The following is a 72,089-nucleotide window of genomic DNA, read 5'->3' on the forward strand; positions in this document are numbered from 1 at the left end:
GAAGAACCTAGGGGTAAGATGGGAATAAAGACACAGAGTTACTAGAGAATGGACTTGAGGACATGGGGAGGGGGAAGGGTAAGCTGTGACAAAGCGAGAGAGTGGCATGGACATATATACACTACCCAACGTAAAACAGATAGCTAGTGGGAAGCAGCTGCATAGCACAGGGAGATCAGCTCGGTGCTTTGTGACCGCCTGGAGGGGTGGGATAAGGAGGGTGGGATGGAGGGAGTCGCAAGAGGGAAGAGATATGGGAATATATGTATAAGTATAACTGATTCACTTTGTTATAAAGCAGAAACTAACACACCATTGTAAAGCAATTATACTCCAATAAAGATGTTAGAAAAATAAATAAATAAAATAAAATAAAATAAATCTCACCAGTCATGGTTACAGGTTCAGAGGGACAGAAAAAGAATAAATCTGGTGGATGATGGGTAAGCATGTCTTTCACCAGCTGCTCTGAAGTACTTTGATTCTACTATGTGTCTGGCATTGTGCAAGGGGCTTCAAATAATCTGCACATCCCATTTAGTCTTCACAGCAGCTCCATACAAGTGGATATTATGATGCCCATTTTACAAATGGGGCAAAAGAGGCTCAGAGAATTTTGAGCCACAATTACAGAATTAGTCCCTCTCAGAGGAGGGTTTCTGCTCTACTCCTAAGTGTACAATTTTAACAATTGATACAAAGTCTCCCACTTGGAGGAACAGTTGCTCTTTCAGTGATAATTTCCCCCTATTCATATACTGAGCTACCACCCTGGGCCCAGATCTATTTTGGAGGTTGTGGAAAAGCAAAAAAAAAACAAAAAAGTTTTGAAGACCTCACACGTTATTGCACATTCGACCAGTGAAAATGACTTAGACCAGTACAGATACATCATACATCATGGGGGAACAAAACTTGCCACCCCAAAATGTCTCTTTGGCATGCTAATTATTTTGAACTGAAAGCAATTAAAGCTCAGAAGACTCAGGAAGAGACTTTGACCTTCCCCTGAACTGCCTGAAGAATTCTGATAGCTCTATTCCTGCAATAGGCTCTTTATCACCAGACATATCTGCAATGAATATAGGCTAGGTGTGACGGGGGAAACCTGGCCTACAGATCAGAGTCCACTCTGTATCTCGTTGTCTTTACATGGTGCAGCAAACATTTATTCACCAAAAATTTGCTTTTCCATCTCCATGTAAATTGCCTTCCTTCCCTCTGAACTCTCAAACCCTTAACTCAGGACAGTCTCCTTTGTCTTAAGCTGAAGATGGTATTTAAGGTGAGGGTTTTGCCATTTTAGTGAGTTCCTCAGTTTTTCTGGGTCTCCCCCATGTATACATGTTATTAAACTTTGATTTTCTCCTGTTCATCTGTCTCATGTCAATTCTTAGACCAGCCAGAAGAACCTAGAAGAGTAGAAAAAAATCTTCCAACAATATTTTCTATAACATTTCATTTCCACAAACTTGTTTTACAGAGAAAAAGCAATAAAGATGTATACAAAGCAATGCAAAGCATGGGCATCTGCTACTTTTTGCTTAGTGACTAGTACCCCCGTATCTCACTTCTGGCTGCCTTTAGGCACTCATTCAAGAGTTTTAACCAGCAAACGTAACGTGTTCTAACAAAAGCATGGTGTTGTATACACTGAGATCCAATTACGATCCACTGACCTAGAATATCCTCATGCACGAATTATTTTTTGAACCATTCATTCAATTAAGGACTGGGTACTTACTACCCTCAAGGTACTGGCCAGGGGCCACGCATAGGGCATCGAGGCCTTCCTTCTTCACCACACCAGGCGCAATTCTCTTTGCTTTTGTCCCCAGCAACTTTGCAGGAGCCAAGCCTTAGGTAAACCATGAAATCTGTCAGACCTGTTCAGATCTCAGCTACTAAATCACTATGTGATAAGAAAAATGGAAGGAGAAAAGCAACAGCACCTGCTCCCAGATGTTTTAGGATAGACAGGCTAGTACAGTACAATCTACCAAACTTTTTAAAGAAATTAGATGCAATATGCAATACTGATTTAAAAATCTATAATTGCTATTTTAATTTCTATTTTATATAACACTAAGTGCTAGTACAGATGCTCAAGACATGTCAGTTGAGCTAAGCGTTGCCAGCGATAAAATCTCACTTGCCATCTGGTTCTACATGAATGAAGTCACTAGTCACTTTAGCCGCTGACCTTCAACACACCCTGAAAGGAGTTCAGGGCAGAGATCAGGAATGATGCACTCTGTGCTCTGGGAAAACTGGCAGAACGGGCTTTGAGATAGTTATTATTTTCAGGAGAAATTTTTTATGTCCCTGGATACTTTCATCTTCCCATGCTTAAAAAAGCACTAAAATCATTAACTGAGACATCTGTTCCTTGTGACCTTGTACTGAGATGTGTGCCTGGTTGCTCATAGCTGCTTCATGAAAGTCACATATACTGGCCTCCCCCACTTACCTCTTTGGGACAGTTCCTCAGAGCTATCAGAAAGGCTGTCTCCCAGGTTAACAGTCCTCAGTAAATCCCCAAATAAAAGTGAAACTCACAGCTCTCACACTGTGCATTTTCATCTGTCAACAGTGGTTATACCCGTTTTGCCTTACAAGAACCCTATGAGGTAGGTGCTATCATGATGTTCATTTTACAGACAGCAATGAGAACACGGAGAGAGAAACTGCCCAAGGCCATTCCAGAGCCTACAGCAGGAACTACTGCGGTATCACACTCTGTTTGCTACCCAGGTGTGCTCGGTGTTGATGATGGAATATTGGCAGAGATAGAAAAAGAAATGTTATTTTAATAGGATGAACAGAAGCTCAGGACAAACAAGAGTAACATGCTACGGTGTTCCCTGGGTTACAAAACATCAACGTCCCCACAAGAAAAATGCAGGCTAAGAGCATCTGCATGTGGATACCGGCTGTGTGACACAGGCATTGAGCGTGTCAGAGCCTCACTTGCCTCATCTGGGAGAGGGAGAAGATGGCCAGAGCAGCTCCAAGTATGTAAAGGAGAGAGCACTTATGAAGCCTAGCGCAGTTCCTGGCCCAAGTAGGTAACTGGTAAATCAATCTAGCCTAAATCTGCAGGGGTAGATTTTATGATTCTGTCTAGTACCTGAAGACAGAGTAGAAGGAACATGTACACTGGATGAAAGGTTGTACTAAGTAATCCCACTGTTTTTTCCTCCTATACTGCTACTCTGTGCTTGTGCAGAGCCAGTTTAAACCAATGCACCAGGTAAATTCTATAGCTACGAAATCATAGGCTCTGCTGAAATGGACTTTCATTCATAACCCCTGGATTAGATTATCAACAGGTTCATTTTGGGGGTTTTGTTTTGTTTTCCTACAACACACTGCTCAGGAGTTGTGATGCATGCCAGCAACAACAGTAGTTCATAATGGCCAAGAATCTCTATAGCACATGGATAGAATAAAAGAAAAGGAACCAAGAAGCACACACAGTAGGACCTCCAAGGACAGAGGAGCATATGACTTGGGAAAACCTTCTCCAGGTTATGGTTCCATGTACCCTAGGGAAGGGGGAGGGGCTCTGAGACTCCCCAGATTCTGGTCTAGTAATTTCTAAAACTAGGTCAGGGACAGTGCTGGCCCATCCCTACGTTCTCATCACCTGGAATAAAACTAGGAAAATAATGTCATTTTTCACAAAAATAACATTCCCTTTTAATCAGTACCCTTCATTCTGAGTTCATGTACTTCCTGCACCTGGAGAGTTAAAATATCCTTCCTTTTATAAAAATCATAGCGATTATAGATGGTGGTATGTTTTGTTTTTGTCATTTAAGCTTCTAGTTGAGGGAGGAAAATATTTAGCAATTCCATGTCAAGCATTTCCTTTTCATTTTTAAAATTTTACTCCTTAAATCCAAATATATGGGAACTGACGATCTAACCCAATATCTTAACAGAATAATGAGTAGAAAAGCTGTGATAAAGTACTAAGTCCCATTCAAACATAAGTATTATTAGCACTGGCTTCTGAAAGTGTTAATGACATTACTGCCAAATTCTCAACAGCCTTTCACGGACATTATGGCTTGTGAAACAGTTTATCTAAAATGTTTTTGACCCTATTTCTAAGATCATAGCTTCTTCTTGGTGTTATTCCTTCCTAATCACTAATCTTCATTCATCTTTAAAGACTAGAAGCAGCCTTACCTAGAGGCAAGAAAATCCATCACTTCTCTTGGCTACAATTTGAAAGCAATTGCCAAGTAAACCTCTAGATCCGTCCGCCCACTTATATACATAAAATTATAAAGGAGAACATTATTACATTAATATCACAATTTCTACTCTGCATGAGAGCAACTATGTACAGCCTTGATTCCAGCACTGCTAGTTGCTATGTAACCTTGAACGAGCCTCTTCCTTACTTAGATTTCTAGAAAATGAGAAGGTCAGAATAAGATTCCACCTGCCTCTGAAGGCCAAGCATAACAGGCTATCACTTATGAAGGACTCACTGTATAACAGGCATCACTTACATGCTGACAATGCAGCATCTCATTTAGTTTTTCAACTACCCTATCAGGTGGCTACTATTGTAAGTGACTCCACATATAATAAGACACTGAATGTCAGAGAAGTTGAATACGTTTTTAAGACTGTACTTGCCAGTAAGTGACAGAATCTACGTTCAAACCAGAGGCTTTTTTTTTTTTTAACGAGGAAGGTTGCAGAAACATTGCCTACTAAATTAAAATTCGTATTTGATCACACTGGAAATAGTGTAAAGTATAAATCAATAAACACTATTAAAACTTAGCAGTCTGCAGCTCAATATCAAAAAAACAAACAACCCAATCCAGAGTCTTTCATAACAACTAAGTTTGGGAGTCTAAAATTCTGGTACAAATTATTTTACCAGATAAAGAATTAAATAGTAGAGTTCAGTAGATAACTTAGATATTTTCATATTTGTAAAATAGAGTAATAGCTACCATAAAACATTTAGTACTGTACCTAGTGCTAAATAATAGTACAAAAGTAATTACTCTATAAAATGTTATTACAAAACATAACGGTATATGTTTAAAGAGCCCTTAACCTTGTAACTAAAGCATGTAGAAGGGAGGAAAGGAAAAGAAAAACAAAAATTCTCTCTCCTTTAGAGCCCTATTTGAACTCTGGTAATGGTACCTCTTGGACAGTTTCTTGTTTCCATTCACCCCATCCAACCACCCAGCTCCATGGCATGTTACAGCACTGTTAGGAGCCCTGGTTAAAAGTCTGGGAACTTGGATTCCAGAACGGTGTGGTTAAGAGGATGAGCACAGAAGTCAGGATGTCAGCATTCAAGTCAGATTCTACCATTTAGTGAAGTTATCGAAACTCTAAGTCGCAGTTTGTAGAATGTGGATAATAGGATTTCAAAAATAATAATCCACATAAGGAATTTAGCACAGTGCCAAGGATACATTTAGTCCAAAGGCACTGGGTTTGAATTCCAGCAATTTATCGGCTGTGTGACCTTAGGAAATTTATTTAACTTCTCTGGGCCAAATTTCCTTACAATAAGTAGAATATTAATAGTAATGAGCTGGGTACTAATCCTTCTGAGGATTCCATCAAACCATACATGTACAGCAAATGCTTAAAGCAGTGCTTAGCACCGAATAAGAGTGTTAGTTATTATATACATTTTTTGATGTTTACATAGCCCACTATTAAGATCTGGGGCAACCTTGGCCAAGTCACCTCTCTCTCTCTGGAACTCAGTTTCTACAATACCTGGTGGTTTCCCATTGCCTATATCTATGTTTGGAAGCAGCAAAGCCCCTGTTGATTTTGCCCAGTACTATCTGGCAGCTGTGATTTTTGCAATCAGCAAGCAGAAGCTGAAAGAGTATTGTAGAATAAGCCCTGTCTTCGCCCAGCACCTCCTCCTTTGTGTTTGTCTTTGGCTGCAAGGGACACCAGGGAAGGTCATGTGGTACTCCTCCCTCTCACTTTAGCATCCTCTGCATCTCCAAGCAGTCTACCCTCCTCAAGGCCAACTACTGCATCCCTCATCAGATGAGGAAACCCAGATCCACGGAACCCTAAGGATGGCCCTTTCCGGGCCTGTCTCTGACCCAGAATGATCCTATATTTAGCCTACAGTAGCACCCCAAAGTGAGGTTTCTTTTATTTTTTTCAAGTGGGCCACTAGCTGACACTTTTTATTTGCAAATGTTAAGTTTTTAGTCTTCCGATTCTATCAACAGAGCTGGGTACTGGCCTTGAGACCAGAAGAGGATTAAAAGTAGAGGCCATGGACTGTTTTTCAGGGCAGGTAGTGAGTTTCCAAACAGAAGGTGTTGAATCAGGTGGAAACACACACAGTTTCTGGAATGAAGCCTCTAGGCTTTCCTCTGCTCCTTCACAACCTCCAATTTGAAGAAGCCAACTATACTGGTGAGTTTTAAGAAGCCACACCAGGAAAAGACAGTTTACGATCTCAACATCATTAGGATTTATGTATATGTGTGTGTGTATATATATATATATATATATATATGTATGTGTATATAGTATATATATGTCGGTGCTACTCTCACTTCGCCCCAGCTTCCCTCTCCCCGTGTCCTCAAGTCCATTCACTATGTCTATGCCTTTATTCCTGCCCTGCAACTAGGTTCATCAGTACCATTTTTTTTTTTTTTTTTAGATTCCATATATACCACAGCATCCATTGCAGCACTATTTACAATAGCCAAGACACGGAAGCAACCTAAATGTCCATCGACAGATGAATGGATAAAGAAGATGTGGCACATATATACAATGGAATACTACTCAGCCATAAAAAGAAACACATTAGTTTTTAAACAGTTACTGAAAACTTGGTGCAAAGTTTACATGTAATTAAATAGGGGTTTGAATCATTGGTCAAGAAGGTAGTTTTCTTCCTTGACACTGATGAGAGGTAACAATAGGAAGTAGGAAAATAGGTTTCAAAGACTACTGCCAGAGGAAAACCTGCTGAACTTGACAGTGTAGCTCAATTCAGCCCGAAAACCACCTGGGACTGATGTGCATTTCAAGCCAATGGTGCTAACTAAAACTCTTCTTATATACTTACTTAGTGCCTACTATGTGACAAGTACTGTTCTGACTCTTAAGATACAACAGTAAACCTGCAAAGGATAATTTTTACAAAACTGTAAAATCAGGACTTTCACGCAGATACAAATGACATGGATTAAGGATTTTATTTAACTCATTACTAATGAAGAACCAGGAAGATATTAAATCAGGAAGTTCAAAGGTGGAAACAAAGAACAGGCACTTTTAATAATCAATATTTAAATAAGCTTGTAAATAGGTGCAAAACTGGCTTCTTCCACAATAGGGGAGGGAAGGTGGAACAAAAATGGTTTACAGCCTAGTGGGAAAATCAATAAACTAGACAAATACACATAGTACATAGTACATTTGATTGTGTGGGTGGTACAGGGGAGGTGGGGTTCAATTATTGACTGGCTGGCCTGAGAAGATTCTGAAAGGGTAAAGGAATTGAGGGAATATGTTGATATCTGAACCCAGATATCTTCTTCTGTAAAGTTAGGAAATTAGACTCCAATTCTAATAAACTTTAGATTCCTTCTAGCTCAAATATTTTATGCCTCTAATTTTATCCTGGTGTTATGAAGTCTATCTTGGCTATTTTATCACATGATTCAAGACTCCCTTACCTATAGGCTTAAGGAATATGACTACTGCATCTATGTTAGAGGAGAAGTAGTGAATAATGCTCACAAGCATGGTTCAACATCGGAAGAAACGTAAGCAGCGGAATTCAGGCCAGGAAAGATATTACTCACCAAATCCATCTATCACACCGGACTCTGTTGCACCTGCTTATTATTAATTTGGTTTCTCTGCTCTTTCACATGTATTCACATGTATCTCACTCATGTATTCCTTCATTCAATGCAGATGAGAACTCAAGAGTTAATGATATAACTTGTAGAAGTCATCCTACCGTTGGATTGCTCACAGATTGAAGGGGATGACTTTGCGGACACACATGCAGGGTCACAGGGCTCACAAGGACATGTGCCACACTGTATAGGCAGCAGGCATCAGAGAAAGCTCATGGAAGGAGGTAGATAGTAATAGGGCTTTTAAAGGATAAGTGTACTTTGAAAAAGTAGAGAATACGGGAACCTTCATTTCAGGCAGGAAGAAATGCACAAGCAAATGTTTCAAGTCTAAAATGATCATCCTTGACAGTGGGGATCTATTCTTTTGTCTACGCACTCATTATTTTTATTCTGGTATAGAGCCCCGACTTTCCTTTGGGGAGCCACCCCTCAACTCACACTCAGGTGATACTATGCTTTGGGCTTTAGGAATAGCCTCTGGCTTTGGCCTGGCTCATCAAAACTGGACATCCTCCCTGTGGCTCCTTGGCTCAGTTCAAAAAGAAAGTCAATTCTGAACTATTAGCAAAGAAAAGCACCCTTTTCCTCAGAGATCGCTAGACTTCTGTAGGGCATAAACCTGGAAATACCAAGAACTGTAATCCTAGTGAGAAGTGGCCTGAGCATAAAAACAACATGGAAAGAATCAGAACCAGAGAGCTATCTCTGGTGATCAGAATACCTGGATCCAGCCAAGTCTGAAACTATCCACAGTTACTCCCTAAACATCTCGATCACTTTGCTTGAGCCAAGAAATTCCTTTTGCTCTAGCCAACGGTAATTAGGTTTCTGTGACTTAAAACTGAACTATTATTTTAAAATACATGCCAATAAGACAATGAAAAAACTGATAATCTTGGAACAAAGAGTCTACTACGTAGAACAGTGTGAAATAAAATTGAAAAGTAACTTGAGACAGGAAGGCTTTAATAAGAGGTCAAGTGATAGAATTTTATTCTAGAGTAGGTATTTTCAAACTACAGCATGCATCAGAATCACCTAGAGGGCTTGTTAAAACACACATTGCTGAGTTCCATGTGCAGAGTTCAACACCAAGCCCAATGGCAGCCAACCCATTGTCTGGATGGCAATCTACGGCTCAGAAAGATGAGCAAGAACAATAGGATTTCCTCTCTCGATTGATCTGATTAAAACATATAATAAGTAAGACAGTTGGCAGTGGAAGTTGAACTTGGCGGGTCTAGATACAGGGAGAGGCTGGGGTGGCCCTGCTGAGCCAAAAGCAAGAGCTCAAGAGTTAAAATAGATGTCAGCCCTTCCTCGGGCAAGAGTATCAAATACTGTTAATACTCCCTGTCTCAGCTCTACTTTGTCCACTGTGAAGGCTTTATTCTCAGGTAGGCTTCCCACCAAATGGTGACAAAGATGGTCACCAGCAGAGCCAGGCTCACGTCTTCACAACTTAGCAACCGTAGCAGAAAGTTGGCTTTTCTTTCTGAATATTTCAAACCAAAGTCCCAATAGCCTACCTTATTGGTCTGGCTCAGGCCACATACCCATCTCCAAACTCATCACTGTGACCAGGATTGGAACAGGCCCACTGGCCAGGACTTCTATCCATCCATCTATGTATCTACCCATCCATCCATCCTTGGAGCTGAGGATAGAAGGCAGCCGTATCCTGAGCAAGGATACGTGGGGAGAGGAATGTTCTATTTATCAAAGAAAGAGGTTCTGAGAAGGCAAAAACTACAAAGCCCACTTTGACAGCACAAATTACCAGCCATAGCTTTTGTCCTTCTCAAGAAAGCCATCCTCAGGCCATGCTGGCTGGAAGCCCTTTATGCTGTCAAGGTTTTATGTAACTTGAGCAAAATAGCATTAAGAGGATGCATCTGGAAAATCCACCGTAGGAGCATGTTAAGACTATCAACCAACATATATGATAGTCTTAACTAGGGTTGAAGCAGAGGAGGAAAAGGGGGACAAGGAAAAAAGGCGGGGCTGGGGAAAAGTCCTGCTTTGGGTTATGTTGGGTTAGGAAGAGTTTTTCGGCCTTCTTCACCTCACAGGGTTTATGAAGCAAGTGAGAATGTACTTTGTTTGTGAGAACTCTTCCTTCTAGTAATACCTTGAGCTCACAGGGTACCTCATTTCCCAAGACCTCAGAGGGTGTGACAAACCTAGCGTTCCTGTGATATTTGACTTATTCCTTTCAGGGTAGAGAAACTGAGGCAAAAGACCTGGGCAAGCAGGAATCATGGTATCATCTTACCTAGGCTAGGATTTGGAGCAAGGAAGTGGTTAGCCTCCTAAGGCATTAACGCCAATTTTCTCCATCAAACACTTCTCTTTTTTACTCCAAGAGGCTGTGACAATATTTTTCTAGTCAGGAACATAGAATTCACTGAATGACCATATCAAGAAAGGGATGTTCAATCCTCTCTCATTTCTAATCATCCCCGTTTCCTTCTCATTTCCAAGAAATGGCTAATGTTAGAAAAAAATGAAACTAAACTCTGTATTATCATATTAAAGTTTACTTCTCTTCCATATATCTTTTGAAAGTAACTATCATAATCGCCTTAAACATAAATGCAAAAAGATATAAAGAAGTTGATGTGTGTTACCTGCCTTGGATTCTGGAGATAGCACAGGCCAGACGCAGTCTGAGTCCACTGCTATTTTGATGCAAGTCTGTAGGCTGCAATTAAATTACTCAAGGACACAGGAGTGACTAAGACTGGTTTGTTTTTGATGCTGATAGAGCAAATCAACCCAGTGGTTAGAAACAAAAAGTCACTGATACTGATGAAAGAGCTTGATAAAGTCGCAGCTCTCATATGTGCTGTATCCTCCAGTTAATGATGTCTGTACTGACAAAAAGAACTAATAGTGGCCATGAGAACGCCTGAGCAAAAAGCTATTTTGTAGGTATTAACACGACATTGAATTTTTTTCTTCCATGAAAATTCTTTTTACCAGACACAACTTCTACCGATCCCTCAAAGCCCTTCTCAAACGTCTCTCCTTTTCTGATCCTCTCCTTTAACTTCTAGATCTTACCAGACCTTGGTCCGAACTCCTTTCTAACATATGCCACCTTGGGTACAAATGCTTTCTTTACATGGCTATCACCCCCCAATGAGCATTTAGTGACCATATTAACTGCCGTCCAAGTTTCTTTTCCAAGCAGAATCGCCAGCATAGAGGAGGCCATTTTCAAGGGTTGTGGGGTAAGTGAATGCATATTGTGAGATATCACTGCAGAAACAACATTTCCTAGGAGACAGGAGTCCTGAGATCAAAGTGATAAGGCTGTATCTGCATTTTCTAGGAGACAGAGAACTTATGTGAGTCTCAAAACTCTGCATCCACAGATTAAGGACAGCAGTACCTACATTATCAGAATTCAGGTAAAGACTACCTGAGACAATCCACTGTATAAGGCTTCATTAATTGCCAAGCCTCGTAAGAGGCTCTCATGACTATTTGAAGTCATAGCTGAAACCCCTACTTGAGACAACACCAGACTGCAAAGGAATCCAGGGTGGAGCTGGGACGCTGTCTTCTGGGTTTTTACCAAGAGACGTTTTGGTTCGTGTGAAGACCATGGACTTGGAAGTCCCCCTACCACAAATGAATCTAGGCTTTGCCACTCAGTGGTAGTATAACTTCGGGGAAGTTACTCAGCCCCTCTTGCACCTCAGTTTTCCCATCTGAAAACTTGGGATAACAACAGTACGTATCTGTCCTTCATAGTATTGAATAACTGAGATAAGTAAATTCATCTAAAGGTCTTCGACTAGCACCTGGTTTCTAATAAAGAGAAGAGAGTTGTCATTTTCCTCTTCTGTCAGTGATGGCGTCTTACTCTCTCTTAAATCAATCTCCTCCCTCTGTTCTCCTACCGATTAGTGAGGAATATAACTGTCTCTCTTCTGTATTCCTAAACTGCTCTTTCTCTTCAAGTTTGCCCAAATCCGGTTTTTTCACAGCACTGAAGGCAGCATTACTTGGCCACCTAAAAGGCAAATAAATTCAGCCTTATAACCCTCAGTGGGCCCCTGGGTCCTCGGATTCAAGTCTACATTCCTTGACTGGGCAGACGAAACACTTGGGAATCCCTCGCTCCCTTCTCGGCACCACCACTCACTCATCCCCACCTTCCACTACTCTCCGTCCACACGGAATAAAGCGTCTGCAGGTCCGTCAACATGCCCAGCTCTCTCTCATCCTGGGGCATTTACACCTGCCATTCTCACTGCTGAAAAAAATCCTCTGTCTTTTGCTAAATTAATCCCTACTTGTCCTCTTTGGGTCTTAGATTAAGTATGATCTCCTTCTTTGCTGATTCCCCTAAACTAAATAATCTCATACTTACAGTCCCCCATGCAATCATACATACGATGGCAACACTTGTACACGTTCTATGTCAGTACTCATTTATTCAATTGGCACGTATTAATTGTGTACCTACTATGTGTCAGGTCATGTGCTAGGTACTGGGTATACAGGGATACAGAAAAAAGTGGTCTCTTTAGTACTCTAAAGCATCCCACGTGTATTACCTCATTTAGTTATTAAATAATCTTGCAAATTACTTTGCTTCTAACTCAGCACATTGCACCTGAATTTCCTACCACAGATGTGGCCTCCATCCCTGGAACTTAAAGCCCTTCAGAAAAGAACTATACATTGTGCTGTGCTAATTCTTACTCCCAAATATAGTGCCCAGAACATAGGCTCAAAATACATGTTTGCCAAATAACTATTATCCAGTCACTGCCATAACTATACACATCTGAGCCACCTGAGCCTCAATTCATTGCCTGAATTGTGTTGGAAAAGACCACTTCTCCTTAGTTGGGCAGAGAAAGGAATCAGATTTTTCAAAAAATTTTTGAACTTTCCCTGTCTCCCTCTCTCTCTCTCACACACACACACACGCACACACACACACACTCACACACACACTTTAAACAGAAAATAATAAAAGTAGAAAATGTATGGAATGCTTATATATTCTCTGTTAAGCAGATTGTTTTCGTATCACATATATTCTCATAATTTCCTTTGAGGTAGGCATTAAATTATGATTCACATTTTAGAGGCGAGAAGATTAAGGCTCAGAGAATTATTTAAGAAATTTCCTCTAGACAAAGAGCTAATAAGTAAAATGGCAAAGTTAAGAAGCTAGTCCAGGCCTGTCAGATCAAAAGCCTGAGCTTTTAAATATTATATCACGCTTATCTTTCTAGGCAAAAAGCCAAAACAATCCTAGGAGTGAATGTGTTCATAAAACACAAATTCTGTATACTAAAGTTCCCCAAAACCCGCCAGAAAAACTTTTGTCAAATAATCTTGCTTTTGTTTTGGCTCTGACTCGTCTGAATAAATTGACCCAATAATTCTCTTTTTCAATTTTTAAGTCAGGGATCAGCCTCATCCTCGATATTCCTTTGCTTAATTCCATTTCCCTCTAGATGCTGAAGTGAAATTTCTTGCTACCTAATTGCATAAAAGGTAAAGAAGGGGGCTTCCCTGGTGGTGCAGTGGTTGAGAGTCCACCTGCCGATGCAGGGGACACAGGTTTGTGCCCCGGTCCGGGAAGATCCCACATGCCGCGGAGCGGCTGGGCCCGTGAGCCATGGCCGCTGAGCCTGCGCGTCCGGAGCCTGTGCTCCGCAACGGGAGAGGCCACAGCAGTGAGAGGCCCACACACCGCACAACAAAACAAAACAAAACAAAAAGGTAAAGAAGGAAAAGATACTTTACATTTAAATCCCTTTAGATCTAGAAGGATCCACAATAACAGTAGGCTTCCCTTGGGGAAACCTTAGCATGTGTAACCTGCATAAATCCCAGGGCCTCAGTGGCCCTCTAGTCAGAACTGCCTTTAAAGATGCATATTCTTACAGCCAAAGATGTAAGTTATCCAATATTAACCCAAGTCTCATAAGGACTATTAAATGAGTTCTACATTGTAACCTACAGAAAGCTTCTGAAAAGTGTCATACTCTACTCAATCCCTAACTTCCACACTTCAGAAGCTGATGTCCCAAACCACTCGATGTTACTGTCAGCCTGTGTTTACCTTCTTTCTAAAATCAGTCTCCATCTTGTCTGGTACACACCCCCTATTCTGGTTCCTCCAGTACTCCCTTCCCATGAAATAGCCCCAAATCCCCCTTAAAGTTTGGGGAGGGGGGACCCATGGAAATATCAACAGCAGTGCATTAATAACCAAGATCCTATGTACACAGAAAAATAGACAACACGGACACTGAAGTACACTGCCACAGCTTTCCTCAAGTTTAATGATAATTTTTTTTTAAAAGACTTCTCTCAAAATTGAGAATCTGAGACCTAAAGAGGCAAAGACCGCATCACACCATGAAATAGTTCCAAACCTGTGAATAGAACCCCTAACAACTCATTTGCAGTCCACAGGACTTCCCAGAAGACGACATGGCGACAAATAAAGCCAGTGAGAGAAATGGTACATGCTGAACCAAAAGCCTGGGAGGTCTCCATAGCAGGGTTTCCTGGGAGACCGTCTGCTGCCGGGCAGGCCTCTCAGGGCTGCAAACACTGGCCTGCCCCACCTGAACCGTAGCCAAGAAAAATGCCTCAGCTCCTTAAGTCATCATCTTGCCCCCTCCAGCTCTGCACTTCACGCTCCACAAATGGCCCTGCTTTTTCCATTTAATCAATCGCATTATGCATTTATTGCCTCGTTTTTCACCCTGTTGTAGAGATTATTACTTGAATAAGTCTTTGTGAATTGGAAATGAGCAGAAAAGAATCACTTACAGACTTGTCAGGAAAACATGTTTTCCTTGCACTGATCTCAGAACTTTATATACCTTGAATAAACCCAATTCATCCCAATTTATGTCAAAGAAATGAGAAAGGCTGCATGTATATGCATACACACACACGCACACATACACACACATATATATACAAATATATGTATGTATGCAATAGAAATTCCCCTCTTAGGAATTCTCTACGGCATACTTCCTCAGGAAGAGGATACAATGTGAAAGAGCAGGTGACGCTGCTGTGAATCGCCCTCAGCCGTGTTTGGCGGTGAGCGCCTCAGCCCCCAGTCACTGGCCTGTGTCACCCTGACCATGAAGTTACGGCGGCAGCACCTGACATTTTTATCTCCCTCCCTGTTTATCTTGGTTGTTTCACAGACATTATTTCAGATCCTCAGAATGCCTGGTGCGGGAGACAAGGAGTATCAGTCCTGCTTAATGAACTCATTCGATTTGCCCAAGGTCACACAATTAACTCAAGGCCAAAGAGGGTCGAGAATGCATGCTTTACAGTACACAGGCCTGAAAACCTCTATGACATTTAGAACTTTTCCAACTGGAAGGAAGAGAAACGTGACAGGGTTTAATTGCTGTGAATGTTATGCGTTCATATAACTGCAAAGCTAGAGGTGGGGCAGGCTGCCACTGGAGCCCTTCAGTCAGGCTTCTGGAGGAAGAAAAGCGGGGGAGAGAAGACAGCAAAGCAGGAGGGGGGCGGTGCGGATACAGAGGGGAAGGGGGGCGGAGGGAGGAGGGAGGAGGGAGAGAGCAAGCTTTTGCTGAGAACAACTGAGCGATCCTGGGCCTAAGACATTTCAGAAAAATGAGAAGATGCATTTGTTGGGAGTAAGGTGCCCAGTAAGTGGAACAGGAAGGAGGTGGCCACACTGCCTGGCAGGTTTGCCAACGGAAGGGTCAAGGAGAACTTCTGGGGTTAGTGGACAGAAAGGTCCCTCACTGACTCTGGTTGGGAAACGGGCCCTTCTCCAGAGAGCCGGGGCTTGCCTACGCACTCCAGACAGAGTTAGAGTAGGCAGAAAAGAAGAGACAACACTTAGTCTAGACCTCAAGAGAAATGAACTCATGGCTGACTTTCCTACCAGGCAGGAATGATAACAGCCTTTCCCTTGAAAGCTAGATGAGAAAAATCTCATCAGGTCCGTGTGGGGAGCCGTCCTCGCCGGCAATGAGCAGAAGATATGACTGAATGGATCATCTGGACGCCTAGAAGCTCATCTCTCATGTCTGCCATCTGCTCAGTCCTGGGGGGTGTACTGGAAACAGCCCAGAAACCACGAAGCCCGGAGAGGTTACAAACAACCAACCTCTGCAACGCCCTGCAGATGCTTTTCCTCGCTTCTCCCTTACTTGGAAAATAATTAGTCATGGACTAAATTAACACACAGGCAAGTATAGGGAATCAGAAACTAATCAGAGATAATCATGCACTTATTGCCTGGAATTTAATAATCATACATTTTTCCCAGACCTTTTTTTCAGAATTTCTACTTGAAGAAAAAAATGTGTCATAAATTCGCTGGAACCTCTCCCCCGTCTACTACTCCCCATCCCAGTCTCTCTCACCCTGCAGTCAACCAATATCCTGAAGTAGGTGTGTATCTCTCCCACTCATTTTCTTATGTTTATTACATATGTACAACATAACTTTCATACTTTAAATTACATATTCAAAATAATATTTTATGTATTTTAAAAAATTTCATATGGGTCACATTTTTTACCATTTGCTTTTTTTTTTTTTTTTTTTTTTTGCGGTTCGCGGGCCTCTCACTGTTGTGGCCTCTCCCGTTGCGGAGCACAGGCTCCAGACGCGCAGGCCCAGCGGCCATGGCTCACGGGCCCAGCCGCTCTGCGGCATGTGGATCTTCCCGGGGCACGAACCCGTGTCCCCTGCATCGGCAGGCGGACTCTCATCCACTGCGCCACCAGGGAAGCCCTACCATTTGCTTTTGCAATGCAACAGGTTTTAGTTTTATCTACATTGATGCATATTCATTTATTGTAAATGACTAGCAGATATTTATTGTAAATTTATTATACTATTTATTATTACTGTGAATGTATTATTGTATGATATGAAGTTATCACAATTTATGAACCCATTCCCTGATCAGTGGACATTTGTTTCCAGTTTTTACCACAGCAACAGTGATGCAATAGACATTCTCAGATGTGTCTTCTTATGCACACTAGGCGAGTTTTACACACATATATATGGTTGTACATATATATACTCCCGGATATATACGTACAAGAGCTGGGTGGTAGGGTGTGCACATTTACATCTTCACTAGATATTGACAGATTGTTCAAACTGCATGACACTCTGACTTCCCTGAGCTGCACCAAAGTGTTCACTCGTCCACGGAGGAGGTAAGGTCCAACCCATGTTGTCTCCTTACCCAAGGATTTTCTACAGGAAGTCTCATATAAAGAGATCAGTCAGCTTCAAATTGGTGCAGATGTGGTGGGGTAAAATTAGAGAGGTGTTTGTTCGTCTGCTGTCTCTTCCACTATTCCTGGAGTGACCTGAGACAAAGCAGTCTCTCTAAGTTTCTTTCCCCCATATGTGTAATGGAAATAAGACCACTATTACCTATTAGAGTTACTGTTAGGGTTCAAGGAAATGGTACCCATTTAGAGAACCTGGGTACAGTGTCTGACTACCTAAGGGGAACTCAATGAGTGAACGTGTGTCCTTTTTTAAAAATTGTTGACCTCCATGCTATAGATCCCAAAGTTCTTTTGGGGTGACCCAGGCAGTGCAAAACTGAACACATCATGAGAAGCTAGTGACAAAGAGACATTGCCAAGGTTTCTCCCATGTACTGAGGTTTCACAAAAGGGTAAAGGAAAATCTCATGGGTGTAAGTGGTTGGGAGGTATTGAAAGTAACAGCAAAAGGTCCTGCTTATTAATTCATGCTCCAAGACTCTGTAAGGGTTCTTTCTTCCTTCCTCCCTTTGTTTTCTTAAAAATCCAAAGAATACATCATAGGAGCTCTTTAAAAAAAACTCCAAGGAACCCTGTGTGGCAAAGAAACCTAAAGGCCGCACTTACTGCTTTGTATTCAGCCTCAGGGAGGCTACTGATTGTCCTGCACACACCTGGCACAAGCTCCCACAACACCTCCAATGCAACACATTTCTCTAGAGGCCACAGGAATAAAAATAAATAAAAAGGTGGTCTCTCTAGAATGTTAGCAGAGGATGCCAACACCTAAAACATAAATGGGAGGGAACACAGGAAGGGGGGGAGGGAGAGAGGGAGAGAGGGAGAGAGGGAGAGGGGGAGAGAGGGAGGGAGGGAGGGAGGGAATGAGGGAGGGAGGGAGGGAGGGAGGGAGAGAGGGAGAGAGGGAGAGAGGGGGAGAGGGGGAGAGGGGGAGAAGGAGAGAGGGAGAGGGAGAGGGAGAGAGACAGAGAGAGAGATGCTGAGAGTGACAGAATTAAAGCAAGTAGCGACTGAGAGCACAAGAATGCTCAACACCTATATTGCTGTCTAAATAGGGCACCCTGCAGGGTATTTCTTTTCCCCGACAAAGTCAGTAATGGATCGTCTGCACCAGTAATGCATCCTCCCCTTTATTTTGCAAGAAAGAAAAGCACAGTAAGTAGATGCTCAGAAGAAGTGTGGCTTCTTAGGAGTCCTGAGGAGGAGACAAAAATGGGATGTTTGTTCAGTCATTAACAAATGCACTGGCAAGACTGAATCCAGGAATGTTAGGATTTGGAGCAAGAGTACGATCCTGTGAGCCACAGAGTCTAGCGGGGTTGGTGTTCCTTCCTGTCTAATATGGAGGAATTTAATTGAGTAAAGGCCCTGATGGGAAAGGTCAAAGTAAGCACTGAGGTACCGCACCCTTTATTCCATCCCTCATCCTTCCAAGTCGAGCAGGATGAAAGCCTCTGAGCCTAAAATTATCAGACGGATTAGCAGGATGGATGGGAAGACATCAAACGAGAACTGTTTCCTGGCTCAGTAAAATCTCATTAATTCAAATCCCATTTGGTAAATTGCACGTAAGCTCGAATGAAATTTACAATAGAGTGCAGCTATGAAGAACACGGTCCCAAGGAAGGAGGACCTGTTCATTAACTTCCCTAAGCCTCAGTCTTCTCACACGTTAAATGGGGATATTAATAGTAGCTTCTTTATTACTAGGATGGTGTGGTGATCACGGAATGGGGGCTGTCAGATGCTTAGCACAATGACCAGAATGGAGCTAGTTCTCAATCAATTGGAGCTAATATTTTTAATCATAATAATCATTGGTCAAGTCAAAGAATGATAGAATTTCTGAGCCCTAAGTGATCTTAGCCATCATCTCGTGTAGCGCTCTTCCAGAAAATAAAAGGGGCCCAGACAGGCTCAGAGACTTGTGTGAGGTCACTCAGCCATTCGCTGCCTCCTGTGTAGGAAAACACTTCCAGGAACCTCTGCCACCCATGAGACACCGGGCTTAGCACCTTATGGCTGAAAGGGAGCTGTCATTAGAAAGAACTTTATGTCTTCATTAAACCAAAGCCACAGAGAATTCTACGTAGAAGTGCTAGATAAGCAGCTAGTTCAAGGGAGGATGGTACTAAAAAGAACACAGCTGTTTTAAAATGGAACAGGAAAGACCAAAACAAAACAAAACAAAAACGAAAAACTCCAGATTCAGACTTGCTGGTAAAGGGAACCATCTTTTCTTCTCAAAGTCCCACAAGGTATTTGGTTTTTATTTGTTAAAAGTAACTCAATTTTTAAAAAAATATAAATAAATAAAAGGAAGCCCCTTTTGCAGATGGTAAGAGAAGAAAAGCAAATTGAGAATGAGGACAAGGAAAAAGGGTAGAAATCCACAGAAAGAGGACTTTGTAAAGAATTCAGCATTACAACGGCCACTGGAAGCTGATGGCCTGGAGCGATGAGACTTTTCTTTTGGCTTGTGCCTGAGGCGCCTACTTAACACCCTACTCCTAATCAGGGCAAAGCAGTTATATCGAAAAATATAACCTTAAAGAATAGATTAAGTTTGCTTTTCAACTGAAATGTCCTTTGCTTGAATGACTAAAGGTATCTGTTTTGAATTCTCGACTCTGTATTTCACGGAACTGGACCCATCAAGGACATTCTATTTTTTTTTCAATAATTCAGTTCTCGATGCGTGTGTTTAGTGCACGTGCACGTAACATGCAGATGGCGTTGAGATTTAAATTTCATTGAAAAGCATGTTAGTCAACTTGTGGTTGTTTCTATTTTAACCAGAAAAACACAAAAAGATATTCTTTGTTCCCTTCCTTCCTTCAGCCTCCTTCTCCTTGCCTCCCTCCCTCTCTCTTTCCCTCCCTTTAAAACAAATTGAATATGTTTAACCTGACTAATAAAAAGCCACTTGTGTTGGCCACTGGAAAAAGCCAAGTACGGCTGACAGTCATGGGAGTATGACTGATAGATACTTTGATTTTTAAAATCCATCTATTAGTGTATCCTCCTAACTGACCCCCCTAAAAAACACAAACCGAAACCCAGCATCCCATGGCTGACTTTTTCCCTAGTCCTGACAGCCCCACGTCGCACATTCAGGCCCCGCTTTCAGTGGGGCTCTGGTCTGCACATTGGCTGCCAGCCTCTGACAAACATCCTCACTTCTGTCAGGGCTGCTTGTGGCCCAGAAAAAAAAAAGGGGGGGAAACAAATGTCGCTAATGAACTGGAAAAATAACACACTTGTAAGAATCAGCATTAGAGATTACACATTTCCTATTCTCAGAAAAAGGAAAATGAACTCAAAAAAAAAAAAAAAGAAAGAAAAGAAAACATCTCCCCACCACCAAACATTCCCACCAAGTTACAGGGAGTAGCGATCCTGGTGCCTGATCTCTCTCCTTCCTGTCTTACCGTGTGTGTGTATGTGATGTATGTGTCAGTGTGTCTGTACGAGTGTCTGTTTCTCCCTCCCTCCCAGGATCATAGCACCAGAAGATGCTATGTTACAGAATTGCTGTACAGCAACTTTGACAACAGAGTAAAACCTGCTGTCCAGCCTGTCCAGAGGAGAAGATTCTACATCTTAAGCGCCAGGAGTGGATGGGTAAGAAATACCATACTGCAAAGAGGACAGTGCAGCCTCGTTCCATCAGACACTAGCCCTGTGCCGTCTGCCACGTACACATCACAGTCCTGTGGGCCTTTCTGCTATTTTTCCATTGATGAACCGGGTAGCTGAAATTCCATATTGTCTATTAAACGAGGTGTATCCCAGAGGCTGATAGCACAGCTGCATTCCTAACGGACTGGAGTGAGAGTGAAGTTAACACTAGCTGAGGTCAGTACAAATCCCCGTCTGATCTCTTGGTAGTCACCTGACTTTCGGGGAACACTCCACACCAGAACAACCCATACTTGCTGACTGTAGTAAACCTCACTAGTCTTTACTTACCCCACGTACGTGCTTTAACAAATTATCACAAACTGGTAGCTTCAAAGAGCAGAAATGTATTCACACAATTCTGGAGGCCAGAAGTGTAAAAATCCCGGTGTCGGCAGGGTTGATTCCTTCTGGAGAGATTCTCCCATGCCTGTCTCCTAGCTTCCAGGGAATGTTGGCCACCTTTGGGATTTCTCGGCTTATCCAGGCATCACTCCAATACGTACTTCCAAATTTACATCGCTTTCTCTGTGCGTCTTCTTTCTTTCTCTTCTGAGGATACCAGTCATTGGGTTTAGGGCCCACCCAAATCCCAGATAATCTCATTTTGAGATCCTTAATTACATATGCAAAGACCCTTTTTCCAAATAAAGTCACATTCACAAGTTCCAGGGAGACACACCTTTTGGGGGGACACTACTCAAGTCACTACATCTAGTATCTGTTCTCTAGTCTACTAGTAATAATACCTCAGTTTTTCATTAGGATACCCCAATTACTTCATGCTCAGCCCACAAAACATGGCTGGGCTCTCCTGGACTCCAAGGGTGAATCCGTGGCACAGACGAAGCCAATCAATAGCCCATCCCTACAGCCTCTCTGCCTGGATCAGCCTGTAACCTAGCTGTCCATTTAGATTCAGTCTTCGGTGATTTTCAGGAAGTTAACGGGTAAAACCTTTTTCTCCCAGAGCTGCTGGGAAAGTTAGAGGAAAGGTCTGTCTGAAAGAATATATCCCTGTAGAGTAGACTCAGAATGGGGAAAGAGCAGAGAGTTCCTGGATCCACCTGTACCTGAAGGCACCCTGAGATTTCACAGTTACACGTTCTACTTAAGACCCACCGCCCTGACTTCACCTACTTGGGTGTTGAGTTTCCTTCATTTCCAAGTGATTTTTTTTTTTTAAACTGAATAATGCATTATCATTCATTCCACTAATATTTGAGTGTCCATCAATAACCATGCATGGTACTATCACTAGGATAAAGTGATGATAATCAAAGATGGAGTCCCTGACTTCCAGAGTTTAAAGTCTCATAGGGATTGCTGAGATGTTCTAATGGGATTTCTGCAATGGGTAGGAGGAAGGCTTCGAGATCATCTAGCGTTCAATCCCACCTTTTCACAGAGGCACAGGATATAAGAGTAAGATCCATAAGCCAGGAGAGTCTGAGGGCGAATTTGCAAAACACTGTCATCAATCCCAAAGCTCCGGGGAAAGAAAAAGGTGTGGAAATGAGGGTAGACAGAGAAGATGGATTGCAGATTGGCTGGCCCTGTTCAGCCCAGAAGGAGCCTGCCCTCTCCCCAAGCTTTCTAGCCTTAGAGATGATCGCAGCAACCCGATCTGCTCGGTAATTCCAGATGAGGAAAGACCAGCAATAATAGGAAAATACAGGCTTCTGGAGACAAGGGCACCAGGAAGCACTCGGGTGTCCCTAAAGAAAAGCTAGCAACAGCCCCTCCACTGGGTAATCTTTCTAGATAAACTCACTGAGTAGTAAGCTGGCTAAATGTCTGCTAAGAGAAACCAGTTATAGGTTACAACTGTGTGACATATTTAAAACAGCATCACCTCTTTCCAGTTCGACTGTAAATTCCTAGAGGATAGGAACTCTAGGGGATATGGTTCCTTGGTTTGGCCCTCAGTGTCTAAACCTCCTTCTTCTTTTGTTTTTTGGCGGTACGCGGGCCCCTCACTGTTGTGGCCTCTCCTGTTGCGGGGCACAGGCTCCGGACGCACAGGCTCAGCGGCCATGGCTCACGAGCCCAGCCGCTCCGTGGCATGTGGGATCTTCCCGGACCGGGGCACGAACCCGCGTCCCCTGCGTTGGCAGGCGGACTCTCAACCACTGTGCCACCAGGGAAGCCCTAACCCTCCTTCTTATATAATGGAATCTTGTATTTCATGAAACCCAATCTACACGCCTCCATAGAAGCTAAAATACCAGGCTCTTTTGGGTCTAGGGTATGGGTATGGCATCTGGGCTCTGCCAACTGGACATATCAGCACCAAGTGTTGAACTACACATCAGTGATGGGAGAAGTGGGGGTAACAAACTGTGATGAGCGGTCCCCGTGCTTGTGGGCAGTGTGCAGGATTGCTGCTTTCCACAGGACAAGGTGAAGCATCTGGTGCCCAGTGACAGTAACATCTTGGCCAGTCCTGCTAGATGATTTTAGGTGTTGCTGGCTCCATGGCCTCTGAACCTGCTTCTCCCATCTTCCTGGAGATTCCTATCTACTTACTGAATTCCTTTTCCGTTTAATGAGAGTTGGCTTCTGCTGTTTGTGACTAAGAACGCTGACACTGTTTCTTTGCTTTAACCCTCTAGCTAGCCCCAACAGAAGAGGTGTCCAACGAGTAGTTATTTAAATATAGTATCCTTGTTGACAACCCCCACGTTAGTTCTGCCAAGCAGGTATTATCTTCCCCCTCCCCCAACAGGTGGGAAATGAGGTCCAGAGAAGTTCAACGACTTACAATGTCGCAGGGCTGGCAGTGAGCCATCCCTTTGCACGCTGTACCAGAGGACACAGAATGCTGCCTGTCAATGCAACACATAATAATGAAGACATCTATTATTTCTAACCTGGATATTCAGCTTCGCTTTGAGAAGTCACGAAATAAGGGTAGACTAGCCCTGCACTCCTGCTGGTAATGACCTACCAGAGCCAGGCTGGCCCTACTGTCTAGGGACAGACAGCATACTGTCCAGCTCCTAGGGGTCCCCGGCACCCCTTTTATCTCACACCCCACCCTCTTCACTCACCTTATCTGTCTGGTTGAGGAACTGTACCCTTCTACCTTGTAGAAAGCAAGAAAAAAGAATCCACATCTTACTGCTTCAGCATTAGAACAATATTCTGGATCTGAAGTCCAAAAGCTCAAAACAAAAAACAGCAACCTAAGAAGCCAGGATTCTGGCCAGTGGGTCAGGGTCTGATGAGGGACCGGGGGAAGAAGGGTATCAAAATGCCTGACTGTGCTTCACGCTTTACTCCTTAGGTGCTAGCCTAATTTTTTTAAACTCAAGTTCAAATGAGATCATGCAGAGTGCTTTTCATTTTTCAGCACAGTTTCATTTTCAGATTACAAAAGTAGTGTGTGTTGTGTGGTTAACTTAGAAAATGAAAAGGCAAGAAAAGAAGAAACAACATACATACACACCACTCAATTTCTCAGTCATTGCTGGGGTATATCTACCATCTTGAATTCTCTCGTGAAGTGTTTTAAATTATAAAGTTCTCTACAAAGGTACGTTTTTGTTTTAATACACTTCGCCCACTGCTCAACTCCCACAAAACATAGAAACGGAAAATGTGGAGTACTGGAAGTCAAAAGCAGGCATTCACAGACCTGGAGTCTAGGCAGACTCGGTACCTTGGTCACAGAAGAATTCTGGGACAGTCAGAGGTGAAGGAAGGGAGGGGGAGAGTTCCTCCATCAGTCTCCAAGAAGGACAGAGTCTTGCATCCGAGTTGGCAGAGGTAGGGATTCAATGATGTGGAATAAGTGTCCCAAAGCTTGGGATCAAAACAGACACTCCCCGCTCCCTGGAAGGAAATATGGAGGCAGTGAGGCATGATTCACGTAAAAGGGTAACCTTCTAGGGCTGGGAGAACGAATACAGCAGATGAGATACACCCCCTACCACCGAGGAAAGGATGAGCAAAGCTGAAACTTTACGGGGGAGGGAAGGTAAACTCAAATACCTCCAGGAGGCAGGCAAGCAATGTAAATGAATGCAGTAGGCCGGGTGTGAGGAAAACCAGATGCTTCGCTGGAATATTAAACACACAGGCATAGTTTTCATTTCCACAAACAAGTATTCTGTCTCACTTTTTGGAAACATGGCAGCCTTCTTCATTTGCTTTTTATTTTCGCACTTTTGAGAGAGATTTCTTCACAGTAGGAAAGAGAGCAGGTCTTTGGATAATAAATGGAAAATTGACAACAGATCTTGGTTTCAGGGAGACAATTTCAAGTGGTGGTGCATCTAACCAGACTGGAGAACTCATATCCCCTCTAAAGCGCTGTGCCCCAGCTGATAAGAATAAGAAAGTTAGAAATAAACATTGTTAGATGTTTCCAACTTCCAAGAGAAGCCAGAAATACAAACGCTTATGTGTATTTTTCTGGCTTTTAAAGCGGGATCAAGGCTTATTTTTAAATTAAGTAGATTAACCAAATTGAACACATTCCTGTGCTCCCACAGGTACAATGAACTGCCCATTTGTGACTACCACCTCATGCCTTTTTAGATTTCCTGCTGTAGTGACACAGCCACTAAACCCAACGGGATGGACATCTGTGGCTTTCCTTCTCCTATACACTGTAAAGCCATGAACTATGATTCCTAAAACTAGCACTTCAGGGGGACAGTGACAAATTCAATTATGACCAAAGGACAGGAAAGGAACATGAAACTGAACACGCTGGGCAATACTTCTAGGAAAAGACAAATAATAGAGTAGGCTCTAGTGATAAAAGATTATATAGAATGCTATAGAATGCTTTCTAGTTTACATGGTATTTTCACATCCCCTATGTCATTGGAACCCACAATAAATTCCAAAGGTAGGCTGAAAGGTATTATTAACACCACTGATGAGAGCGAAGTACCAAAGGAAAGAGAATGCACAGGAATGGTGGCTCAGAGGTTATGTGACTTGCCAATATCAGAACAATAAGCACTGGGAAGAATGACGCATTAATTTATGAAAAAAGGAAAACTGACTCTGAGTATCATTTATAGAAAACACCATAAATTAGTTTTCCTCTTTGTAAAAATACTTTCACAAAAGCATTGAAGTCAGTTGAGTAGAAATGGTTGTGGGGAAGAAAATGGTTAACGTTTTTTGTTTCACTCATGCTTTGAAGAATTAATGCTGATGTCTAATAAATCTGTTTCATGTAAAGAGTTCAGTATTGTTATACTTAACCTTTATCTGTAAGAAAGAAGAAGGTACAGGGCACTACTTTAGGTTACTGTAAAGAAGAACCTTCCAATATCAAGAGCTATTTACCTATAGAAAATAATATAGCACCAAGAGCCTGGATACTGGGTTCTACAACCAACAGTGCATGCGGCTTTAGCCAGGCAGCAATCTTCCGAGCTTCAGTGGCCTCTTATTTCAAATGGGTATAATAATACCCGGGTATGAAAAGGGATATGTGTATATGAACTCTCTCTGCAAATTGACAAGCGTTCCACAGACATATATATAATGTAACGTAGGCTAATATGATGGAAAAATCTACACGTCTTTAAAATATTTTGTATTAAATTTAAACTCCTTATTTTGGAGTTCAAGGATCGTATGTCCTCTAGTCCAACCCTACCCACCCAACCTCATCTCCCCCGTGTCTGATCCCAACTACACTCTGGAACCCTAGGAGCCTCCAGTTCCTGAGGCAGGAGACCCATGGAAACATGGCAAGTCAACCCACATGCTAAGCGCTTAGCTGCTTCTCTCACCCAATCCCACACATCTTCTTGCCTCCAACCCTACAGAAATTCCCCATGGACTATGCTCCCCACTCCATTACCACTCTGTTCTAGCATGTTCACTATTCTCTACCCAAATCCTTCCTGTCTCAGAAAGACTCAAGTCTTAACTCCAAAAATTCTCAGTCTATAAAAATTGTTTTCCTGGAATTAAGAATTAGACCAACAAAATGCAGTTCAAAATTCAAGTTCACAAGCTTAGCCTCTATGATCCTGTTTCTTTAACCAAAAGATTGTGATCCTAAGGCCTATTTTCAGAGGCTGGTTTACACAGAGATTTTTTTTCCCCTCATGACACGGAGAATAGTTAACCCTTGATCACCCAGACCTGTGTAACTGTATCTAGTATCATGTGTGTGCCCTGTCATCCTCATCACAATTACTACGTCACAAGCTTTTGAGGACAAGAACTGTTCATTATATTTTGAGTACCTTCTCTCTCGTAGGCACTTTTCTCAGCCTGGGGCTCTCAGAGAGGCTGGCCACCTCTGTTCTCACAGAGCTCACATCCTGAGGAGAGGCAGCTGAGCAATTAATTATAACAAAAAAATTAAACAACGTAACCCAAAATTAAAAAGCTGCTCCTAGCAAATGGTATAAATGAAATAACCAAGACATGTGATAAGTACACACGGGGGTAGCAAAGATACTGACCTGCATTTTATAGAGAGTGAAAGGAGGGCTTTTTGAAGCCACAAGGCCTGACACATGAGAAGCCAGCTACACACAGATCTGAGGGGGAAAGCAACACAGGCAAAGGGAACCAAGTAGAAACACAGAAGAAGGAACTTGCTCTGGGTCTTTGAAGAACAGCAGGAAGAGTAAAGAAGCTGAGCGAGGGGGGAGAATTACACCAAGTGATGTTGGAGGGGGCGGGGTGGGCTCCATATCTCATAGGGCGGTAAGCAGGGGAGGGCTCAGAGCACGTGCCTCTGATTTCACCATCATTTCCCGGTGGCTGAGCTGTAACATCAGTTTTCTGATTCCTTTTTTATTTTTGTTTGCCATGTGATTTCATCTAGGTCCATCCTTACCTTCGCACCTGGCAAGAAAACACCTGACGTCACCCCCAGAGTCGCTGTCCCCCACCACCCTGTCATCTGCAGGAGAGGCAGGTCAGGTGAGCGACCCCTGACCCATTTGAAAGTCCTCTCCTTCCAGCCACCGGTGCTGCACTCAGTGTGACAGCCCAGTGAGAACTGCTTCAGCCCATACTGTGCTTCTTGCTGGCATTTGGGAAGTTGGCTCCGTTGCCAGAGGGAGACATTTGAGGAGAGGTTTCCATAGAAACCCAAACTTTCTCTCCAGCTGCTCATGTATTGTATCCCTTTATTTTTAAATACACATCATTTTTCTTTTATCAGCTTTTGGGCTCTTGATTCTTTGGGTACCAAAGAAACAGTATCAAATCTTGAGGAACATGAGTTCTCTTATTCTCCATTCAACACTCTTTCCTAATTGTGCTCCTGTGGCCGACAGGAAGGAGACTAGAACCTTCGATGACAAACTAACCATTTCTCCTATTAATATACACTTGCCTTCTCAGAATCCCTTAGGTGGCTAGCTCTTTAGCACCAATGTACCATTGGCATCACTGGCTTAATAGAAAAGTCTTACTAAACCATTGTCCAATCCTCTGTCTCCTTCCCCAACTTCCTCCCTGGATGACTATATTCCAAATCTAGAAACACCTGCGCTTTTTTTCTTATTCCTACAAGCTTAGGTCTTGTCTACTTTGGGCCATTAAAAGTGGCATTTCTTTGAGTTTCCTATGTCATACCCATTCTTAATTTATGTTAAACCATAGGCATCATTCTAAAAGTAGAAACTTCCTGACCTGCCAGAACAAGGTTAGATTCATCTGCTATGTTTTCTTCCTACCAATTTCCATAATTATAATGAAATCATTTCGGTGGTTATACGTTTGATATCTGTCCCTCTCCATTAAAATGTAAACTCCTTATGGAACTGTGTCTTATAAATATCTGTATCGATAGTATTTAGCACAGTGTTTTGGGATTAATAAAGAAATTAGGGGAGTACTTATATTTTAGCCCAAGAAAGAAGAAGAATCAAGTTAACTAAATAAATGCTGTTTTGTGCACTTAGAGGGATGAAGTTTATTTTCTCCAAGGAAACAAGAATGTATGTCACCTGTTGTGAAACAAGTGGGAAAAGTAAATCTGTTTTGGTTTCAGCGAAGCCATCATTTGATATGGTATAGCTCAAAGCAAAGGATAACCGCATTTAAGACTTGTATAGAGGGTTTGATGCGGGAATCATGTAACTCTTCACCTCCACTGTGTACAGCTGAGCAACAGTGAGCAGTAACGTCGGCGAGGGCCAGAATTTTTCCCTCCACATGGAAAGACAAGAGAGAAAATAGAGAGGAAGGGAAGACAGAGCAAAAGAAGGCAATGAGGGAGGTAGAGGGACAGACAGAATATTTAAGAAAAGGAAAAAGAAAAAGAGACCACACCCAAGGAGGAAAGAGAAGAAGAGAGACTCATGGAGACTCCAAGTCCACCTTAGAGAGGGACGAGGGAGGGGCAATGCAAATGAGCTGGGGAGGAGAAGCCCAGGGAAGGGAAAGGCGCCAACCTGCATCTCAGGAGATGAAGAACTCCTGGTAATTTACAATTCTGTTCTAAGGCAATGGACAGATACTTGGCTAGATACCTGCCATGAGGCTGATGTGTGAGATGATTTCTGTAAGCCTGCAGGTCAAACCTAATCATGGCGGCCAAGACTTACTGAGTCTCTGATATGTATGCTGGGTGCCTTCGACACACTGCTGTATTCAGTCTTGACAAGAGCCCGTTTTACCCCATGAGGAAACTGAGACTCGAAGGCACTTGCTTCAAGGCACCCAGATAAAATGTGGCAGAGCCTAAGTCTGTCTGTCTGTCTTCAAAGCTGGGCTCTGTCTATTGTGCTACCCTGGCCTGACTCATAGAAGGGGCTTAAAACAAACAAACAAACAAAAAAAAACAGGTCCATCATTCTGCAACAAAACAGAGGGGGAGCCCTACAGAGTGAACATAATATGTGACACTCAACTCAACTTTCTAATAATGGACAAGCTGCTCAAGAAGGGACAGAGCTTCTCTGGGAGGAAGGAACCTCACCATGTAGAATCCAACCTGATGTTCTTTTTGAAGTAAATTTGATCACCTTGCCCCCTGGCCTAATACTCTGCCATGGTTTCCCACTGTACTTGGGATACAACTCTGAGTTCTCACCATGGCCTGTAAGACTCGGCACGATCTCGCCCGTCTGCGTCTGCATCCTCATCCCAACTCTGGTGTGCAGAGCCATGCACGTCCACCTCTTCCTGGTCAAGCCACACATCCATCCCAGGAATTTCACACAGTCCCATCTGCCCTTCATAGACGCTTCTACCCTCCATTCTTCACTTGACTTCAGGTGACTCTGACCTTCAGAAAAGTCTCCCTAGATGTCATGATGTAATTCAGGCCCATATTTTCCTCGTTGCTGTTATACCTTGCGCTTTGCCTTTCTATCACAAGATTGTGAAAACCTCTGCATATGTAGCCATATAAAGGTTTGGTTACTATCACTAGACAGTGAGCTCCAGAAATACAGGGACCATGTCTCTAGTTCACTGTAGTCTCCCCAACCCATAGTACAGTGTCTCAGACGTTGTGGGATTATAAGAACTCAAATACTCTTTGTGGACTACTGACTGCAATGAACTTCATTCAGGAACGTTATTGAGGAAATGACAAAAGGAGTGGAGTAATTAGATGACCACTGAAGAAACTTCCAGTTACAACCATGACCTATGTTAATAGCTTGCAATATCACTTCCCACAACAAGAATTAACTTAAACTACTCAAATAGTGGGCATCCTTTGGAAAACAGTGAAAACTGGCCTGTACACCCCACCTACCCATAAAACTGTTTTACCCTACTTTATGAGTTTTGTTATGTCTTTGTTCTCATATGCTTTTTTTTTTTTTTAACATCCATTCCCTCTTTATTCCAAGCACCCATCAGAAAGCCAGTGCCATAGAGATCCAGGTCCTCAACTACCACTAGGAAAATGAAAAACAAAATGAAGTACCAACAGTATTAGCATCAAGGCAGTCTCTGAGCCAGACTGGGCCCAGATCTGCTCAGAGTCATCAAGGCATTGCCACACCAATGACTTTGCTATCACAGTCCTAGGATTTTGAGTTCACGTGGGGTCCAACTCAGAAACCCGAACTTCAGGAAAACAACAGATCTGTTATTACGCAAATAGTTTTCGATGCTGAAAAAGAGAGGAAATGAAAAGATAAGCCAACACAGACTGCATAATGCCACCTGGCTTCTAAAATAGTTCTCCCTCCAAAGTTTTAATAGGATGTCAGCTCATCTGAAACAAAGGTCTCTAATCACATAGCAAGTTTTTACTCAAATGATTTCATTTTCTATTTTGGTAGCTCTTGCCATGGTGAGATTGTGCTTTCAGAGAAAAGAATAACAGGAGATCCTGAATGTTTTTCTTGTACCGAGAGAAATTTCCACTTCTGCTGCCAAGTAACAAATGGGCCATCAGGCCCCGTGCTGCTTCTTCAGCACTGATTGTGTATCAGGCACAGTGCTCGGTGCTGGGGGATGAAGCATGGGGCAGGAATAGAAAGGGCCTGTCTTCCTGGAGCTGGCAGAGTCTGGTACAAACACGGGTCCGGCTTACACATCACAAACATGTTTGCCTTGCCGTTGTAATACATGCATTATTGCGCTCTGTGTTTTACAAAATCCTCTCACATCTATCATTTTTTGTCATCCTCCCAACAACCTTGTAAGAACAGCATGAATGTTAAGACTTCCTTCTTTTCTAAAGTGAAAGTAAGGCTCAGAGCCCAGAAGAACTGGCCATAAGTCACATCAGTCATGTTCCTTCAATTACACCAACAGCAACAAAAGAACAAATGTTTAATAAGCATTTATAAATGCTTAACCCTTTTCACACAATACCATCGTGAATTCTTGCAACAGAACTATGATCCTGACTTCAAAAATGAGGCTCAGAGGTTGAATAACTTATTTTAAGTCATTCAGCAAAAGAACGATTGAAGTAGAGATTCCAATCTATGCAATGTGACTCTATAGCTAGCATTCAACCAGTGATTTACTGCAAATACAGTATAAGCCGGTCATGTACCTCATTTTTTTTTTTAACATCTTTATTGGAGTATACTTGCTTTACAATTGTATGTTAGTTTCAGCTTCACAACAAAATGAATCAGTTATGTATATACATATATTCCCATATCTCTTCCCGCTTGCGTCTCCCTCCCTCCCAGCCTCCCTATCCCACCCCTCCAGGCGGTCACAAAGCACCGAGCTGATCTCCCTGTGCTATGCGGCTGCTTCCCACTAGCTAACTACCTTACTTTTGGTAGTGTATACATGTACCTCATTTTAATTGGAGCAACTATCGTAACAATCAATTTGAACATAGAGTAACTGAGGTCCACAGAGGTTAAGAGACACATTCAAGGTCCTACATTTCAAAGTGTTGAAGTTAAAACAGTATCTAAAAAATAAAAAAAAAAAAAAAAAAAAACAGTATGTAAATCCCCAGGATGTGAAATCCAACTCATTTTTCCACTCTGCCAAGGGTTCTCACCCTGGCACAAGTGAAAGAGGAGAAGCCGTTTAGAGGGATCATCTGCTCTAAACCTCTGCTTCAAAGTGAACTGAGAGGTCCTCTCATACTGGACCTAGACTGTGCCAACATTCTGAGTGTAAGCAAGAGCTGAAAGTAGAACATTTATGGAGTCAGAAGGCTCACGGCAACCCAACACCTCATGGGTACTGGAATCTCTTTTCTAAATGAAAGTCGATTCTCACCGACGTGTCAAGTTTTGCCAATCTAAGGAGGTTGACATCTTTCGCCCTTTCAAAGAAACATGTGAAGAGAGCAATTCTCATTGGTAAGAGTATAATTAACTGGAGGTACATTTGGGTAGAATACAGGGTTAATTCAAGAGAGAGTCAGAAGATAAAATGCAGAGCAAGATTAAGTCCAAATCGTCCAAATCAGCCGTCCATTCAAAAAATCATTTACTCCTTTCTGCAAGACCCAGTACTATGTTTAGTCCTAGGGAGCAAAGACCAACATGACAGACACAACCCCTGACCTCTAAGACCTTACAATCTAGTACACCACGAATCAGAGGACTCAGTTTATACTTTCTTTTTTCAGGTGCTAGAAAGCTACTGAGGGTTTTCAAGAAGGGAATCATTTGACCACAGCTGCTCCTCCCACAGATTCAGAAACTCTGAGTTGAAAAGGACCTCAGAGGTTATAAGCACCCTCCCTGTGGACGTTCACAGCTGCACTGTGCACTAATCACATATGGCTATTTCATATTCGAAATCCATCTAGTCCCAACTGAGATGTGCTCTAAGTGTAAAAAGCACACTGGATTTTGAAGACTTGGTATAAACAAAAAGTGTAAGATCTCATTGAAACTTTGTTATAATGATTAGCAACAGACATGATAGTATTTTGGATATATAGTGTTCCCTTGTATCTGTGGGGGGCATACCGAAATCCGCGCAGGATAACAAAATCTGCTGGGGCTCAAATCCCCAGCTGGCGGTCTGTATCCACAGATTCCACATCCACAGATTCCACCAACTGTGGGTCTTAAACACAGCGCACGATCTGGGGTTGGCTGAATATATGGACGTTGAGCTCACAGTTACAGAGGACTGACTGTACTGGGTTAAAGACATTACTCAAATTAATTTTGTCTGTTTGCTTGTTTAATGTGGCCACTGGAAAATGTAAATTTACATAAGTGGCTTGCACCATATGTCTTTTGGACGATGCTGCCCTGTAGAATTCCTGATAAATGTTCAACCAGGCTTTCTTGAAAACCTGTCCAGACTAAACATTCACTGGTCCTTGAGAAAGTCCATTCTGTGGCTAAATGGCTGCATACTAGGAGTAATTCTTTTTGTTAAACCATAAATTCTGTCTTTCTGCCTATTTTACCCATTGAGAATCATGATGCTCTGCGGTGTCCTTCCAATAGCAACCTTCAGCTCTCTTTTTATACCCCCTTCCATTTTCCCCAGGTCTTCCAGCCTTCCCTTGTTTCAAGTAAATACCTCCAGTTTGGTTTCATTATTCCTTGCACAGTATGTTTTCTGGGTCTCTGATGGTCCCTATCACCCTTCTCTACACATTTTCTCAATTATCAGCATTCCTTCAAAATGAAAAACATAACTTGTCTGGTTGTCTGTTTGGAGGTAGCAGTGTATGATGGTAAAATGACACTTAGATTAGAACTTAGAGGTAAATTATTTCTCATCTCGTCCACCCTGTGCAAACTTATATAAGTAATTTCACCTCACAGACAAAAGCTTATGCAAGTGAACTTAAAAGCAAAAGCAAACCAAACCAGAAGAAAAAAACTTGCTCCACGTACAATCTCAATAGTGAATCTTTATTTTTAACTGCCCAGCATTCCTATCTCCTGCTAATTGAACCCATCTTATCCACTTTCAAATGACGTCATTTTTCAGTTCTTGGAAGGAGGAAGAGCAGATTCACCCTGTACCTCCAGCTCCAGGGAAGGCTGAGGCCAGGCTTGGAGAGGCAAAATCACAGAAATTGGTTCAGTGACCAGCAGAGTACTCAAATGAGGCAAACGCTTTACATGGAGAGAACCTGCTGCTACAGAGGAAGCACAACTCTAATACTTTGGGGTGGGGGACAAGACCCGATAATGCAATTCACATCATTGCAAACCCTGCTTCCAGCTGTGCTTCAAGTGATGCATTTTCTGGCTTTTTCTTTTTTTAACTGAATTCATCTATTTCTTTTTCCCCTTAACATCAGTTTGAGTCTACATCCAAGAGCCCTGCTGCTCTGTTTTCAGACGCTGAAATGCTTCCAGATCCTTGACCTTGTTTCCAGAACTTCTGATTTGTCATGTATGTACCTGGCCTCACAAATGAACAGCAATGTTTTGCCAATAAACATGGAAGGACAGGGACTTCCCTGGCGGTCCAGTGGTTAAGACGTCACGCTTCCAATGTAGAGGGCAAGGGTTCGATCCCTGGTCGCGGAACTAAGATCCCAAATGCACACAGAAGGACAGACACGTTGAGATGGTAGAAGTCAGGAATAGTTGAGCCCCGATTCTGAGTCTCTGTCCTTTTCTCTTAATATATCTAGCAATCTTTCACCCATGTCCTGGAAAAGCTCCATGCTCAACACTTCCTTTACTCAACTTGCCTTTTCATATTAAAATGATACTTGTTCTATAGTTCCTCTGAGGTGCATGGCAAGTCATTAAGTAATAGCACAGCATGCCTCCTTTTATCAAATCAATGTGTGTGCAAAACCAAATCAACTTGCATTAGGATTCACAACACACTTCATCGGCACTTCTCACGGATCTTCAGTAGGCTGTATCTTTCAACAGTTCTAGTTCTCTCCCTTGCACTCCCCCACCCCAGATCCTAACAGGTAGGTTTTATTGTAGCATCCAAGACCTAGAAAGGGCTTTAAGGCATTGCTGCTTTATGCCATGACTTTATGGTCGCAGTGTAAAACGATTTCTAGAGAATGGGAAGTGACTTTCTCAATGTACAATACAGCTGGAGACAGAGCCTAGACAAGAATTTTTGTGCTCCTAAAATATGATATCATACAGCACCTGTATTCTAAGTGGAACCCCCTGTTTAGACGCCTCTTTGGGGAATGCAAATTGGGAGATCCCAATTTTCTTCTTTCACAAGATCATTTAACTGCATCTTGGTTTTTATAAAGTGGGCTTAACTCAGTTTGGGTGCATAAGCTGTTATTATTAATAGGACTAACCACTACTGTTTATCAACCAGGCTGCTACTATGTGCCTATGAGTACTCTCTGGCTTAATCTCTATAAATACCTCTGAGGTTTGTACTCTTAGATTTTCCCTTTTTACAGAAAGGAAGCTGGGATTTAGAGAGGCTATGTAGTTGGCCTAAATCAGACATCTGATAAACGGTCAACAGGACTGAACTCAATTTCCAGCTCTGGCTCTAGAGGCTGAATTTTTAACATGAATATTCTATCTTCTCAGAAAGATTAAGCAAACTTTTTCATTAGAACATGTCTGGAAACAGACAAGGCTGTAAAATTAGAGTGATCACTTTCTGAGCCCTCACTGACCTGTAAAACATTTCCGTATATCACCAGCTATGCTCCGGAACATCCGTGTCCAAGTCTTCTGACCCACTATTTAAATGCACAACAACCAAAGTTCATAATTCATTTACATCTGGGATACGTGTTCAATCAGTACAGAAATTTTTTACAAAAATTTTTAAAAGAGACAGAAATGTAAAACAAGAGACAGAAGATCAGGACTTGCTGCTCTCCATATTCCCACTGCATCTTCTGCCCTCACAAATTGCAGACCACACTTCTTATCCAGCTGAGTGTCTCTTTTCAACACATGCAGAGGATCGTACTTCAAAAGCCCTGGATTAGCTGTATGGTAGTTATCTATTGTTGTGTAACAAATTATCCCAAAACTTAGTGTCTTAAAACAACACACATTTTTGGCAGAAATTAACAAACTTAGTTTAAAATTCATATGGAAATTCAAGGGACACAGATAGCCAAAACAATCTTGAAAAAGAAGTTGGAGGATTCACAATTTCCAATTGCAAAACTTACTACAAACCTAGAGTAATCAAGACAGTCTTGTACTGACAAAAGAACAGACATATAGATCAATGGGATAGAATTGAGAGTCTACATATAAATCCTCAAATTTACAGTAATTTGATTTGTAACAAGGATACCAAGACAACTCAATGAGGGAAACAATGGTCTTTCTAACAAATGGTTCTGAGGCAACTGGATATCCACATACAAAAGAGTGAAGTTGAATCCCTACATAACACCATATACAAAAAATAACTCAGAATGGACCTGAATGCAAAAGCTCCAACTATAAAACCCTTAGAAGAAAACACAGGTCTAAGTCTTCATGATCTTGGATTAAGCCATGTTTTCTAAGATATGACACCAAAAGCAAATCAATGAAAGAAAAAAGTAGATAAACCTGACATTATCAAAACTGTAGACTTTTGTGCTTTAACAGACACTATAAAGAAAGTGAAAAGACAACCCACTGAATGAGAGAAAATTTTTGTGAATCATCTGCGTGATAAGGGACATATCCAGAATATAGAAAAAAATATTACAACTCAAAAATAAAGACAAAAAAGTGACCAAGGGTCTGAATACACAATCCTCCCAGGAAGATATACAGTCAGTAAGCACATGAAAAGATGCTTAACACGATTAGTCATCAGGAAAAGGCAAATCAAAGCTACAGTGAGATACCAATTCATAACCACTTCTATGGCAATAATCAATAAGACAGATAAGTGTTGGTAAGGATGTGGAGAAGCTCACAACAGGCACTCTGGAAAACAGTTTGGCAGCTCCTCAAAAAGTTAAACATAGAGACTCAGCAATTTCATATACATATATAGACCCTACATATACGCGTACCCAAAAGAAATGAAAACATATGGAGCAATAACCACCTTGTCCAGAATTCAAAGAAGCTGAAAGCAGAAGCACTTTTAGTTGCTTCTTTTAGTTCCAGGCCAACCAGGTGATGCAGGAGACAAGCTGCTACAGGTATGAGCTGCAGCAGTGCTTCATATCCTGCTACAACTCAAGCTACAAGGCAAGATGGTTATAGTTCCATTTCTGACTTCCAAATCTCATGCAAAATGTCTCCATGCTAATCCATAACTAGGTAAGAAAGGGAACTCTGGGAAGTGTAGTTTCAGTTTAGCTAGATTAATACAACACAAACTAACCTCAATTATTATTAAAGAATTTGTAAGTGAGGTAGGGAATGGTGTTCAGTACACAAATTACATTTCAGCCTTACCCAGAAATGGAAACTTGTACTCAATTCCCTGGTCTAAATTTCTCTTAAATTTAAGAAAGCTTCTGCAAAGGGTATGCTTTTTAAAAAAGATTTCTCAACCTCAGCACTATGGACATTTTGTATTGCGTAAATCTTTGTAACAGGGTGTTTTCTGCGCATTATAGGGTGTTTAGCAGCACCCTTGATATCTACAAACTAGATGGAGTAGCACCTCCCAGTCTTCACAATCAAAAATATCTTCAGACAGTGCCAAGTATTTTCTGGGGGCACAAAATTGCCTCCAATGGAGAACCACTGCTTTGAACGATACTAAATATGCAGCATCTTTGTTTTGGAATAAACTCATGTCTAGCTGAAAATAGATTATATGTTATGCTGCTTATACATTTAATTCCCTAGATGATGTTTTTTAATTATATAAAATTCTGCTTTACATAAATATTAATTCACTACATTGGAAGAGACTGTCTCTGTTTGACTTTGAGTTAAAGCTTAATAGCAAGGCTCATTTGGTCAAGGTCACTAATTAAAAGCAATGGATGTATTAGCTTTAGAAGAACCCATCTTTTATCTCAACAAGGGGAAGGATACAGCAGATCATGGACAGCCCTAGGCAAATCTATGCCTATTTCAAGGAAGTTTAACAAACTAGTTCCCTTGGTATAAAAGGCTACAGAGATGATACTCTTTCAATGGTGAATCGTCTCTCTTGACCATTTCAAATTCTCATTTGTTGTTACAAACAAATTATGCTTTTTTAGAGTGAAATGGTTGGCCTCAATCTTATACTAATGAATGACATATCCTGCAAAAGTTTCACATATTTCAAAAATGACTTTCTGAGGAAAAACACTCTTTGACATAAACCACAGCAAGATCTTTTTTGACCCACCTCTTCGAGTAATGGAAATAAAAACAAAAATAAACAAATGGGACCCAATGAAACTTCAAATCTTTTACACAGCAAAGGAAACCATAAACGAGACAAAAAGACAACCCTCAGAATGGGAGAAAATATTTGCAGATGAAACAACGGACACAGGATTAATCTCCAAGATATATAAACAGTTCATGGAGCACAATGTCAAAAAGACAAACAATTCCGTCAGAAAATGAGTGGAAGACCTAAACAGACATTTCACCAAAGACAACGGCCAAGAGGCTCACGAAAAGATGCTCAACATCACTAATTACTAGAGAAATGCAAATCAAAACTACAATGAGGTATCACCTCACACTGGCCAGAATGGCCATCATCAAAAAATCTAGAAACAATAAATAGTGGAAAGGGTGTGGTGAAAAAGGAACTCTCCTGCACTGTTGGTGGGAATGTAAATTGATACAACCACTATGGAGAACAGTATGGAGGTTCCTTAAAAAACTAAAAATAGAACTACCATACGACCCAGCAATCCCACTACTGGGCATATACCCTGAGAAAACCATAATTCAAAAAGAGTCATGCACCACAATGTTCACTGCAGCACTATTTACAATAGCCAGGACATGGACCCAACCTAAGTGTCCATCGACAGATGAATGGATAAAGAAGATGTGGCACATATATACAATGGAATATTACTCAGCCATAAAAAGAAACAAAATTGAGTTATTTGTAGTGAGGTAGATGGACCTAGAGTCTGTCATACAGAGTGAAATAAGTCAGAAAGAGAAAAACAAATACCTTATACTAACACATATATATGGAATCTAAAAAAAAAGTTCTGAAGAACCTAGGGGCAGGACAGGAAAAAAGATGTAGACATAGAGAATGGGCGAGGACACAGGGAGGGGGAAGGATAAGCTGGGACGAAATGAGAGAGTGGCATGGACATATATTCACTACCAAATGTAAAACTGTTAGCTAGTGGGAAGCAGCCGCATAGCACAGGGAGATCAGCTCGGTGTTTGCGACCACCTAGAGGGGTGGGATAGGGAGGGTGGGAGGGAGGCTCAAGAGGGAGAGGATATGGGACTATACGTATGCATATAGCTGATTTACTTTGTTGTACAACAGAAACTAACACAGTATTGTGAAGCAGTTATACTCCAATAAAGATCTTTTTAAAAAAATGACTTGCTGGACAAGTTAATATTATGAAGAGAGAAGATTCAACTGGTTGCATCTTATCCTTTGTCAAATCATACTCTAACTCAAGGACAGAAAACTTGAGTATCTGCAGGGGTCAAGTAGGCAAGGTTAATTGCACACTAATTCTTAGGAACTATGGTGAACTGGTAAGTCTATGCCCCACCTAAAAAGGTATAGAACTTCTGGATACAGATGCCACTTAGGAAGGTGCAATTTTTTGTTATGAAGCCAGGAGTCCATATATGTACATGAAATAAGTTGTCAACCAATTCAATTGTTGAAAATCATTACAAGGCAACACTACATAGGAATAAGTGTGTGTGTGTGTGTTTAACTACATACCTGTGGCTAAAAGCAGGGCTCAGTTGGTAGAGATGGTGTGTATTCATTTGTATATACATCTGTGTACATGTGTGTATATACAGGTTTTGAGTTTGTCTCTAGGGTGCATTCACCCATCAGGAGGCTAGATGATCATTTTTATTCTAATCAATCAACCAAAAGGCAAAAAAAATTACTAATAACAAGGGAGGTGGGAAGACTAGTTATTTCAGAGCATTTCTCTCTCCCTACTCAGTCCTAAGTAGTTTCTCAATAACATCAATAACTCAGTATTGCCCCACATTGTCGAAGTATCCATGGTAAGTTTACTGTTATCCCGACCAGTAATAAAAACTTGCACGTTCACAAGAGAAAACTGAGGATCAGGTCACAAAGCCTAGAAACAGAGAAGCCAAGGATCAACTCAAGTCTCCTGAACGCCTGCCCAGTGCCCTTTGGCTACTACGTAATTTTTGTCTAGGACACTGCGGAAATTACCTGCCTTAAATTAACATAATTCTATGAGGGCTCTGTGTGCAGTCTTTATTCTTGAAAAAGACTATTTTACCCTGCAGGTCCCCAAGTGGAAATGTGTGCTGAAAACAAATTATGCTGTATTGTGTGCGCATTAATTTCTTGGCTAATATTTCAGTTCATTGCGTTGTAAATCCCTTCAGAGTCACCGTGATCTGGAAGTGCATGCTTTATTGCTTCTTAATATTTGAATTCCAATACCGAAGCCTGTCAATCTACCCAGACCCGTAAGTTGGCTTAACCTGATTTTCTCTGCTTCATGACAACATTGTTTAGTATTCACTAGGCTGTATTTGACATAAGGAAATCTCACATTACAGTTAGTCAAATAGATTGAAAGCTGCTAAAATGCCCCCCTTTCCCCAAACTTGTATAGCATTGCATTTTTTCCCCTTTTTCCTTTTGACTCTGGTGAGTCTGCTATCAAAACAATTACTGAGTTTAACTACATTGGGAAGCTGTCAAATGCATAAAACGTAGCATGGCGTGAATCTCAGGTTTTAAAGAAAAGATTAAAAAGAGTTCCCTTTATTCTCCTGAGAACTCTCTCACAGAAGAAGCTCTTAGATCTGTAGGTACCTTGGCTTTCTAGTGGCCTTATGTATGTGTTTGTGTGTGTGTGTGTGTGTGTATCTGCAAATCAAAAACAAAATAAATTTCACATTTCTCCCCATTCTGTCCAGTAACTTTCTGTGTCTCTCCTTTCTTACTTTATAACAGAAAGAAACATGTTATAAGTCAAAAAGTCGTCCTCAAATCCTCGATTGCATGAATAAGGGAGAGGGAAATCTCAGTCAATCCTGTCTGTTCCAACTTCAGAATAGCTCTCAAGTTCACCCTTTTCTCCATCTCTAACTTTTTACTACATGACCACCCCACTCTTCATTTTAGGTTGAGCCAAAAATTTCAATCTTCTACATCTCAATGGTCCTTCTCCTTTATATTATGTCACCTCCAATCCATCGGCCATAACACATTTGTGGCAGAAACTGCTGGTTGCCTTCCCAGTAAGCATTCTTCATAGTAAAAGAAACTTGGTTTTCTTCTGGGTAGCAGTGTAGTTAGCTTAAAAGGCTCTATTTCCTGATATCTCTTGCAGTTAGAAGTAGTTAATTATTTGGAAGTCAGTGAGCCAGCAGACAGCTATCATATGAGCTCAGTGCCCTTCCCCCACCCTGCCTCCCCACTGTGTGGATGATGGAAGGGATGGTGGAGCTCCAGCAGCCATTTTGTATATGTGAGGACGCAAGCCAGGGCTAAAGATAGCAGAGCAAAAAGACAGGGGCCTAGGTCCCTGATGATTTCATCAAGTTCCCGTGTCAGCCTCAGACTGTGTTCTCTACATTTTTTTTCTATGTAATTAACCCTGATATGTTTGAACCACTGTTACTACAATTGAAAAAAATCTTCTTTCTTCAAGCATACAAAGTGATCATTTTAAACAATAAATCAGACCCAGTTACTAAGCTTTGTAAATTGTTCAGATTCTCACCTTCTTGCCGCGGCTTACATGGCTCTATATGATTTCACACCAATCTCTAGCCAAACTCCTTCACACCACACCTTTGGGGGCCTTTCAGTTTTTCGATTTTTGCTTTTTTTTATAACTTTTCCCTTTACACTCGCTGGCCTCAGTGCCTTGACAGTGTGGTTGGCTCCTTCCCCATTGTTCAGATATCGCCTCAAATAGCTCTTCCTCAGAGGACCGCTCTCAGCTTTCTCCAGCTAAAAGCAGCTTCTCAATGTAGCTTTCATCTTGCTCCTGCCCAACATAGCACCTGTCCCAGTCCTTAGTTGTCTCCTTTAATCATTACGTTGTCTGTCTCCATAGAAGAGAGGCCTTGTTTATTATGGAAGCACATAGCATTGAGTTGACAGACTTGTCAGGATTCTAAGGGAATGAAGTTTCCACCACTCCTGTCTAAAACACTTACCCCCCAGCCCCACTGCTCTGGCCACATGTAAACCTGACTGCATAAAACCCTCATCTTAAACTCCTCCTGTACTTATAAAATCAATTCCATCATCTAGTAAATACCTCCTTTTGGGATCTGGCCTTTTATCTAGCCTCCACTACCCGCACTCCCCGAAATATATCTTTATTCTCTCTACTTTGAATGTGTAATTAAAATTCACATAGCTGGACCCTAACTCCTTGAAAATTTCCCCAAGGCATCACCTCTTCCAGAAGACTTGTTGTAGTCCAACGCTCAAATCAGTGTTAGATGTCCCTTCTTACAGAGGTATGGAGACGGTTACATAAAGCATTGTGCTTTGGGAGCAAATGTTCTGGCTTGGGAGTCAGACAGTTTAGGTTCAAATCCCAGATCCACCACTGAGTGATTGTGTGGCCTTAGAATAGTTCCAGTCCTCATTTATAAAACCTGAGATGACAGCAGCCCGGGGAAGAACATATGACTGATATCACATAACACGTGTAGCACCATCAATGGTAACCACGCTGATGTTACTACCTAACAACACGTAACATCCTGTATCTGCTACTATCACTTTAAGAGTGTAATAAATGTCATGCATCTTCTTGATTTCCTTCCCCCTCAACTGTGAGTTCAATAAAGAGAGGGATTTGTTCTGCTTCTTCCTAAACCATAGTGCTGAGCACCGTAGCTTGCACAAAATAAGCGTTCAAGTGATAACTGAATCTACTATGATGGCGATGAATTCAACTTATTAAAACATAGTATTCAGTGCAATTCTGTACCTGGCACTGTGCTCAGGGCACAACAGCTAACAGATTGGTGCTCACCTTAACAGAATTATAGTCTATTATGAGAAGATAATCCAGTGAGTATTTGCAACTGTGAGAAATGTAATGAAGGGGAAAGCACAGGCAGCTACGGGGACGTACACAAGAGGATTAAACTTTATCTAGAGGGACAAAGATTCATCACCTTCTGCAGCTTAAGCCCACTCGCCACAAAGCCCCACACGTGGCAGGTATTAAACGGGTATCTGCTAGTTTCTTTGTAAGAAGTGTCTACTGTACGCTCTTCTGTTTAAGGTTTTTCCCTTCACACATCAGGTCTCCAAATACCCATCAGATTTCACAACCTTGACAGAGCTCGATGTTCACTAGATGATTAAATTCCCTCAGAAAAAGGGAAGAGGAAAATGTGCAAACAAATGCAAACGTCATTTAACTTGCTCTTATTTAGAAGGAAGCCCACTATCCTGCCAGGCCAGGAGGAGAAAAGCAAAGCTTTTAAAACTTAACCAAAAAAATGAACACTGACCACAGGGTAGATGCTGGGAGGGTGGGAAAAAATACAGAGGCATCAGAGAAGAGGGAAGGAAGCACAGAAAAATAACCCGAAGAAAGTGGAAATCCTGTCCGGGTTAATGTGCTAGGACGGTTTCCTAACAAGTAGTTTTCATTACCCATCTATATAAACAAGGTTTAGAAACAAGCAATTATAAATAGCTGCTGAGGCATAGATTTCACGTGTTGAAATTTTCTTCCAAAGATTATGAAGTCACTCAACAAGCCCATCCATCTCAGCTTCATTCTCTGAGCGATGAACACAGACGTTAGAGTTATACAGAATTGGCTTGAATTCTGGTTGTGATGTATAACGGCCGTGTGACTTGCATAAAATAACTTCTGCTAACCATCACTTCCCCCTCTGGAAAACTGAGGTAATGTCTATTTCCTAAGGCTGAACCCAAACAGGAAAAAAAAAAGATCATAGAAACCTATGCTGAGGGTTAAATTTCTTGTCAAAATGCAAAACAGTTTTCTCTGAAATTCAAGCTTTGTAAAGCACAGCAGACCTTGACTTTCCAGCGCCAACAAGGCAATGCCAGGTGAAGCAATTACCAGGTTGATTGCAGGGGCTGGAAACTGCTGGAATGAGTCACTGATTAAGAGATTGATTTGGATTTCTGTTTGAGCTGTGTTTGATTAGCTTGTCCATGAAAGTGAGCAATCCAGTCTCCATGGACACATTCCACTGGACACAGAATAGCTCTGTATCCCCAGACCCAGCTGCCGTTCAGGAAAGAGGCATGAGTTGGTATCATTAGCCCATATTCATTTATTTTAATGGGGGTATGAAGACTGATTTATGTGATGGCTTCCAAGGCAAAAAATTATTCCAGAATTACACCTGTATAAGAGCACTTAACATTATCTTGCCAATGGGCTTTTCAAAAGGATGAAGACCAGTGTCCCCAATCCAGGAAACTTCCATTTCACTGAGCCATCAAGTTGATTGGTCAGCCAAAAAAAAAAAGAAAAAAAAAGGGAGCAGTAGCACACCAGGAATCAGGTTCATCTCGTGTTTCTTTTTGGAAACAAAACTCATGTTACTGCCAGAGAACTCAAAGTATAGCAGAGAACAAAATAATACTTACTCACTTGAATTTCTAAGACTATCCTAAAGGTGGCTGTAATTCCTTTTAATAGAAATGCTCCTCTTTCTTTTACTGGTAATACTTTAAGGTACTGATATAATGGTTATTGATTTTGCTATCATGCATAATGACAGCATTAAGAGAGCTCAGTTCCCCATTTCTTTACAATAAGTAGTAAAGTCAAGAAGAACAGCTTTAGCAGATTATTTTTCTCTTTAAGCAATTTTCTCCTCAATATTAGCTCCTCCCCAAGTCCTGTTTGTTATTCTACCTCCCCTTGCCTAACGATTGTCCCTTTATCCTCATTGTTAATTGCTGGTGGTTCTATCAGCTAAGAACAATGGAGGGGAACATTACAAAAATCATGCCCACTAATATCAGGCTTTACTCAATTGAAAATATGGGGAAAATAACTTTCTACGAAGGACTGTGAAACATTCGTAGGAAGAGATTTTTCAATGCCTGCACTGGTATTGATGTGAAGAGAGGTAAAAATTTAGTGATTTAATACTTAGTGATTTATTTGTAAGCTATTCCTTTAATCTCAGACTTGCCTGTTAACCTTAAACTATGAAATTAAAATCTGACTCTGAACATTCACCAATGAATCCCCAGTTTTTTGTTCGTTAGTATTTGTCACATAAGGTGCTTGATAAATCCAACAAAGTAATGAATAAGATGGAGGCTTAGTTTACCAGGACTATTCTTGCCTGTTCACTGTCAACCCTCCTTGTTAGGGAAGTGAAATTAACGGGAACTATGGTCGTATTTGTCGTTATTCAGACCTTCCCAGGCTCACAGGATGGATAGATAGCCTCTCAAGTGCATCCTTGGACCTTGATGCAAGGATCCACCCATTACGCAAACTGACAATAAAATATTCATGATAATAAACAGTTTTTAAAAAGTAATTTTAGAATTTAAGAGCTGGAAGGGAAGACAGTGCTAAAAATAACAGCACTATTCAAGTCACTACTTATGTCCTGACCCAACAGGATAAAAATTTTACTTTCAGCCCAGGTATGGAATCCAAACCAAATACTAAAAAAAATATATATATTTACAAAGGCGCTCACATTTCAGTACGAGATTCTCTCCAGATTACTATTTATTATCAAGGCAAGAATATCTCAAGAAACGGGACAAGTTTCCTAAGTGAAACCACCTTGAGCTTGCTTTGAAACTCTGGGAATATACCAGTGTTTGTATCACTAGCACCTCACCCTTCCAAAAATAAATGCAATCAAGCCTCCAGATACTTCTAAACATATTGCACTTTTACTTTCTACCTGAACACAAGACATCTCCCAGGTGTTTGTGATCTTTATGTGTTAAAAATAAGGTTTAGGGCTTCCCTGGTGGTGCAGTGGTTGAGAGTCCGCCTGCCGATGCAGGGGACACGGGTTCATGCCCTGGTCCGGGAAGATCCCGCGTGCCGTGGAGTGGATAGGCCCATGAGCCATGGCCGCTGAGCCTGCGCGTCCGGAGCCCATGCTCCGCAACGGGAGAGGCCACAACAGTGAGAGGCCCGCGTACCGCAAAAAACAAAACAAAACAAAAAAACTTTAAGGTATATATCCATCGATCTCCCGCATCTGATTTCACATCTTGTTAGTTTGAACTGAATTCATTTATTTTATCTTTCAGTCTAACACCATCAGTAATTTCACATGAGAATCAACTCTAATATGTTCATATCTCATAAAGAAAGATGAATGGTCCTGCCAAGAAGATCTGTTCCTTTAGGTGTGCTTCTCCAGTGAAGGAGATCTCTGCAGATGCAGAGCAAGAGGCTAGAACGATGTTTGATTTTCATAGATTTAACTGATCCTGCCATATTCTCAGGAACAAGAGCTCTGTCAATCAGGAGAACGTTAGCTTTAAATTGCTTATTTTGACATTGCTACCTATGGCTTCCCTTTATGCCAAACATCTAGGCTGATGAATTTATTATACTATAGCTGGTGGTTTCACCCATACTACAAAATGAGAACAATTCAAGTAAGTAATCCCAGGGAACAAACTATTACATCATGAAACTTCCATCTCCCAACAACTATTTTAAACACTTAAGTCCTTTGGACTATCAAAACAAAGGGACAATATTCATGATATTTCTATTTATAGAAAACTGGTCATTTCATTATTTCTAAGTATAAGAAAGAAACGGTGCCTATCCAAGTAGACTGAGCAAAAAGGAACATTTTCAGTAAGACAGAGGCAACTGACCATATCTAAATATAGTGTGGGGTGTTGGGATAACAAAAACTAAATTCTGATCCCATCAATATGACTGATGTCCAGGTTCAAGCATCAACCTGGTTTTGATGAACTTTACAACATAAGTTCCCAGCACTCCAGAGACAAAGTAAATCTACTGTTAAAAAAAAAAAAAAATTGGGGAAGGTAAAAATCATGATTCTCATAGAGGTATAAAAATTAGCATAGGTTAAAGATTTTATTCAACTCATGCGGGAACCAGCAGATGTTGTAAACTGTGCAAAGCAAAAGTCACAGATGCATACCTTTCTATAAAGAAATCTTGAAATAAAGTACAAAATGGAGGTACAACTTTTTTTTGAATTTTATTTTTTTATACAGCAGGTTCTTATTAGTCATCCATTCTATACACATCAGTGTATACATGTCAATCCCAATCTCCCAATTCATCACACCACCACCCCCCGCCCCACCACATTCCCCCCCTGGTGTCCATACTTTTGTTCTCTACATCAGTGTCTCTATTTCTGCCCTGCAAACTGGTTCATCTGTACCATTTTTCCAGGTTCCACCTATATGCGTTAATATACGATATTTGTCTTTCTCTTTTTGGCTTACTTCACTCTGTATGACAGTCTCTAGATCCATCCACGTCTCTACAAATGACCCAATTTCGTTCCTTTTATGGCGGAGTAATATTCCATTATATATATGTACCAAATCTTCCTTACCCATTTGTCTGTCGATGGGCATTTAGGTTGCTTCCATGACCTCACTATTGTAAATAGTGCTGCAATGAACATTAGGGTGCATGTATCTTTTTGAATTAGGGTATTCTCTAGGTATATGCCCAGTAGTGGGCTTGCTGGGTCATATGGTAGTTCTATTTTTAGTTTTTTAAGGAATCTCCATACTGTTCTCCATAGTGGCTGTATCAAGTTACATTCCCACCAACAGTGAAAGAGGGTTCCCTTTTCTCCACACCCACTCCAGCATTTGTTGTTTGTAGATTTTCTGAGGATGCCCATTCTAACTGGTGTGAGGTGATACCTCATAGTAGTTTTGATTTGCATTTCTCTAATAATTAGTGATGTTGAGCAGCTTTTCAGGTGCTTCTTGGCCACCTGTATGTCTTCTTTGGAGAAATGTCTATTTAGGTCTTCTGCCCATTTTTTGATTGGGTTGTTTCTTTCTTTAATATTGAGCTGAATGAGATGTTTATATATTTTGGAGATTAATCCTTTGTCCATTGATTCATTTGCAAATATTTTCTCCCATTCTGAGGGTTGTCTTTTCATCTTGTTTATGGCTTCCTTTGCTGTGCAAAAGCTTTGAAGTTTCATTAGGTCTGTTTATTTTTGTTTTTATTTCCATTACTCTACGAGGTGGAACAAAACATCTCTTGCTGTGATTTATGTCAAAGAGTGTTCTGCCTATGTTTTCCTCTAAGAGTTTTATAGTGTCCAGTCTTATATTTAGGTCTCTAATCCATTTTGAGTTTATTTTTGTGTATGGTGTTAGAAGTATTCTAATTTTTTTTTTTTTACATGTAGCTGTCCAGTTTTCCCAGCACCACTTATTGAAGAGACTGTCTTTTCTCCATTGTATATCCTTGCCTCCTTTGTCATAGACTGGTTGACCATAGGTGCATGGGTTTATCGCTGGGCTTTTTTTTCTTGTTCCATTGATCTATGTTTCTGTTTTTGTGCCAGTACCATATTGTCTTGATTACTGTAACTTTGTAGTATAGTCTGAGGTCAGGGAGTCTGATTCCTCCAGCTCTGTTTTTTTCCCTCAAGACTGCATTGGCTATTAGGGGTCTCTTTTGTGTCTGCATACAAATTTTAAATTTTTTTGCTCTAGTTCTGTAAAAAATGCCATACGTAATTTGATAGGGATTGCACTGAATCTGTAGATTGCTTTCGGTACTATAGTCATTTTCACAATATTGACTCTTCCAATCTAAGAACATGGTATATATCTCCATCTGCTTTTGTCATCTTTGATTTCTTTCATCAGTGTCATAGTTTTCTGCATAAAGGTCTTTCCTCTCCCTAGGTGGTTTATTCTTAGGTATTTTATTCTGTTTGGTGCAGTGGTAAATGGGAGTGTTTCCTTAATTTCTTTTTCAGATTTTTCATCATTAGTGTTTAGGAATGCAAGAGATTTCTGTGAATTTTGTATCCTGCTACTTTACCAAATTCATTGATTAGTTCTAATAGTTTTCTGGTGGCATCTTTAGGATTCTCTATGTATAGTATCATGTCATCTGCAAACAGTGACAGTTTTACTTCTTCTTTTCCAATCTGTATTCCTTTTATTTCTTTTTCTTCTCTGATTGCCATGGCTAGGACTTCCAAAACTATGTTGAATAGTAGTGGTAAGAGTGGACATCCTTGTCTCGTTCTGATCTTAGAGGAAATGCTTTCAGTTTTTTACCATTGAGAATGATGTTTGCTGTGGGTTTACTCTAATGGCCTTTATTATGTTGAGGTAGGTTCCCTCTATGCCCACTTTCTGGAGAGTTTTTATCATAGATGGGTGTTGAATTTTGTCAAAAGCTTTTTCTGCATCTATTGAGATGATCATATGGTTTTTCTTCTTCAGTTTGTTAATATGGTGTATCCCATTGATTGATTTGTGTATATTGAAGAATCCTTGCATCCCTGGGATAAATCCCACTTGATCATGGTTGTTGGATTAATGTGTTGTTGGATTCTGTTTGGTAGTATTTTGTTGAGGATTTTTGCATCTATATTCATCAGTGATATTCATCAGTGATTCATCAGTCTGTAATTTTCTTTTTTTGTGGTATCTCTGTCTGGTTTTAGTGTCAGGTTGAGGGTGGACTCACAGAATGAGTTTGGGAGTGTCCCTTCCTCTGTAATTTTTTGTAGTAGTTTGAGAAGGATGGGTGTTAGCTCTTCTCTAAATGTTTGATAGAATTCACCTGTGAAGCCATATGGTCCTAGCTTTTTGTTTGTTGCAAGATTTTTAATCACAGTTTCAATTTCATTACTTGTGCTTGGTCTGTTCATATTTTCTATTTCTTCCTGGTTCAGTCTTGGAAGGTTATACCTTTCTAAAAATTTGTCCATTTCTTCCGGGTTGTCCATTTCATTGGCATAGAGTTGCTTGTAGTAGTCTCTTAGGGTGCTTTGTAGTTCTGCGGTGTCTGTTGTAACTTCTCCTTTTTCATTTCTAATTTTATTGATTTGAGTCCTCTCCCTCTTTTTCTTGATGAGTCTGGCTAATGGTTTATCAATTTTGTTTATCTTCTCAAAGAACCAGCTTTTAGTTTTATTAATCTTTGCTATTGTTTCCTTCATTTCTTTTTCATTTATTTCTTTATGATTTCTTTCCTTCTGTTAACTTTGGGGGTTTTTTTTTGTTCTTCTTTCTCTAATTGCTTTAGGCTTAAGGTTAGATTGTTTACTTGAGATTTTTCCAGTTTCTTGAGGTAGGCTTGTATAGCTATAAACTTCCCTCTTAGAACTGCTTTTGCTGCATCCCATAGGTTTTGGATCGTCCTGTTTTCATTGTCATTTGTCTCTAGGTATTTTCTGATTTCCTCTTTGATTTCTTCAGTGATCTCTTGGTTATTTAGTAACATATTGTTTAGCCTCCATGTGTTTGTGTTTTTTACGTTTTTTTCCCTGTAACTGATTTCTAATCTCATAGCATTGCAGTCAGGAAAGATGCTTGATATGATATCAATTTTATTAAATTTGCTGAGGCTTTATTAATAAATAAATTTATTTATTTTTATTTATTTTATTTTTGGTTCTGTTGGGTCTTCCTTGCTGTGCGTGGGCTTTCTCTAGTTGCAGTGAGTGGGGGCTACTCTTTGTTGTGGTGCGTGGGCTTCTCATTGCAGTGGTTTCTCTTGTTGCAGAGCTCAGGCTCTAGGCATGCAGGCTTCAGTAGCTGTGGTTCACAGGCCCTAGAGCACAGGCTCAGTAGTTGTGGCGTGCAGGCTTAGTTGCTCCGTGGCATGTGGAATCTTCCCGGACCAGGGATGGAACCCATGTCCCCTGCACTGGCAGTCAGATTCCTAACCACTGCGCCACCAGGGAAGTCCTGATACAACTAATTTTTGTCTGTCCCTCACAAGAAGCAACAGGAAAGGAAGCCAAGTGAACCTCTTCCAGACCAGACAGAATTCACATGCCTAACAAGGTATCTGCGGTTCACATAATTTTTAAATAGTTCCCATAGAATCAGAATATAAGGCATAAGGGTGCACTACAGGTAATGCCTACTTTTCCACTGACACAAAGTATTAACTAGGAAGAGGGAATAAGCATACAATAAAGCTGCAAACATCCCCTCTGGGTAAAACAGGAAGCCTACCCAGCTCATACTTAGTCACTTGTATCCTGACTAGTTGTTACCTCTGTTCCACACGCAGCTCAGTTATTACTGTTCAAGCTAGAGCCTGACATTTTTCTACTTGTTCTGAAATAGAGAGAGACGTGGAACAGACTCTCCAGACACAAACCCCAGTGTAGGTGCTCAGAACAGATCTCCCCAAGTTGTACTACTTTGGCACGTGGAGTATTCTGAGCTAAAGTCAAGGGACACACTGTGGGCTCAAGACAAACAATGGCCCCTCCCTTAACTACCTAGAAGAATTTAAATTGGGGATCTTCCCCACAAATAGAAGTAAAATTTATCTAAGTGGCCCCATCTATATGGCAGGGCAAACCTCTCATTACCAAAAATCTGCTCTCCTTCTGCTGTGAATAACCCTCTTGTCCTTGGAAGCCCCAGGCCCCAATCTCATTCCTTAGCTTAGCATGGTATATGGTTGACTCTTGAGGAACAAAGGTTTGAACTGTGTGGGTCCACTTATAAAGGCATTTTTTCAGTAAACACATACTACAGTATGGCCTGACCCACAGTTGTTTGAATCCATGAATGTGGAACCATGAATACAGAGAGCCAACTGTAAAGTGACCCACCAATTCTCAACTGTTTGGGGGTTGGTGCCCCAGCTCCCACATTTTACAAGGGTCAACTGTATATACTTCACCTTACCTTTCTTAGAAAAGACAAGGTACCTTTCTCAGAAAACTTAGCAAACTAAGTTTTCTCTGCTTATAAAGGGAAAGGAATCAGCTGCCCCCTCTTCTCCTCTTTAAAGAGTCTCCTAGAAGACATAGTGGGACTGAGACATTTCTTTAATACTCGGATTGAACTTTTCAAGTCTGCGGGGTCCTTGAACCTCTCATGTAAGTAGGGTTCCTGTACATATGAAGTTAGATTTGATTTTCTCTTGTTCGTCTGTCTAAATGTCAATTTAATTCTTCGACCAGCCAGAAGAACCTAGAAGGGTAAAGTTTTCTTCCTCTCTAACCCAGGATTCTAACAGCTGTGCATATATAGATGCCATTTAAATACTCAACTATTTCATGAGTCTGTATGAAGTGCCTGTACCAAGAGCCTCTCTTCTAAGGTTATGACATCTTCATGTTATAAGATACCAGTGAAGGCAGAGACCATACTCTATATCTCAGCAGACTTTATTGGCACAAAGAGAAGAAAATATCCAGTCCCCAAGCCTTCTTCAAAGCAAGGGGCATCCATGAGGAATACATGCACCATTCACTGCCCAACATGACTAAGTCTTTTTAAATTTCCTCCCAACTTCAGTTTGCTCCCACCATCATCACAACCAATGACCTATAATGATCAGAATAATAGGTATCGTTTTTGCTTTCTGGGCTATTTGTGATATCCCATAACTTATACCATCTTTAATTCAGACTTGAGGGTGGGGGACACTGCCAGCCACTCTAGACGTCCCAGTTTCTTGCCATATTTAAATCTAGCACTGTGTTTTAAAGAACCCAAGTTATGAATATATTATACAGCAGATAAAGGAAGCTAGGTCTTAAAAATATAACTGATGAAGGAAATGAGATTTCTATCAGACAGCCGTAAGAAGGCACGAATAAAGGGGAAAAAAAAAGGTTAGCCAAGTATTCAAAAGCAATTTCCTAAGGAAACAAAGAGAACAATGAAAGACAATTAGTAAAAGATAAGCCATTCAGTCTATTCCTGACCAGAGGAAATAAGCTCCATTGCCTGGTTCCAAGCCAGAAAACAGAGGATGAGGGAGAAGATGTACAGAACTCTCCTTGATTGACATTCACTCCTATTCTAATACTGGGCCTCTGTAGTAGTAATATAATAATACGAGGATTTAATAGTAACCAAATGAGCCCCAAGTCAAAAGAACAGTTTTGAACAGTTAAAAGATCAACTGAAGTATACATTGAAAAAACGAAACAAAAACTTAAGAGTTTATTTTAGCAAAAATCGACTCAAATCAGGCAACACCAAACCAGAAGGGGTTACAAGTGCTCCACCAACAGGAGCTCAAGGAGAGACTTTTACAGAGTAAAAGGAGGAAGCAAGATAAGGAAACTGTCTATGTGCTGTAGCCTAAAGCCTACTGGGCTGTTGGTGATCCGTGGTCCTTAGGTTTCTATCTCATAACCTTGATCCATTTACAGACTTATTTACTGCTTATATAGGCCTCCATGGCAGTAGAGCCTCCTTAGTCTGACTGCCTCTCTGTTTTATTTAACAAGACAAAACTGTTATGAGCAAAGATTGTTTTTTTCCCATGGCTTTCTCCAAGTTCTTGTTTGACTTCACGTTGCCACCTGACTGCTAATCTGGTCACCCTTTGCTCTACGCTAATGGTTCTCAACTGGGTTCATCTTGTTCCCCAAGGGACATTTGGCAATCTTACTTTTTTTTTTTTTAACTAAGTTTTCTCTGCTTATAAAGGGAAAGGAATCAGCTGCCCCCTCTTCTCTTCTTTAAAGAGTCTCCTAGAAGACATAGTGGGACTGAGACATTTCTTTAATACTCGGATTGTAGATAAATCTCTTCAGCGAGTAGAAAAGCTCCAGCTACAGTGCAGAGATGTCTCCAAAGCCACAGGCCCATTACCCCTTGAAACGTAAAAATTCATTAAACAGAGTTAACATAGAAGCCCATGTCAGGATGTAACTGTCATTCAGGGAGAATCTAAATGCCTTTTGGAGACATAAGACATTTCATTATTCTTTCAGAGGAGGACAATTAACTAAGCAGCTACTTTATTTCCCATGAGAACTTTCTATTTGTGTTGCTATAGAAATAATGTGACTTTTTTTTTTTTTTTTTACTTTGTTGTCTCTTATGGGCTATCCATATACATGTAGAGTTGTACTAATTCAATAGTCAACTTCCTTCCTTTCCATATTGATGTGGAAAGGCCTGTGGAGGACATTAATTTCCCCCACACTGAAGCCATTTTTATTATCACAGCAGTGTGAGGGTGGGATATCGTTACTAGTGGCCATCGAGTGGGTGAAAGCTAGGGACTCTGCTAAACATTATACAATGCATAGCTCTCAACAACAGAGAATAACCTGGCCAAAAATACCAATAGTGCCAAGGTTGAGAATTCCTTCTCTAGCCCAGTGGCCTTCAAAGTGGGCTACTGGATTGACACACCTGATTTCTATTCATATTCTGTAATCGCTGCTGATGGTATCCCACCCAGATTTCCCTTAATCTAGCTGGCGCGCCCGTCCTCCAGCTGCTGCAGATGGCTGCTATTGGCCCTTACCCGCACTACCGCCCAGAGGATTGCCCTTGACTTACAGGAACCATCTTGCCAAGAGCATGCCTGGGAGGCTCTACCCTTCCTGGAGGAGGCTGTCACAATCAAACACTGATGTTGGGTTTAACACTCCAGACTCCCTTACCTTTGCGTTATACAACCACTGTGGTACAGTTTATACTCCAGAGCTCCAGTGAGATCAGGCTGAGGCTAGACTTCTCCTGAAATTAGGTCTCTGCTAACCTTCCCTGTTCATAATCCTGTTTCCTTCACTCCCCTATGGGTGTATTTCAGAGCACCCCTTCAGTAAATTGCTTGCCAAGAATTCCCATCTTCGGCTCTGCTTCTAGGGAACCCAACATAAGAGCTAGATACATCATTAATCTAAATTAAGACATTGAGTTTTTCTGACAGTCAGGACTTGGATGGACACTAGCGCAGTCATCCTGTCCTTTATGTCAGCAGTTGCAAGTCACACGTGGCATCAGGGCAACCTGAGCAAAGGCGGGGGTTCTGTGACGGGAGTTTACAAGGATGAACTGACTCATTTTTTGCTCTCCGTGTATTGCAAAATATCATACTTCAACCGTGCCAGGTTAAACAGATTTACAGACTAATTTAGCTATAGCTAGATAAAGTAAACTTTAAAGAATTAACAAGTGGCATTAAGAAAACACAGATGAAGATAGTAAGAATGATGCAAGTATGAGCAAACACCAAGAAAATGGCAGAACAGCCACTTCTACTGAGCTGCTTTATCTGCCACATGATGATGCAGAAGTAGTGAAGAAATCAGTAAAATATACTGAAATCATAAGGATTTTTTGAAATAAGGATTTATACTCATAACTAAATATGTAACCAATAACCATAACCAATAACTAACATCAAATGTCACCCTAAGTGTACGTGTCGTAACTTGAGATATTAGATAATTAAGGTGTACAGCATTCTTAAGCAAAACGTTAAAATGCCCATGTGAGAGGGTGAAAAATCCTCCCTCCAGAAAAAGACATTCAGGTCCTAGTTCAGAGAGCCTATGAACATTACCTTACATGTAAGGAGCTTCTTTGCAAATGGGACTAAATTAAGGATTTTAAGATGAGGAACTTATCCTGCATTATCAGGGTGGACCTTGAATTTAACCATGTGTATATTTGTAACAGGGACGCAGAGGGAGACACGTCAGACACAGAGGAGAAGGCAAGATGGAGCAGAGAGAGATTGAAGATGTTAGCTTTGAAAACTGGAGAGATGTTGCCACAAGCCAAAGAATGCCGGCAGCCACCGAAAGTTGGAAGAGACAAGGAGTGCATTCTCCCCAAGAGCCCCTGGAGGGAATACGGCTGACACCTCAGTTCCAGCCCATTGAAATTGATTTTGGAATTCTGAACTCCGTAACTGTGGGACAATATATTTGTTTTAAGTCACTCTTATAATTGTTACAGCTGCCACAGGAAACTGATATAGTGAATTTCATCTAATTTTCTTTGGGCTCTATGTAGGTTTAATAACTCACATGATATTAGTAATATTTTACATACGACCAATAAACAAACATTTTTCTCCTCAAAAAACAATTTAAAAAACAAACCAAAAAAACACCCTGAAAATCACTCCTCCCCAGGAGGGGAAATTACTTGAGATAGTTTTTGTTTTCACTGCTGCCTATGAAGTGTTTTACAACAATTTATGCAAATATTAAATACCAATTTAAGCAAACATTTAAAAATGGTAACTATCGTTTCACATGCAAATCCAAATTTCCAGGTTCTCTTTAAAAACGGGAAGATAAGGCAACCCAGGACGTACATTCCTATAGGGCAACGCCTGGCTGAGGACGGGTGTCAGCTGCCCCTTCAGGGATACATGGTCTCGGTTACCACCCAGCCAGCTCATCACCCCTACCTTCCTAGTCCTTGGATGGTGAAAGTTGTCAGCTTCTGACCTTTCCCAATATCCTTGCCCCATCACTTTCGTATTTCTTAGCTCACGTTCTGTATTTTGTCCTCTGATCATCAGCTATTCCATTGGGGTGGGGGCAAAGAATTCGATGCCACGAGTTTTAGTAGAGAAATGATTAATACAGTAATGCCACAGATTTATAAATAAAACACTCTGTATACGCTAATCTGTACAAAATAGATAACCAGTAAGAAGCTGCTGTATAAAAAAATAAGTCAAAAAAATCTTTATCTACCTAACTATCACACTCAGGAAGAACTCATAAGATAAGGCTAATATTAATCATACATAAAGAAGGATTCTGAAAGGAGGTTTTCAGTCATAGTGTTGAACTTTTGCCTCTTTATTTTTCCATTAAAGACAACATTCAGAAAACTTCCAGGAAGAAATAACTTCTGAACAATTGTTTCCTAAGTGAAGCTATTTTATAGTTGATTTCCTCCCTCCTCCGACCAGTTTTATTGAGAAATAACTGATATATATCACTATATAAGTTTAAGGCATATAGCATGATGGCCTGATTTATTCAATACATATATTGTAAAATAATTACCACAATAGATTCAGCTAACATCCGTTTTCCCATATGGATAAAATAAAAAGAAAAGAAAGAAAAAAGGAAATAAAATAAATAAGTAAATAAATAACAAACTCTACACGATCCTAATCAAGTCTTACCCACATTCTGGGGATGATTTCTGGGAAAGATGGCTATTTGGAAAGATTGCTTGACTGGGAGTCACAAGAGCAGGGCTCCAGGGCTTCCCTGGTGGTGCTGTGGTTAAGAATCTGCCTGCCAATGCAGAGGACAGGGGTTCGAGCCCTGGTCTGGGAAGATCCCACATGCCGTGGAGCAACTAAGCCTGTGTGCCACAACTACTGAGCCTGCAGCCACAACTGCTGAGGCCCATGTGCCTAGAGCCTGTGCTCCGCAACAAGAGAAGCCACTGCAATGAGAAGCCCACCCACTACAACGAAGAGTAGCCCCCGCTCGCCGCAACTAGAGAAAGCCCGTGCGCAGCAACAAAGACCCAACGCACCCAAACATAAAATAAAATAAATAAAAATAATTTTATAAAAAAGACCAGGGCTCCAGGCCCAAATAGGTCCCTAATTCACGTGAGACTCTGGGCAGGTATCGACCACAGTCTCAGTTTTGTTTCCACATTTTCTAAAACAAAGCAAGGTTTTGGAGAGGGGCAGAAAAGATGATGACGACTTTAGTGTTCTGAAGATCCACGTGGTCACACGTCTGTACCCATCGGGCTGAGGTCAGGGAGGAAGAGGAAGTTCACGGACAGAGTTGCAGACCCCATGCCCACACCCATGTGAGCAGAACAGCTGTTACTCTTGACATGATCTGCAAACTCCTGTGTGATCTCCCTCCCAACGGAGCAGCCACATTACAGATCCCTCTCCTCTTTGTTTTCTGTTCTCTAGTCTTCTGTGCTTTCTTCCACTTCCACCAGTGCTTCTCCCTACTCTAAGCCCTTGTCCTTAGCAGATCTCTATTCTTCTTAAAATGGAAACTGAGCAGGACTCTCCCGAGTCCTCCTGGGCACAGAAGCCTTTCCATGTCCCCCTATCTTATTTGCAGGATAAAGGCTTCAGACTCCTAGTCCTTCCTGAATACCAAAGAGCAGATTCCAACAGTTGCTAACTAGGGAAGTAAGGGAATACAGAAACCAAGGAAGAGTAAAGAAGAAACAGTAGTGCAGCTATTAAGGCAAGATCCTGGTTCCACTTCAAGGGATCTACAGAAGAGTATCTTTGAGTTCTCCTGCAAGAACCAAGACCCCCATCCAGATGGAGGATGGCAACTTCAGGCTGAGCACAAGATTCCTGGAACACCACCCTGTTACCTCACCACCAACCAATCAGGAGAAAGTCACACACCCTGCAGCCCTCACCCCAAATTCTGCCTATAAAATCTTCTCCCAAACCATTGGAGAGTTTGTTTTTTTTTAGCATAAGCCACCCATTCTCCTTGCTAGGCCCTGCAATAAACCTTTCTCTGCTCTGAACTCTGACATTTCAGTTTGTTTGACCTCACTGTGTGCCAGGCACATGAATATTTGTTTGTGAACAAAACCTTAGAATAACCTTCCCACTCTTAGGATGATGTTCAGTCTCCTTGCCATGGCCTACAATCCTTATATGATCTCGTATCTTCTTACTTCTCAATTCATCATGTACTGCTTTCCCTCTTTTTTTCTTTTCTTTTTTCTAAACTCTATTCCATACTGTTCTAATTTCTATTTTACAAACGTGACATAGCCCTTCAACCAGCTTCAACCACCTTCTGTCCTGCTTGTGCGTGCAACTTTCTTACTCCTTCTTCAGCTAGCCAAGAACTACTCATCCTTTATATGCCCATGCTAATGCCTCTTCTTTGGGGAAGCCTCCTTACCATTTAGGAATTTTACAGCTGCAAGCAAGAGCACACTGTAATTTAAATGGTTTAAACAAAAATAAATATATTTCCTCACGTAAAAATCCATCTAGGGATAGAGTCCCAGGATTAACTCAGGTGTTCAGTCACCTCATCAGGTCCCTAGGTTCTCCCCACCTGTCTCTGCTCTCCTCAGGTTCCTAAGACAGCTATAGCAGTCCCAGGCATCACAGGGAGACCCTTAGCTTCCAGAGAAGGGGGAGGCCCTTCCCTCCATGTCTACCTTTAACAGAATGGGGGAGGTCCTTCCCTCCATGTCTATCTTTATGAGGATGTAAAACATTTCCCAGAAGCACCTCCAAAGCTTCTCAGCTCCAACTGGCCAGCACTGGTTACATGTCTTTTTCCCTAACTGCAGAGCAAGTGGGAAAACAAAGTATATTTATAGCTTCTAGGATGAGAGGCAGACTCTGGTAGGAAGAAATTATATCCATGCAAGATAGGGATCTCCTACTGCAAATAGTTCCTATTCTTTTCAATACTTAACAGTAATAATCACAAAATTATTGTTAACTGTTTGAGACTTGTAGATTCATATAAGAAACACAGTTATCTTCAAAACAGGCCGAGTCTTACTCATAGCTGTATACGTTTGCTTCTTTTTGATGTTTCATGACCAGTAATTCCAATTCCAAAGGTCTCCAGTGGTTCCCAAAATTCTAATACACCATAACATACCCTACCCACAATTTATTGATATAACACTCACATTTTGAAAGCCTTATTTTACATAGATTCACTTCACCATGGACAGAGTATCAGTGAGTACTTGCCAGTAATAAAGTATTACTGGAGTTAGAGCACCATGGGTTCAAGTACGGTCATGGCCATGAACTTGCAGTATGACCTTCGGCAACTACTTAACCTGGTCGAGAGTCATTTTTCTCAAATGAAATATGGTAGCAATGATGGTCACATCTACTGGTGATTCAGTGAGAGTGTGGGAAAATCTCTCAGCAAAAAGCATGGCCATACTTAACCCAAAAAATGGTTATTATTAACATTATAATAATTACTACTACTACTATTATAGAAAGATACTTGCTTCGTTTTTTCCTTATGATGGGGTTCAGGGAAGCCTGCCCCCAAATATGTCACTTTGGTATACTGATTATTTTCAATTAAAGTTACTTAAGCAACTGATACAAGAAGGACACTCTGACCCTCCTCAGTCGCCCTGAAAGCAGGAAATAAATCTCCCACGTCAAAGGTGCCCTCTTTGTATCAGGAGGCAAAAGGACATCCTTATCACCAGAGAAGGCTGTAGAAACAAACCTCATTACTTCTTTACCACTTTACTTTCTAATTTACTACCCTCAGCCCAAACCCCTTTGTCTTGTCAATTCTTTACAAAATAATTGTTTTTCCATTCCCAAACATTATAAAAAGCTGCCTCCTTTGTTCATTTATTTCAGTCTCTTATTTCTGTGAGCTACCGTATGAATTATTCTTTTTTTTCTTCCTGTTAACCTGCCTTGTGTCCACTTAATTACAACAACAGCCAAAAGAACAAAGAGGAGTGGGGGAGATTTTTCCCCTCCCTGAAAGTTACCTGTATCTTCATCACAGGGTTCTCCAGCAAAAAGGAAACAGAAAGCCCTCATTTCCCACCTCTGATATTAGAGGGGTTTATGAGAACAATGGGAGTGCATAAGAACTATCAGACCCAGGATAAAATAGAATTCTTCATCAGCCTACGCTTAGGAGAGGTCAAAGTCTAAAGGCTCCTGTGAATCTGCACAATGCAGCCTGATTCTGTTTTCTGCTTAGGTATTAGGTCTCCCCAGAGGAGAAAAAATAAAAAAGAACCTATTTAACACCTTCCAACTGAAAATCCTGTGAATCTATTGAAAAAAGCATCTGGCTTTCTTCCCAGCACATTTATCACCATTGTTATTCTTTCCCTAGCCACTGTGGAAATTCAATTCAATATGACAGAATCCATGGTATTGTTTTTTTTTTCTTTTTTTTTAAAGTGTTATTCTGAGAAAATGTAAATATCTGGAGAGAGCAGGTGCACATGGTCACTTGGGGGGAGGGGAAGAGGATAACACATTATGGCTTCAAAATTTCTGTCACACCTCTCAGAATCACATTTTCACCTGTCACTGAGCCCTGCTTCAGAGCACTCTGTGGCTGCTGGATCCCCCACTGTGACTTCAGCTAGCCCTGTAAAAGCCATCTTTCCATGTTGAAAAGTGCTCCCAGGCCTGGGCAAACACAAGCAAGAATAACTGAGTAAACAAAGCCAGGTGCAACTTGAATGCAAGTTTAAAAAAAGAATACCTTTCAAGGGAAAAGACTAAAGATCTAGTTTTTTAACAGTCAAGTAAGTTACTGCTTAACATCCTAATCGGCAATGAACATTGGATTTAAGATGGGGGCTTAAATCTTAAATTTAAGATTTGAGTGGGGGAGGCTCGAAGGAATTAATACATTTGCATTTTGTAATATTACTGAATTTCTCACCTAAAAAAAACACCTGACCAAATACATAGTCTGGGTTTGGTGGTTCTTCTACAAAACTGGGTGAATACTTGTCATTTATAGCTGGGACGACAGACAGAAATAATTGGGGATGACAGACAGAAATACTTGCACTCAATGATTTGACAAGTCGAAACATCAACTAACCATGTCTATATACCAAAAATTTATGTAGGGGACAAATATAGAACTGTTCAAATTTAGGGACAACACTTAATTGCATGAAAACAACCGAAAAAATTGACTAAGAATAGAGACTTCATAAAAAACTTCGAGAGTCTGAGTGATTGATGGAAATAGTTGTCATTCATATCACAATAGTTTAATACTTGTCCTCACAGAGGAAGTTTAAATGTCTCCATGAATGTATTTCCCATGCTACCTATACACCACTTGATGTGAGCTCATTTTATGTAGAAGAATTCTTTGTGTTTATTCACATCCAGGGTTTTGTTTAACTTTTTCAATAGTAGCTAAAATGGAGAAAGTCTTTTACAGTGTCAGATATCACTACCGGCTTAAACTTGGAACTGGATTCATTCTTTGCACTCAGCTTGAAATTCTAATCATCTAAACCTCAAAGTAGGCAATATATCACTCATTTAACTTGATACTTATATGAACATAAAACGGTAACAATTTCATGGATCTTTTATGTCCTCCAAATCAGAGTCCAAAATAATACTCAGGGTCAATAGTGATGCTCAACCAGATTTTTTTCTCTCTTCCAAAACAAAATGTGTCATTGGGTATATTTTGAAGAAATACTTAAACCATGGAAGTATGGAGGCTGAAGAAGCAAATGTATTATGGAGGGCAAAAGCGAAACAAAACAAAACAACAAAACATATGGAAGCATAAAAAGAACTATTATTTGAGTTGTTTGCTATCTTGGAAAGTTGTAGCATAGATGAAATATTCAGTGCATCATTGTCTGCGAATAATAAAACCAAAAGACATTCTTCTGTTGAGTTAAATAAAAAGTAAACCAACAAAAAAAAACCTTCCCGTTATTAAAGAAGGGAATAGATCTTTCTGTACTATCAACATCAATTTACCCCAAATACTGCCCACCCAGCCAATAATAAATAGAGAGATAGGGAGGGGAGAGAGAGATGAAAGAACAATTAAGAGAGAAGATAGATTGAGGATTCTAGCACATAATTGATAGAAGTTTTAAAGAAACAAAAAAGGAAAGATGGAAAAGCAAAATTTGAATAAAAGTAGCTGAAGTGTTTCCAAAATGAAAGAAAAATCACATTGTAGATTACAAGAGAACTGCTAGTACCAAGGATAAATACAGTATGTCCACATATAGACATATTATCATCATCAGAAAGAAAAAACCGGAAAGCTCAAATTACAACTATCTTCAAAGGAAGGGCAACTAAACTGAAAGCTGACTTTAGTCAGCAACAAAAGATGTCCATTCTGGGCAGTGCTAAAAAAACACAAATAACAAACAAACGAAACAACAATAAAAAACTCATCAACCAAGAAATGTTATACAACCAATCATTCAAAATCCATTATACAATGTTTACAGGCATATGACAGCTAAGATAATTTACCCAAACCAAAACAACTACTAAGGGAAGAAAATCATGTGACCTCAAATAAGAAGGCATGGAGGCTACCAAAACACAGTGAGCACAAATCTTAATTTAAAATACTGGTAAATTTTTAGATGCCTATAGAAAAAACTGTATAGTCTGTTTTAATTAAACTTTTCTTTTGAAATAACTGTGGATTACTACACAGTTCTAAAATGACCAGTTCAGGAGGGAATACTCAGGATGGCGGGCTCTTGTTCACAACAAAATATTGAGGGCTGACTGGTAAATGTGGAGGACGTGCTACAGTGATTAGGAAAATAAAATCGGTATTTTTATTTGATTATAATACAGACTGATTTATGCAAGGATCATTAACAGGGGATATTATGCTGAGAATCAGGACTTTTTTTTTTTTTTTTTTTTTAAATACAGAACCTGAATTCATCATTTGACATTGAACTAGTGACAGGTTGTAAGCCTCATCCCTCTCTTTTCCCTCTCTGGTCCCCATCTGAGAAAATGGACAAAGAAGGCGAAGGTGCTCCCTTCTTTGACACTGGCAGGAGTTTCAAATCAATCAAGCCCCTGCCCTATAGGAACTGTCATCCAGGATGTAGCCCCTAAGCTCAATAAAATGCCAGTCTCCCTTCCCTACTCTCTCTCAAAGCATGTTTGGGCCTGTTTGGGAAGCCTGCCCTCCTGCTGTCTACACAAGAAGAAAAAATAAAAGAGCTTTATTTATTTGAATAATATATCTTCTCATACCCTCTTAATATGTGTGTGGCATCATCAATTCCAACACCAAAACCAAATTTTGCATGGTGTCCATCCCATTTATTCAGGATTGAATCTTGAATTCAAGATTATTCTTGTTTAGACTCCCTCTTGCTAGAGAAGCAGAATCACAACTAACTGCTGAACAATCATCAACAGGAAGACACTGGAACTCACCAAAAAAGATACCTCATATCCAAAGACAAAGGAGAAGCCATAGTGAGATGGTAAGAGGGCACAATCACAATAAAATCAAATCCCATAACTGCTGGGTGGGTGACTCACAAACTGGAGAACACTTATACAACAGAAGTCCACCCACTGGAGTGAAGGTTCTGAGTCCCATGACAGGCTTCCCAACCTGGGGGTCTGGCAACGGGAGGAGGAATTCTTAGAGAATCAGACTTTGAAGTCTAGTGGGATTTGACTGCAGGGCTTTGACAGGACTGGGGGAAAGAGAGACTCCACTCTTGGAGGGCAGACACAAAGTAGTGTGTGCATCGGGACCCAGGGGAAGGAGCAGTGACCCCATGGGAGACTGAACCAGACCTACCTGCTAGTGTTGGAGGGTCTCCTGCAGAGGCGGGGGGTGGCTGTGGCTCACCGTGAGGAAAAGGACACTGGCAGCACATGTTCTGGGAAGTACTCCTTGGTGTGAGACCTCCCAGAGTCAGCCATTAGCCCCACTAAAGAGCCAGGTAGGATCCAGTGTTGGGTCACCTCAGGCCAAACAGCTAACAGGGAGGGAACCCAGCCCCACCCATCAGCAGACAAGCAGATTAAAGTTTTACTGAGCTCTGCCCACCAGAGCTCTATCTACCACAAGTCCCTCGCATCAGGAAACTTGCACAGGCCTCTTAGATAGCCTCATCCACCAGAGGGCAGACGGCAGAAGCAAGAAGAACTACAATCCTGCAGCCAGGGGAACAAAAACCACATTCACAGAAAGATAGACAAGATGAAAAGGCAGAGGGGCTATGTACCAGATGAAGGAACAAGATAAAACCAAAAAAAACAACTAAATGCAGTGGAGATAGGCAACCTTCCAGAAAAAGAATTCAGGATAATGATAGTGAAGATGATCTAGGACCTCGGAAAAAGAATGGAGGCAAAGATTGAGAAGACGCAAGAAATGTTTAACAAAGACCTAGAAGAATTAAAGAACAACCACCTAGAAGAATTAAAGAACAAACAGAGATGAACAACACAATAACTGAAATGAAAAATACACTAGAAGGAATCAATAGCAGAATAACTGAGGCAGAAGAATGGATAAGTGACCTGGAAAACAGAATGGTGGAATTCACTGCCACAGAACAGAATAAAGAAAAAAGAAAGAAAAGAAATGAAGAGAGCCTAAGAGACCTCTGGGACAATATTAAATGTAACATTCGCGTTATAGGAGAACCAGAAAGAGAAGAGAGAGGCAAAGGACCCAAGGAAATATCTGAGGTTAGAGTAGAAAACTTCTCTAACTTGAGAAAGGAAATAGCCACCCAAGTCCAGGAAGTGCAGAGAGTCCCAAGCAGGATAAATACAAGGAGAAACACGCCAAGAAACACAGTAATCAAATTGACAAAAATCAAAAACACAGAAAAATTATTAAAAGCAACAAGGGGAAAATGACAAATAACATACAAGGGAACTCCCATAAGGTTAACACCTCATTTCTCAGCAGAAACTCTACAAGACAGAAGAGAGTGGAATGATATATTTAAAGCGATGAACCAAGATTACTCTACCCAGCAAGGATATCATTCAGATTCAACAGAAAAATCAAAAGCTTTACAGACAAGCAAAAGCTAAGAGAAATCAGCACCACCAAACCAGCTCTACAACAAATGCTAAAGGAACTTCTCTAAGTGGGAAACACAAGAGATGGAAAGGACCTACAAAAGTAAACCCAAAACAATTAAGAAAATGGTAATAGGAATATATATATATCGATAATTACCTTAAATGTAAATGGATTAAATGCTCCAACCAAAAGACATAGACTGGCTGAATGGATACAAAAACAAGACTCTTATATATGCTGTCTACAAGTGACCCACTTTGGACCTCGGGACACATACAGACTGAAAGTGAGAGGATGGAAAAAGATATTTCATGCAAATGGAAATCAAAAGTAAGCTGGAGTAGTAATACTCATATCAGATAAAACAGACTTTAAAATAAAGAATGTTACAAGAGACAAGGAGGGACATATATCATGATCAAGGGATCAATCTAAGAAGGAGATGTAACAATTATATTTGCATCCAACATAGGAGCACCTCAATACGTAAGGCAAATGCTAACAGCTATAAAAGAGGAAACTGACAGTAACACAATAATAGTGGGGAACTTTAACACCTCATTTACACCAATGGGCAGATCATCCAAACAGGTAATTAATATGGAAAAACAAACTTTAACTGACACAATAGACCAGATAAATTTAACTGATATTTATAGTACATTCCATCCGAAAACAGCAAATTACACCTTCTTCTCAAGTGTACACAGAACATTCTCCAGGATAGATCACATCTTGGGTCACATATCAGTAATATATAAGAAAAATGATATTTTAATAACAATCCTTTCTGCCCACAACATTATGAGATTAGAAATGTTACAGGGGAAAAAAAATGTAAAAAACACAAACACATGGAGGCTAAACAATACGTTACTAAATAACCAAGAGATCACTGAAGAAATCAAAGAGAAAATCAAAAAATACCTAGAGACAAATGACAACGAGGACACTATGATCCAAAACCTATGGGATGCAGCAAAAGCAGTTCTAGGAGGAAGTTTATAGCAATACAAACCTACCTCAAGAAAAAAGAAAAATCTCAAATAAACAATTTAACCTTATACCTAAAGGAACTAGAGAAAGAAGAACAAACAAAACCCAAATTTGGTAGGACAGAAATCATAAACATCAAAGTAATAAATGAAATAGAAACAAAGAAAACAAGAGCAAAGGTCAATAAAAGTAAAAGCTGGTTCTTTGAGAAGATAAACAAAATTGATAAACCATTAGCCAGACTCATCAAGAAAAAGAGGGAGAGGACTCAAATCAATAAAATTAGAATTGAAAAAGGAGAAGTTACAACAGACACCGCAGAAATACAAAGCATCCTAAAAGACTACTACAAGCAACTCTATGCCAATTAAATGGACAACCTGGAAGAAATGGACAAATTCTTAGAAAGGTATAACCTTCTAAGACTGACCCAGGAAGAAACAGAAAATATGAACAGACCAATCACAAGTAATGAAATTGAAACTGTGATCAAAAATCTTCCAACAAACAAAAGCCCAGGACCAGATGGCTTCACAGGTGAATTCTATCAAACATTTAGAGAAGAGCTAACACCCATCCTTCTCAAACTCTTCCAAAAAATTGCCGAGGAAGGAACACTCCCAAATTCATTCTATGAGGTCACCATCACCCTGATCCCAAAACCAGACAAAGATACTACAAAAAAAGAAAATTACAGAACAATATCACTGTTGAAAAAAATGCAAAAATCCTCAACAAAATACTAGCAAACAGAATCCAACAACACATTAGAAGGATCATACACCATGATCAAGTGGGATTTATCCCAGGGATGCAAGGATTCTTCAATATACGCAAATCAATGTGATATACCATATTAACAAACTGAAGAAGAAAAACCATATGATCATCTCAATAGATGCAGAAAAAGCTTTCGACAAAATTCAACACCGATTTATGATGAAAACTCTCCAGAAGTTGGGCATAGAGGGAAACTACCTCAACATAATAAAGGCCATATACAACAAACCCACAGCAAACATCATTCTCAATGGTGAAAAACAAAGCATTTCCTCTAAGATCAGGAAAAGGACAAGGATGTCCACTCACACCACTATTATTCAACACAGTTTTGGAAGTCCTAGCCATGGCAATCAGAGAAGAAAAATAAGTAAAAGGAATACAGATTGGAAAAGAAAAAGTAAAACTGTCACTGTTTGCAGATGATATGATACTATACATAGAGAATGCTAAAGATGCCACCAGAAAACTACTAGAGCTAATCAATGAATCTGGTAAAGTTGCAGGATACAAATTAATGCACAAAAATCTCTTGCATTCCTATACACTAATGATGAAAAATCTGAAAGAGAAATTAAGGAAACACTCCTCTTTACCATTGCAACAAAAAGAATAAAATACCTAGGTATAAACCTACCTAGGGAGACAAAAGACCTGTATGCAGTAAACTATAAGACACTGACGAAAGAAATTAAAGATGATACAAACAGATGGAGAGGTGTACCATGTTCTTGGATTGGAAGAAACATCGTGAAAATGACTATACTACTGAAAGCAATCTACAGATTCAATGCAATCCCCATCAAACTACCAATGGCATTATTTTACAGTAGAAAAAAAATCTTAAAATTTGTATGGAGACACAAAAGACCCCAAATAGCCAAAGCAGTCTTGAGGGAAAAAAAACGGAGCTGGAGGAACCAGACTCCCTGACTTCCGACTATACTACAAACTTACAGCAATCAAGACAGTATGGTACTGGCACAAAAACAGAAATATAGATCAATGGAACAGGATAGAAAGCCCAGAGATAAACCCACGCACCTATGGTCAACTAATGTATGACAAAGGAGGCAAGGATATACAATGGAGAAAAGACAGTCTCTTCAATAAGTGGTGCTGGGAAGACTGGACAGCTACATGTAAAAGAATGAAATTAGAACACTCCCTAACACCATACACAAAAATAAACTCAAAATGGATTCGAGACCTAAATGTAAGACTGGACACTATAAAACTCTTAGAGGAAAATATAGGAGGTACACTCTTTGATATAAATCACAGCAAGATCTTTTTTGATCCACCTCCTAGAGTAATGGAAATAAAAACAAAAATAAACCAATGGGGCCTAATGAAACTTCAAAGCTTTTGCACAGCAAAGGAAACCATAAATAAGACGAAAAGACAGCCCTCAGAATGGGAGAAAATATTTGCAAATGAATCAACGGACAAAGGATTAATCTCCAAAATATATAAACAGCTCATTCAGCTCAATATTAAAAAAACAACCCAATCCAAAAATGGGCAGAAGATCTAAATAGACATTTCTCCAAAGAAGACATACAGATGGCCAAGAAGTACATGAAAAGCTACTCAACATCACTAATTATTAGAGAAATCAAAACTACAATGAGATATCACCTCACACCAGTTACAATGGGCATCGTCAGAAAATCTACAAACAACAAATGCTGGAGAGGGTGTGGAGAAAAGGGAACCCTCTTGCGCTGCTGGTGGGAATGTAACTTGATACAGCCACTATGGAGAACAGTATGGAAGTTCCTTAAAAAACTAAAAATAGAATTACCGTATGATCCAGCAATCCCACTACTGGGCATATACCTGGAGAAAACCATAATTCACAAAGACACATGCACCCTAATGTTCATTGCAGCACTATTTACAACAGCCAGGTCATGGAAGTAACCTAAATGCCCATCGACAGACAAATGGATAAGGAAGATGTGGTACATATATACAATGAAATATTACTCAGCCATAAAAAGGAAGGAAATTGGTTCATTTGTAGAGACGTGGATGGATCTAGAGAGTGTCATATAGAGTGAAGTAAGTCAGAAAGAGAAAAACAAATACCGTATATTAATGCATATATGTGGAACCTAGCAAAATGGTACAGATGAACCAGTCTGCAGGGCAGAAATAGAGACACAGATGTAGAGAACAAACGTATGGACACCAGGGGGGGAATATGATGGGGTGGGGGTGGCGGTGTGATGAATTGGGAGATTGGGATTGACATATATATACTAATATGCATAAAATAGATAACTAATAACCTGCTGTATAACAAAATAAAATTCAAAAGTTCATAAAAAAGATTATTCTTGTTTCTTCATTTTCAAGTATCTAGTTGTAAGAGAAAAAGTATACACAGTGGAGACATAAGACAACGTCTTAAGTGGGTGATCAAAGTTGACATCACTAATGAGGAGCAGATACACCTAGTGTGATACCCTGAGAATGACAGGCCACCTATGTAGTTTTCCAAAATGGAAGGCATAATTTAAAACCAACCCTGAGGAAACAACAGATAAATCCAAAATGAGAACATCTCATTAAAAAGGAAAGGGGGTGCAAATACGTCAACGTCATAAAACACCAAGAAAGGCTATAGAAACGTACCAAATTAAAGAACACATGACAACTAAATACAGCACCTAACTCTAGACTAGATTCTATATTAAAGGGGAAAAAAGCTATAAAGCATATGGGGTCAACTGACAAAAATGGAATATGGATAATATATTTAAGTATTATATTAATGTTATATTTACTGAAGTTGACAACTGCTATTTAAGAAAACACCCCTATTCTTAGGAAATGTATACTTCAGTATTCAGCTTAAAGGGCCATGATTAACTTATCCTCAAACAGTTCAGGAAAAAACTGTGTATACACATACACAGTATGCACATTAATGATAAAACATAAAATGAGTAAAACATTAACAATCTATGAATCTAGGTAAAGTGTATATAGATATTTTTCCTATTATAACTATTTTTCTGGAAGTATTTTGAAATTAAAAGTTGAAACATCTTGCATGTCCTTGGATATTCATAGTCTTGAAAAATAGAAGAAAAACTTCGGTGATAGATTTTTAATCTACTTTTATTGTAATAAATTAATGCTTTACATAATTTTGAAAGAAAAGAAAATTTGATAATGCACTTGGACATACATATCCCTGCACCTAATAAGAAATAAATATACATGTTTCAAAACTCATGTAACATATAGAAAGCCTGCCTAAGTACTATATCACAAAGGACCATTGACAACAATTTATTAGATTAGAAATCAACACAAAGAAGAGTCTTAAAGATCTGGAAGCTTAAAATAATTCATGTGATAACAAAGAATATCAATTTGGAAATATTCTTATGAGAACTGGATATTCTTATAACTAAATGATAATCAAAATATCATATGTTTCAACTGGTATGAAGCAACTAAAATGGTACTTAGAAGTAGAATTATAGCCATATTGAATTTATTTTTTTGAAACTTTAAATAAGCATCCACCTACAAAAGCTGAAACATAATAAACCAAATGAAATACGGAAGAATAAAGAAGTAAACATTAAAGCACAAATTATTCTAATAGGAAACATGATGTGATAAAAAGGGTAACGTCACAAACCTTATCTTGTAAACTAGACAAGCTTCAGCTAAGCTTATTGGAGGGAAAATAAATACTAAGAAAGAGGAAAGACATAACTGGAGATAGGACAGAATTACTATCTGTTGTCTGAATGACAAAGATAAATACAAAAACACATAAAATGGCTGGTTTTCTACAACAAATACTAATTATCAAAGCCACCCAAAACAGTAGAAAACAAATTAGTTATCACATATTCCACCCAATTTCACTTCAATATTTTTTAAAATCTACCATCAATGACACTAACCAGCAAGGAGTAGATAGTTCTTTTATTATGTAATAGATTCAGAAAATAGGAGGAAAAAAAAGAAAACTTTCAATTATTATGAGGCTGGTATAGTTTGACACCAAACCAAAGAAGTTTTTAGAAAAGAAAATTAGACCATTTCCTTTGTGTACATGAATGTAAAAAGACTGGGGGTGGGGTGTGCTGGGATCTAAATACATTATTCATGAATGTTCTAATCCAGTATAGATAAGTCACATAGTCCTAATTGTTGAGATACTAGACTCCCCCACTAGGCTATTAGCATACCAATAACAAGCACTATGAATTTTCTATTTGGACACCATGGCAGAAGAGCTCTTAAATAGGCATGAGCATAGAATCAACTACGGAGGATTTTTTGTGATGGTTATTTTATTCTTTTCATTTAGAACTGCAAATTTTATCCCCAAAGAAATTGATGAGGCATATGTAGACAGAGGGTGGGTATGGGCCTGCTTTTTCAAAAACAAAACAAATTCTACAGACGATTTCAATGTCCAGCTCTAATTAATAACTAGCATGCTTGAACATAATACA

The sequence above is a fragment of the Lagenorhynchus albirostris genome, chromosome 3, assembly GCF_949774975.1.
Source record: "Lagenorhynchus albirostris chromosome 3, mLagAlb1.1, whole genome shotgun sequence".
NCBI classification, from domain to species: Eukaryota; Metazoa; Chordata; class Mammalia; order Artiodactyla; family Delphinidae; genus Lagenorhynchus; species Lagenorhynchus albirostris.